Below are 72089 nucleotides of genomic sequence, written 5' to 3'. Positions count from 1 at the left end.
ATGCTGTCTTTTTATTTGTGTTTCACTACTTTTAATTTCCATTTCATAGTTCCTAGAGGGAAAAAAAAAATCTTGAAAGAACCCCTTTCATACTCTCTTTTATAGAAACTCCATGGATTGCTACTGGAAAATTGTTTCACTACTCTTATAGACTTGTAATCTCTTTCAGTAATCTTTCCCAGAGTGATAAAACATGTATTTTTCAGTAAAGTAAGCATATATAATATGGGACACACACAGGGCTCGGAGATTAGAAGCCAACTGGACTGACTTTAAGTATGATTTAAGATCCTTGAAGAAAGGTAAAGCTGAAGAGGGGGAAAACATTCAAATATAATTCAACAAGAAAGGACAGCCCAGAATAGAACATATGAAATGAAGGTACTCAGAGAGGGTAGAAGACAAAAAAATTACAAGGGGAAAAATTCAGTGCAGCATTAAAAGCTTGAGGTAACATTTGAATGAAATTGTCCTGAAATCAATGAAGACCTCTTATGACTTGTGTTCTTTGAATTTGTCTTGGCAGCAATCACAAAGAAAGAGGTGTGATTGGAATTGCTTGAATTACTTTGAGAAATATTTCACTTCAGTTTTCATAAAGAAAAAAAAGTGTGTGCTAAGCATACTGAAACTTTATGTAGATCCTGTTTTTACAGATACACTTGCATGGTCCTAATTTGATGCCAAATACAATTGATGGAATTGATTCGGGATGGGATTAGTTGAATGTAACTTTAGCCATTTGAAAATAAATATCTACCCCGAGCTACTTGTATAGTAGCTTGTATGTGCATAATGTCAGTGCATCAAACAACTCCAGATTTTGATTCATCCTGTCCTGAGCTTGATGCCTAAGATAAGTGAGATCAGTTACCATTTGAAGGTGTCACTCATTATCTCCTGAATATAAGTAGTAAAAGCATTCACTTTTAAACAGTTAAGTCAGGAGATAAATTTCACTTTCTCAGTCTACATTAACTGACATTAAAACATTTTTTCCTAAGTGAAAGACTTGTGTGGCTGTCAATACCTGTTTAAAATTTGTTATGGTCACAGAGAAAATACAATGTTTTTAAACTTTTATTTTGTGTATAGTTCATCAGCAGCAATAAAAAGGAATGTTGGGAAATTGCTCAGCTTTCTAATGAAGTCACAAACTTCATTAGAAAGAACTTCCACAGTATCTGCAGACCAGCTGAGCAAGTAGGATAAGAATTCAATTTTATAATTTTTTTATTCACATACATTCTATGCAAGAATCTTATACAAAGAAAAGCATTACCTCTTTTTTCTTGACCTCTAAAATACAGCTCCCTATTACGTGCTGCATGAGACATTACACCTGTTTTTGTGACATGCTCTGCGAGATGGAATATAAAGTTCCCTTGCTTTTTTCTCTCTGCTTTCTGTTATTTAATATTATTTTCAAATTATTATTCTTTTTCTTTCTTTTTTTCACACAGAAAATAACAGTGCCAACAAACATTGGTGATGATGTTGAATACATAACCTGTGGTAAGAGCATGGATGTGAGCTTTATTGTTCCATTTAGCATTTATAACTGCTCCATTAATTTTAATTGTTTACTCTGTGGAATTTTAATATTTTGAGCAATGAAAATGGATTAAATGGGCTCACTTTTATGCCAGAATTTCATTACCCAATATCATCCCAAGAAAAGTTAGCATGCTGTCCTTCCAGCTCCTACTGTGCCAATGCTACTGTACTGGAAGATGGTTGAGGTCTTGGGCATTTGACACATTTATAAAAACTTTGGTATTCCTTTGTCTGGAACATTCTGGTAGCTCTTACTTAAGGGGTAGATCTCTAACTAGCCTTAAAGAGGGACTCCCACCCAGAGTTTGTGACAAAATGACACACTGTTCCACAGTGTGACAGCCTCCTTTTATACCCTGACATGCTTTGTCCCGCTCTGCTGAGAGACATTTATTTGTTCATTCCATCTGAGAATTATCTTCTCAAATGCCTAATAAACAGTTACTGCAGTAAGAACCACACCACAGTCCTTTCTCACAGACCAGTTCAACACTGAGGTACAGAACTATATCACTTTTGTAAGCTTTGTTTTTTACATGAAAATGATTCAGATCCAAAATTTTGATTTTTGGGAGAACAGACTTTTGAATGAGGAGAGGAGGAAGGTTATTGGTAGGAGAGGATTCTTCTTCCCTCCACAACCAGCAAATTCCAGCTCTTGCACACGTACTGTCCTATTGCAGTTGTTAGGATCCTTGCTGTAGGATTTCCATCCTTATATATACTGCAAGAGAGTAAAACCACACCTTCTACATACTATACTTTCCCTTTTTAATTGTTTTTCATTTGTTTGCCTTTTTTTTTTATTTAATACCCATGGCATTATATAAAAGAGATTGCTTTTAAAAGAAAATAACAGCCATGGTTGTGGCTATTTCCAGTAGCTTCCAGGTGTTTGTGATGTATGCAATGGAGTTGAGTCCTTATGGTTCTTAAGGTTCTTAATATTTTTCGACGAAGAAACATCTATTACTTTAATTCAGGTCACAGTGTTTTAGGCACTGATATACCTTGACAATCTTCCACACCTCTCAGGAGAATGTGACATACTTTGGGAGTTTTAGAGAGTCAACCTTGTAGGTTGACTGCCCATAAGTTTGTGTAGCAGCAGGAGTAAAGACTTTCAGGGATACGACCTTGGTTTTATATCCCATGTTAGGCCTGCAAAGTCCTTGAACAACATTGAAACTTGTGATACTGATGGTTCTTGCAGAGACCTGGGACATGAATTATGCTAAGTCCATCTTCCGCACTGTTACAGGATTCCAAGATAGCTGACCTGAATCTGTAGCTGCCTTTATATCTAACAATAAATTATAAACACAAACATTGCCTGGAATGTTTTGAAAGAATCATGGGAGGACCACAAGTTGCTCAAAAGTCTGCAATTCACGTAATCTGCAAATGCTGAAAAAACTTTCCAGATATGTGTGGTTAATATTTATCATTATGTGCATTTTTTCCAACATGACTAAAAAGTTTTTAGGCCAGTCTTGCATTCCTGCTCACCTAACTCAAATGATGACCCAGTGCAATCGGTCACAGTGAACAAAGTGTGCTTTATAAGCAGTAAACACTCTTCATTTTCTGAGTCCAGTCAACATCCACTTGTCATTTATCTGCTGAGAAACACGGCATTCCCCTTCCTGATTCCTGCTGGCTGTCTCTGTTTCACAAATCACACCTCAAAAGTGCTCTCTGGCAGACACAGCATTATCTGTGGCACTGCCAACAGGATCTGTGATCATTTTTGGGTTTGTATATGTTTCCTTACAGATATATCTATATAAAGGTGAATACATAATGCTGCTGTTTTCTTTAGAACAATGGTAATGTACTATTTGATATTACATGGCAGAATGATAATAGTTGCCAGGGAAAAGTGGTCTGAAGTCGCCAGTAAGGGACTAGGGAAGAGCTGGAGCCAAAGAAGAAGCACGGCTGAGTTAAGAGGACAGTCGGGACCAGGGGCTTCCCGGGGAAGGTCGGCTCCCCATGGAGGACCTCTGGGGCAGGGCTTAGTAGCCAGAGCCCATCCTACCCCCCAACCAGGAGCAGGACAGCCAGGGGCATTGGTGCATCTCTGGGGATGGTGATGGGCTGAGGATGGGCCAGGACAGGGCCTGCAGGTGATGGTTGAGATTGGGTTCAGTGAAAAAAATGAGACAGACATGGATGCAGGAAAACTCAGCAGGAGGATAGGAGCCACATCTGAGGCAGCCCCAAGGAAAGGGGGGCAAGCCCTGGCTGAGTTGCTTTCCATCTCTTCCTTTGCAGCAGAACAAAGGGGTAGGAGTGTACTCAGGACAAGTCCTGAGGAGGACTCCTTGAACAGCTATCAGCAGTGTCTCTATCAACAGGAACATGTATAATAATACTGCTTCTATAATGCCTTAGATACGTGAGGCATTTTCTTGGCAAAGAGTGAGACAAATTTTGGTGCAGTGCAAGGCAGCCCACCTCTTGTAGCTGAGTGCTGTGGGCATGGTTCCTCAAGCAGTGGTCTGTGGCAAAGCTCCATCTGCACGGCCCTGCCAAATAGCCACCAACTGGGCATGGAAAGGAAAAGTTCATCAGCCACATAAGGTTCCTGTGCTCTTGGCTCATCTAAATCTGATACTGATTTGCTGACTTTGTCCTTCTACTGTTAAGACACCATCTTCAGCCAGGCTATGTGGGCATGAAGGAAAACCTGACATCTCATTCTGAAGGACAGAGGACCCTGGAGGTAACAAACCCATGCCCCTTTCAGTTTTCTTCCTAAATGCTGCCCAAAGCTTCTGGCCCTGTGCATTGCAGGGCCTGCCTCGTGCTCAACTTCCTGCTCCAGCCATTGCTAAAAACCTTGCAGAATCAGCACCCCATTGGGACAAGGTTTCTCACACTAAGGGGAAGATGAAAATGTAGATGAAGAAGCAACAAGAGGGACATATCATCAGTGAAATCGTCTGTGTAGAAAGAAAAATTCACTGCCTTTCTGCTCTGTCCAGTGTATAACATGCAAAGGGAAAGAAAGAAAGGTATGTTTCAGAGCTCCCTAGGAGCACTCAGAATTCACAGCTCCTGCTCCTATCAAATGTCTGTCAAAGTGGCACATCCTACCACATAAGAAGACAAAATCTGAACTCCTCCAAGGGCACCTACTGCTACATTACAGGAATCTATGATTTGGTCAGAAATCAGAAACAGTAATCCAGCTGCCAGGGAAAAGACATTTTCCCTGTGGGCAGCACTGTTCTTGCTACATTCATACCCAAAGGCAGCTGTCATTCAACAACTTGCCTACCAACAAAACTTACTTTGCAACAAAGACCAGCAATTGATATACTGAAAAATACTCTTCAACCAAAAATTGGAGAAGTTACTGCAATCCAGATGTCACTGTAATTTTCACATTACCCAAGTGAAAGCAAAATATCTCTTCCTTCTGCTAAGCAACAGAAACAACACAATTGAGAAAAATAACTTTAACATCCTGTATTTTTTAATTAATTACAGCTGATTGACTCAACTGTATGTTTGGAAATTTAATATTTTGGTCCACATGGAAATATTTACTGCATAAAACAAAGCAATAAATAGTTTTTGGTCATATGGAAATACTGCACATTAGTAACTACATTAACATGCATGAAGAGAAATGGCTTCTGAGCAACTATTTTGGAGCTCTGGCTTGGGACTGTGAACCTTTTCAAGAAGGAGCTGCTTATAAAGCATCCCTTCTCTTGTCCTCTCCTAGTAAGTACATATATTGAACATATTTGCTTATCACAATGTAGTTATATTGTTTTATAAATTCTGCAGAATTTAAACCAAACCACGTAAAGATCTAGAACAAATTGATTTCCCAGTGTATATATATAGATATATCTGTTAACAATGAGGTAGAAACCAGTCCTTTTAATGATATTTCACTATGATACATCCTTGATGCTCTTTGCCCAACATTATAATGTACAATTTAGAAGACAATTTAATAGGGGCACAAGGGGTAGATCAGTGTTGGAATCCTAGGTGGTAAGCAACCACTGCTCCAAAGCTCAGATGTTCCTCGTTCCTTTTAGAATTCACAAGCTTTCTGGCCAGCAATAAGCTGCCTCTGGGGTTTCTAATTGATAAGTGCTGAGACCACAGGATACAAAACAATAACTTGGTATGTGTTCATTTTTCAAATGAATCAAAAAACATTCAGTCTGTTAATTTTATCCTTCCAAGTTTAACATTGAACCAACTGTTTCCAGTCTAAATCATTCAAACTTTACAAACATCATCTGTCTCCCACAGCTGGCACACTGTTGGCTTGAAAGCATAACACTGGCATGCAATCTTAAGACTGTGTCACGAATACTTGGGCTGAAATTGTGTACCCAGAATTGATTTTTCATTGGATATATGTGTTTCATGGAAATAGCAGTACACAGATCTGATGTGAATGAGTTGAAAATCACAAATACTTCTGATCTCTGCCCAGCTTTAAGTTCTGTTACTTTAGGCTCAAAAGATAAGCTGCAATTTAGTTTATGGATTAGGGCTAACTGTGTAGGAAGTTTAATGTTGACTTCATGGGTTCACTTTCTCCTACACAAAGAAGCCCTGTGATTAGTGATAACTCTATGATTCTGCTTGAACTCCTAGAAACATCTGGCCTTTTACAGTTTCCTGACAGAAGGCAGGCATTTTTGCCTGGTGTACAGTAATAGAACATGTTATTGTAATGACTTAATTACCCACAAAGCACAGTGATGGGCAGACACATTTCAAGTCCATTTGGGAAAAAAAATATGTCTGGGGAAAAGATCAAACAGTAGCTTGTTTCTTTCTTTGAAAATGCTCCTGGTAAATAAGACTGAGAAGACCTTACAGCATGAAAAATCCTAATCTACTATTTCAGTTACTAGGTATATAAAGTGACTATGGGATGAGATTATTATGTCACAAACTGAAACAGAGGAATATATCAGAAATATTCATGCAATCTGTACATAAAACCACAAGAAAATGTGTAATAACATCATTGCTATTAGTTCTCAGAATATGAGAACTAAAATTCAGGCAGTATAAAACATAGTATAAAGCATGAAGGTCTAAATGAACACACTTGACCCTGAGGCTTGATAAAACATACACATTATAGAAATCAAATGACAAGAGTTCAGTCAGATGTCTTTAATCTTCTTTTTGGTTTTAGCCAATTTTTTTTTTTCACACTAGTGATTAAAAGCAGCAAAGAACACATGATTTGGCTTATGCCTTTTAAATGCGACATTAGAAGAGCACTATCAACTTTGGAAGTTATTTTACATTCACATTATGAACATTGCTTGCATTCCTAGCGGTACTAAAATGCATGGCAGTTTGGCAGTTCTCTTATTAACTTAAGCTGGGCCAGTTTCACCCCTTTTTTTCCTCAGGGAAACTTGAGCACCAACACACTGAATAGTGTAAGAAATAAAATGACACATAGAACAAGGGGCTTTCTTGGAACTTTGATTTCAAGTAAACAGTAGTGACCTACAGGAGTGTGTGCTCTAGTACCTGCTCAGAGATACCAGTCACATGTTCTAGGAATTTTTAATCAATATTCTTCCCTTGACCTCAGTATCACTTGGCAATGGGATGCTGTATCTGACCCAACAGATGCACATCTGATGGGACAATGTATCTTAACACTACAAAGCAGTGGACAAAAGTTGATGGTTGGATGTGCTGAGCTGTCAGAGCTTGCCTACCTTATAGCAGCAATGTGAGAGGTTGGAAGTAAGGAAAAACACACTTCACAGAATTTTCTCCAATCAAACTATGTTTTTTATTTGGTGAGCAGGCATGAAAGGTGTTTAGAAATTACACAGACATTTGTCCTTTTCCCTGTAAAATGCTAACCCCCAAGTAAAAGAATCACAGTTGAAACTACACACTTCTCTGTGAAACAGTGTTTTTGACAGTAATTTTGGTTTTGCCATTAAGATAGCTTTACCTAAGTGCTTTGGCACATGTTAAATTTCATGCACATGGGTAAACCTGTTGAAAATAATGAAGTTATTAAGTTTTTTTATTCATTGTCTTCTATGCTCTCCTGAAATGGAATATAAGCTGGGAGGAAAAAAAAAAAAGGCAAAAGATGGAGATGTAGTATAATTAAACTAGCAAGAATACATCACTCAAAGTTATTGCAGTCTACTGTGTCACTAATACTAACTTTATACCCAAGGTCATGAAATGCTGTTCATATTGGGGCATCTGCACTCCATGTCTTGCTAGTAGGCAGCTCTGGGGTGGAGCACTGCAGTCATATTGAGGAGTGGCTCAAGAAGTGGAGAGAACAAAAGAAAAATGTCAATTAGAAAACTGAAGGAGGATGGAGACAGTTGTGCTGTCTGTCTTTACTTTTAAAAATGAAATTGTGTGTACACAAGGGTACACAAATACAGCTGGTGTGTCCTTCCTTTCTGTAATTAAATACTAAAAAAATAAAAAGTAGTGGAGAAATGTATGAGCAGATTTTCATGAACAACAAGAAAAAAAAAAGAGCAAATTCTACTTCCCAAGCTCTGTGTTTGTTGCCATATCTTCCTCTCTGGAAAACATATGGACTGGAAAAGTGTGGGGTCTGAGGCTTATCTGCCGAGTATGGAAGGTGAGAACGTTTCTGCTGCTCAAGCACAACAGCTATTCTGGAAGAGTAGCACAAAACCCCCCCTTTTTACCTGCATGCAGGTAGATTTTATAGATGGCGTAGAGCTACAGGAATAACAAGATTCATCAAACTTAGGGGAAGCACAAGAATGTTATTGATGATGGTGGCATGTTCCCATTTTGCAATTTATTTAAAAGCAAACTCACAGTGGGGGGGTGAGGAGGTTCCTCAATGCAACTTAGAGCAAAAAACCCAACCAAATCAAACACAAAAACCAACTTGGATTTTAAAGCAATTCCACTTCTTAGACCTATGTGATTTAGGAAATTGGTTTGGTCTTGGAAGGTTCTCAGATATTAGATTTCTCTTGCAAACCAAGTGCTGACTGCAGGGCAGTTTGCAGAGAAGACCCATTCCTTCTCTAGTAAAACTCAGGAGATTTAATATGCAGCCAGAGCTGAACAAAGCAAAAGCAGGTGCTCTGTGCTAGAGAAACGAAGTCGGGGAAGATGATGATTTATGTTTAGAAAGGTTAAATCTTTTTTTCCAGACTTAGGAATGTTCTTTTTTTTTCATTATTATTACTTTTAGTAAAAGGTTTCTGAAAGGAAAAAAACCCTGCGGTTTCAAGAGAATTTTTTCCCCAAGACATATTAAAGTTGTGCAAGAAATCTTTATTTCTTTTCTCTCCAATTTTGAAAATTTAGTTTTCAAAATTGGAAATACTTGCTTTTTATTTCTTCACTCTACTTACCATATGACACCATTCATGTTCCTGCTATTTCTTGGAAGGCACATGAGGGAAGCCACAGGCACAGTACATCTGACATTTTAACAATGTGCAATGCCCCTGATCTAGGTGGGTATTTGATCTGTGTGGCTATTGCTGTGAAAATCTACATTAAATTATTTTTCCCCTCAAGCATTGGGAATACTTTTTTTACTATTTTTTTGGACAATAACAAATTCCACAAGTGGACCTCAACTAATTTTTATTTATTTTATTTTTCATTCTATGTACCTGCATACATGCACACATACACAAAAAAGTCTGTCCCTCATGCTCTGTCTCATTTTCAGACTGGGCTAACATTTTTAAGAAAAATATTTTATAAAAGACTAAGTACTTATGCTCAGCATAACTGCTACTCGGTTTAATCTAGAGTAGTTGTGGGGGAGAGTCCTGCATCTCTTTTAAGAATTTTGATTTATTCTATTGAGTTGCTTCATTCATTGACCATGTAAAGTATGAAAATGTTCTCAGCAAGAGCTACTACTCCCTTCTTCCCACTGATGGTGCTGTTTTCTATTCCCTCACAAACCACTGAAGAACAGAAGGAAAAGAAAAAACAAGAGTCTCTCCCCTCTTCCCCAGAACCTCAGAAACTGAATCCCTTTTGTCTGGAAAAACCAAACTAGTATGTTACTTTTATCTGTGGGGAAATTAAAATTGGTGTATAATAACTACTTAATTTGCTTAAAAAGCTTTTTTTTAGTCCTAGTCACATTTGCTGTTATGACAGTAAAGACTATGTCTGTCTGTTGTCATACCTAGAACTGGAAAACCTCTGAAAGTTCACCTTTCTAGATCTACATGGAAAGATTGATTTATGTTTTTTCTCTGTCTTTCCACTGAAATTTGTAGAAAATGCTGCTACCATGTAAGTATTAAAACACCAGCCAGGTTCTTCAACTGGTAGAATGTATCTTTTGTAGCATAATAAAATCACTAGCACTATGCTGAGAAACTATGTAATTAGGAACTCTGATAATTCTTCACTATAGAATACAGTTACTTATTTCACTTTCTTGCACTGAATCCTTTTCTCTATTTTATCACTGTTTGGTATTTGTGGCTTATTTGGATTGTATGGTCAGACAGTATGGCAAATGGCCCATGAGGAGACTGGGCTCTGTTCAGGTCATGAAATAACATGATTTCATCTGAATGTTTATCTGGCTGAGATGGTAAGATACAGGGAGCCTTATCCACTCAGCAAAAATATGAGTGGAAAGAATGGGGTTTATGATTTCCTTTCCATGTCTGCATAAATGAAGTCTTTACTTCCTGACATGGCATTTCTCAAAATATGGGGTTATGGTACATACCAGGTTCTCTCAGGTAGAACATCACTGCCATCCAAAAATGACATTCCTTTTCCAGTAGGCCAGAGAAATATTTCTTGAATAATGCATAGCAAAATAAATCTTTTTATAGCACCTATTTTATTAATGGTTTTTTTCCCCACTACTAGTGGCTTACTTTTTTTTTTTTTCCCTCCTCTATGCAATTTTCTCTCTCCAACCTCGCAACCTTTCCTTTTCTGCCTAAATTTTATTTTATTTCTTCTGTAGATCATCACTTTAAGGAAACATCACACACTCTTTTAGCTGAATTCAGTCTGAAGAGATGACCTGATGGCTTTTGTGCTGCAGATCTTACAATTATATAAAGAGAAGTTTGTGACTCACCTTTCCTTTCAGTCATCATCATTGCTTCACCTTTCCTTTCAGTCACCATCATTGCTATTGAGGAACACTAGTGTCAGCCTTTCCAACTGGCTGCAGAGGGTCACAAGCAGCTGAATCTTAGGACTGCAGTAAACGGAACAGATTCTTCAGGAAAAAAAAACCAACAAACAAACAAACAAACAAAAAAACCCCAAAAAACCACAAGGAAATTTTTGTTGCTAGTGAAGAATGACCTAAACGCTGTACCTTTCTAACATGTTTGGTCTACTCATAACTTTGATTCTTGAATGTCTCCAGCATATTCCTCCCCCTTTGCAAGCTTCTGAAAACTGATACAATTCTCAGCCTGCTTCTTTAATTCCTCCTCAAATGACAGTCCCAACCCATAACATTTTCCTTTGTTATATTTAGAAAAATTAGGATTTGGGTGTTAATCAGGTGCAGGACAAAGAGGCAACTACAGATAGAAGAACTAAGAGCAAATGAAGGATGGAAAATGGAGGAAAGTATTGCAATGGTCTTTTCATTAGTACATAGGCAGGGAAGGTACTTAAAGACTTGCTACTTTCTTAATGTACTTTCCACAGCTCCATTTAGCCTTTAAAATTATTCTGTGCACAAAACTTGGACAAACAACTGGAAATACAGAGGTAACTGTATCCAGTATCACAGAAAGCACCACAGTTACCCCAGGCCCTGTACCTACAGCATGCTGGTTCATATATCAATAACTGCTGGTTCCTGTTCATGTCCCTGAGGGGTCTCAAATTCATTATTTATTTCACTATTCACAAGTGTAGGCCAGCATCATGGTTTCGATCTCATTTCAGTGTCTGAACCAAAAAGAAAGCAAAATGAGTTTTGGACACATCGAAACCCCCAGTCCTTTCAAAAGCCAGGAAGCCTGGCTTCCTGACTAAGTGACCAAACTACTCCTGAATCTGGGCAGGAAGCAAAAAAAATCTGCCCTCTAAAGACCATGTTTGTGGGATAACTCTCAAAATCAACTCAGAGGGATGGGCTGAATAAATAGATCATTTTAAGTGGAATATGGAGATCCAATGGCATCAAATGAAAATGTGTACTGCTTTGTAAGAAAAAAATCTGTGCTTTTTCTGTAATGCACATCATGTTCATTCCTCAATTGCAGTAAACCGACCCAGCCTTGACACAGTCACTAGAGAAAAGCCAAATTAATCTGTACTGAAGATTTTAAATGGGAAAATTCTCCTTCTTCTGTTTGCAAATTCAGTGACTAGAACAAAAAATGCTGGCTTGTATTTACGACAATTTTTTTCAGCAAAATATAGCACTTCAATGTGCATTTGCCTCACTTGACATGTAGTTAGTGTAGACAGCTTTAGCTGAGCTTATCCAGAACACAAGTTGTGCTTTCTCTTTATAGCCTTGAGGTCATCTAGTAGATGGCAGTCACATATCTTTCATTGTCTGTATTAAGGATATCAAGGAACATTTGCTCATTTGATAGATTCAGAGAGCACAGGTGTTAGTTTGTTTTTTGTTTTTCTAATGAACTATTTTGTTTTCTTCTTGGAAAGGGCATCCAGGGTTTAAATATCATCAGTCCCACCTCAATTGATTTCAAATGTTGAGATTCAACATAACATAAATTGAACCACTGAACTGTACTTCACCCACCACAGATTTTCTTTGTAGTCCTATATTTTGTCATCCCTTAAGGCTATGGGATACAGAACTGATGCCGTACTGCACTCCTGGCACAGTAGTGTGCACTGAAGTGAAACATATTTTATGGGTCATGTAAACGGAAGTTCTCATTTCCCTTGGAGACAGTGACATCTGGAAACCCTGCCCCTCATGTTACTGTGAGAAGGATCTCATCTGGGGAGAACTAAGAAGCTGCAAGTGTCATTTTCCCAGCAGGGAATTTCTATGAGCATCAAACAATTCACTTCTCAGACTCTTCTCAGAGGTGTTTAATGAGACATAAATGCTATGCAGGTCCAAAAGCACTATTTATTTAATTTCAAAAAATTCATTACATCTACCACTATCACATGTAGAACTGAGAGAAGAAAAGGAATCAGGAGTAATCAAAAAAATTGGTAACAAGTAAGAGAATAAGGCAAGAAAACAACATGCAGCCTATGAGCATTGGTTTGTTCTGAAAACCACTGGGCCAACCTCAGATTATTTCGTTTGCTAGAGTGCTAAAGAGAAAATTTTCTTTTGACAAATCAGATGCAAAGCAACATGGCAACTGCAAGGATAAATTCAAGGAGGGAACTAAAGAACAGAGAGAGTCATTACAGTCATCACTTATGCAAGCAGAAGAGAAAGTGAAGGGAATTTTACTGTTGTCACGTACAGCATCAATCACTGCATGTGGGGAAAGACTTCTTTGTGCCAAATCCGAAAAGCTAGTCAATGAAAAAAAGTTGTCCTTGTACTGTTACATCAGCCAAAGAACTCCTATTTACAATGGAGAATGCTTCACACCTTTAATTCCTTGCTCAGTTGATTTTTTTCAGATATGCATCTCTATTTTTTTCTGCAGAGTTGTCAAGATTTTGTCCAAGATTTCTGACACAAGCCAATGAATATTTGACTAGATGAGTCTACTCCCTGCTCAACTTTTTCTCCATCACTTTCTTGGACTGAGGAAATAGTCCTAATGGAATATGTAAAAAAGTAGTTTAATATTTCTTGTCTAAAATATTCCAGAAGACTTTTTGCAAACCATGACAGAGAAAGGAAATAGCTGATGGAGATATTTTTCACAGTTGGCTAACCACAGTATATAAACATACAGTTATGATAAATATCTATAACATTTTTTCTCAATTAAAATATGCATTTCATAACAACTAGGGGACTGATGCAGCCGCAGTATTTGCAGACTTTTTCCTTTCCATGGTTTGTAATTTTAAAATTACATGGACTTGAAAGAGCCATGGGAGTTCCTCAGTGGCTGTCTGACTGGTTGGAACTCAGAGACAAATGATATGTTTTCTTAGAATATCAAATTTCCTTCAAGACACTTCTAAGAACACTCTTAACAGACACAGTGTCAAAATTTTATGGTATTAACTATATTTTAATAAAAATTCTCTGAACTTTGTTATTACAGAGCTCAGGACACAAAAGCTGCTACTCAATGCAATATAAACTTCAACTTCTGAAAACAAAGAAATGCAATTAATGTACCAATTCTCTTCTCTTCTGTCTCTGGAACACCCTCTTTAACTGTACAACCCAAGAAAACATCTGAGAAGCATCTGGAAGAGTTATGAAGAGCTTTTTCTACAGAATCTGTATGATGGATCCCTTGACCACACAATCTAGTGACTTGTGCCTTGTTTATATTCAGCTCTGTTTGTCAGGAAGTACGCCAGGATAATCCATGCTAGTACATCACTGTTAATTTCCTTGAAAAGCATTTTTAAAACTGGAATTTATATATACGTAGATCTTCAAACACTTTTAAACAATCTTTTGTGCCCAGAAATGAAAAACCGATTTTATATGCATTGGGTTATAGCTACATTATAACATCTTTGTATGCTCCAAGATTTCAGCTCTGCATGCACATCCCAGATGTATGCATTTTAACAGGGGAAGTGATGGATTCTGCACCTGGAATGAGGCAGTCCTGGCTGAATGTGCAGGCTGGGGAATGAGAGGTTGGAGACCAGGATTCTGCAGGGTACCTGCAGGACCCTGGGGGTCCTGGTTGATGGCAAGCTGAACATGAGTCAGCGGTGCCCTGGCAGTGAGGAGGGCCAACCCTATCCTGGGGGGCATCAGGCACAGCATTGCCAGCTGGGCAAGGGAGGGGATTGTCCTGCTCTGCTCTGAGCTGGAGTGGCTTCACCTTGAATATTTTGTGCAGTTTTGGGCATCACAATGTAAGAAAGACATAAAATTATTACAGTGTCCCAAAAAGTGCAATGAAGATCGTGAAGGGCCTTGAGGAGCTGCCATATGAGGAGCAGCTGAGGTCACTTGGTCTGTTCAGCCTGGAGAAGAGACTGAGGAAACACCGCATTGCACAACTTCCTCCTCAGCAAAAGAAGAGGGACAGACACTGATCTCTTCTCTGTGGTGACGAGTGACAGAATCCAAAGGAGTGGCCTGAAGTTGCTCAGGGAAGGTTTAGGTTGAGTATCAGGAAAAGTTTCTCCACCCAAACGGTGGTTGGGCACTGGAACAGGGTCCCCAGAGAAGTGGTCACAGCACCAGCTTGACAGAGTTCAAGAATTGTTTGGGCAGCGCTCTCAAGGACATGGAGTGATTCTTGGGCCTGTCCTGTGCAGGGCCAGGAGCTGAACTCTAATGATCTGAACTTTGATGATTTGAGTCCCTTCAAACTCAAAATGTGATGTGAGTCTATATAATACATGTTTCAAACTGCATCAGGATGAGATCCATGCAAATTCTAGACCCGTCCTTAGGACCTCATGTATTCTCATTTTTTCATTTTCTTGTAAAAGAAATTCAGCCTGCAGACCAGAAAGTAGGCATAATTTCTTTCTGTCATTGCCTAGACTGGACAACCCATGGCTCAGTACACAGATGTACACACATTCGTGCAGCTGGACATGACCATGGGAAACTTCCCAGAACACACCCATTGTCAGGTGGCGGGAATACTACAGGTTCTCCAGAGGCACCAAACATGAAGTTTATATTACCTGTCACTTTGAGCCTCACTGAATCAGTCCATGTGTAGAGCTCCTTTGCTACTCATCACACACAAAGCCTCAGCATTAATGTGTTGTTTCTTTTGGCTCATTTTCCTCGCTGGCTCTGAGCTTCCAACTTAAACCTTGGGCAAATTTTCATGTGAACCCCTTCCCACTACCTTATGGCCTAAAATGCCATGGCTATTGTGTGCCTGAGACATATCCAAAAGGTCTTGGTTCATTTTTGAGAAAGGTTGAGCCAAGGTTTGAGGCTTAGTTGTGCATAGAAAATGAAGGATCAAGTGACTTTGTGTGCTGTTCCATGGGTACGGGAGGGGGGCACTTTGGAATCAATTGCTTAAATAACCTTGGACCCAGGACACAAACCCTACTTTCAGCCTCAGGAGTACAACAACTTTCCAAACAGCCAGGGTTATATGCAGATTTTGGAGTACTTAGAATGGCCATCTTTGAAACAGTAAACCACTGTCAATCCCAACTATAACTCAATCTTTATTCTGGCACTCTTCCTGTTTCGTTCTGTGACATTTTTGATTAAAGAATAATTAAAACTGAGTAGGGACATCAGAATTTGTCCCATACACCATAATGGTGGGACACTGCACACTGCTGTGTCAACTACAGAAATGCATGTTTTCCTGGCATGACTTCCCAGTTTGATGTATAGTTTAGTCAACTTTTCCCACTCCCTGCCAAATGCAGCTGTAATGAGGAGATACTTATGGCTGTCCATTTCAGTTGAGAAGTTTTCTTCATGTCTGTCTCTAGGATACAATTTAGTAGTAACTACTTGAGACTTCCCAAGTCTCATGGGTGAAAGAACCAACAAAACAAAATCTTCTATGTTTGTGCTGCAAGAAATATCAGACATTTCACCTGTAGATTTAACTTTTAGCCAAGCATTTTTATGTAAACTGAATGCATAGCACTGACAAGAAAAAATGTCAGGCATGCAAAATTTTCCTGAAAATATAAAGGATCAGCTTCACTTTCTCAGCAGATTTTTATGACTTTGTGTCATGTGCATGCCACTTTTCTGGGATATCTAAGTTTTCCTGCAAAACTCCTATTTCTGGAGATTTATACAATGAGGATCATTTTTCTCTTCATGCTGCCTGCTTGAAATTTGAAATGTGTATTAACTGTGGATTTTCTTTCATGCTTTAAGATTGGTACTGATGCGAATTCAGTGTCTGTCCATAAAATAAGTCCAAATTAATTTTTTCATCAGTACAGGATTCAAGGACATTTTTGTCAGTTTTTGGGTTGGTTTTGTCAGTGTATTTTCCCCCCAGCCATTCTTAACTTCAACTTTGGACTAGGCTAAGATTTAGAGATAAATTTCTTATTAGAATAATCACTCAACAGGTCATGGTCTGACTAGGAAAAAATTCCTTGATCCTCCCCTCCTAGGAACATTCCTACACAGTGAGGGTCAACTTCTATTTCCTACTGACATAAATCTCTTCTGTTTGCTTAATATTTGGTAGTGTAGATAATCTGATACTTATGGATTATCCCAAAGGATTCAGTAACAACTGCTATATATGTGATAGAAATGTTACAGGCAGTGTAGATATCAACATTTCAGCATTAAGGCTATTTGATTCGCTTTTTGTTAGCTTTTAAGTTTTTCTTATTCTAATACTCTCAATTAAAATTTTCTGGTTTTGAGCCATCCCAGAGATACTTTTTTAGAAATGTTCAAGAAAAAAATACTTGGGAAGGTTGTTTATAAAGTTGGAATGAGCACATCTTACATCCGATATCCTCAACTCATATGAAATCCATCATTTAGAAGCAGCTTTGCATCCCCATTTTTGCAATAAAATATCAAAATTCAATTAAAAGAGCAAGTTATGCTTGGAAATGCTGAGAAAGAGGTTTGGGAGTTACTTTGAAGATCAGGGGAATCAGGAGTTGGGCAAAGTAGCGCTGGTCAGGAGACAGAAGGGCATTTGGGGACTACACAAGAGAGATGAAGGCAGGAAGGATATCATATGATTGGTGTCACACATGGGGGACAGATAATGGCACTTCTTTAAGAGAAAGACATTGCAGTATAGTAGCAAGAGAATAAGAAATTACATCCAAGAGAGACACTGACTTGATAGAGAATTTTTATACATGGTTTTAGCACCCTCACTGCAGAATTGAACTTTCAGGAATTTGAGTTCATGGCTCTCGACAGATATTACCCTGCAGGAAAGGGTAAGACCACCCTTATTCAAAGCCTGTATCATTACTCAGCCACTTCTTTTCCCACTCTTTAGTATATGCAATTTTTGTCAGAAGTTTGCACTGATGATACAACCTGTGGGCAAATGTTTCACATGAAGGAATTCCTGGGTGTTTTCACTGGGTCTTGTATCACTTTCAGAAGCTCTAAATAATGAGGTGTGGTACAAGATCTGGAATAATTTGCATTTTTTACCCTTCTAGCCTGACTGCCTTAGTTTTTCTTGCTCTTACAGAGCTTATAAGGTCAATGGGAAATTAACTCCCCTTCAGAATCTGAGTCCAGCATTGACTTAAACATCCAAATCTATACTGGAATTTAGCACATTCTCTGCTTCTTTGTTATGAACTTAGTGTCCTCATTTTTTCACTCGGGGATTTTAGACATCCCTTCTTTGTTATTCACTATTAGTTTTCATTATCTCAATTTTTCACATTTGTTCTTTTGGCCTTATGTTGAATTGAGAGAGGAGGTAACAACTTGGTAGTCAAAGAACAAATTATTAACTCAGAGATTAAGCAGGAAAGACCCAAAGGGCCTTCAAAATGTTGAATACACAGCAACCCTAAGAAAAAGAATTGTGTACAGGCTTATCAGAACAATGTGTGAACTCTGACAACTCAGTCATTTACTGTCACTGAAATTTTAAAGTCATGTTTTGTTAATTTTGATCTTTGGTAAGCATTTTGAATCTTGTTCATTTCAGACTAGCTTTTAAGAGAGGGAGAGTCATCCTCTGGAAATGCCTGTGTCTCTCTGTTGACCACAGAAAGACTAGAAGTTGAATAGCTAAGAGTTGTATAATGAGCTGAGTTAACTGAGGGAAAAAAGAATGGATTTTTACAGTTAGGGCAGCACTCAGTACATCACAATTGGAATTTTCCAAACTCTCAGTTTCCCATTTGACATTTTTTCTTTCTCAACAAGCATAGTCCCATTAGTTTTAAAATTCTCCTTCCATGGTCCTGTGCCATGACCTGCTTACCACTTTTACAATGCACAGACGTACACCAAATGTGCTTTTTATCATGAAGACAGATGACTAAATGCTGTTTTGAAATAGGTTGCCTATAAAGCAATCCAGTAAAGATCAAAGAACATCTTGGGCTGGCCTTATGTTATGAAAGTTCTAAAACACATTTTCTTTTGGCTGTGTGTTCAACCTAACACAGACCTCAGTGATGCAGAAGTCTGATGACGTTTTAATTATATCTGGGACTGCATTTCTATGAAAATCAGCCTTCTAATCAGCCAAGCCTCAGAAAACATCTTTCATTGTCTTTTTTCCAACAATAAATTGAGATAATTTTCTTTTGCATTTTCCATAGATTTGACTTTTGGAGACCATATATATGAGGCAGCTGGAAGCTACTGATTTTGCTGTTAAAGCTTATCATTGTAGATTTATAAGACAAAGTCAGACTGTGTCCTACCAGGAGCAGAAATAACTATTGTACGCTTAAAAGATAATAGACAACCTCTTAATTGAGATAGTCGGGCATCATGATCAATGAGCAACTTATACACCTATGGCTTCACTACTCACATAATTTGCCAAATGTCTTTCAAACTTGTTTGAACTAAAAACCTCTAAGTTTAACTGTTACTGTCTCTCTGTGATGTATTGAAACTGTCAGTGTACTGATCGTATCCCAGCAGTCTTTTCAGCAGCATGTAACAATAGAGACATAACTCAAATTTACATCCTATTTACGCTGGAGTGCTGCACACCTCTGAGGAGAAAGGAAAGGCAAGTTTACACTTCAGCACTAAAAAGCAAGCCTGTGAAAGCCACTTAGGACACGTGGTGCAAATAACCTCATCCTCTGGTTATGTGTTATCCATCAGCTCCTTTCAGAAAGTGGTTTAAGAGACTGGAAGCAGTATTTGGCTGAATATATCCTATACATATAAGGAACTCCAGGCTGGATAAAGAGATTGCACCACTTCCATTTCCAGAGTGAAATGCATTCTTTTAGAGGTGGTGTCTAGTTTAAATTTTCAACCCAAGCAGCTAAATTAGTAATTCTAAACAAAGGTGATGCAGCTAGATCTTTTATTAATTACTAACAACTTGATTTCTAACAAACAAAGAACCTTAATCAAATTTTGGATCAAAAAGTGTAGACACAACTAGTATTCCACTAACTTACTTATACTGGAAAGGAATCTGAAAAAATCACAAAAAGAAGTACTGAGAAATTAAGAAAGATCACAAAATAGGAGTTAGTTAACTATCTCTGATGGTGTAAAAAATAACCAACTTTTAAATATCTAATAAAATTCCATTGAATTTGAAATCATAAACTTTATTTTATTGAAAATGGCTCCTCTTTACACATAAGAATAACTTATACCTCACACAGGTATAAGTTCTCAGTGAAAGGTTGATGCAGGGAATATGCTTTAGTGCATACTTTATGTCTGAAGAGAAATGCATAACAGTAGTTCAGGAATATTTCTTAAAGATCAAACCTGAACAGGACTATAGACTATCTAGTAACATCTTAACACAAGTAATAGATAAAATGTTAAGCAAAGTCTAAAAGTCCTTTAGAGAAGCTACTCCAAACAACCATGTTGTTTTATATTTAGTCTCCGAAATTCAGTGGCAAGAATATCACTTTCTCTGCAAAGTTCTATTAAAAAAAATTGAAAAACAACCCCTCATAAAAGCCTGTTTCTAATGAATTATAGAATCTAATTTCCATAGATTTACACTATAGGAACTAGTCACTCTGTAGGTGTGTTGAGTTGCTTAAAAAACAGAGGCCTAGTTATTTATTTATTTGAATGTTGGAGCCAAAAGCATTTCAGTGTGTTTTTGAGCGTCTGAAACATTAAATAAAGATATATAACCAGCTTCCTGTAAAAAGCACTTCAATACTTCTGGGATGCAAAGGGTGATAGTTGGGTACTTCCCCCTGCCACCCTCGAGTACATTAAAGTACCACAGAAATTCTGGGGCCCAAAGGAAGGTGAGAGCATTTACATAATTTAATAAAATAATTGATCAAAAATAGATTATTTACTTTGAAAGAAAAATATGGTTGACCTTTTCTATTTCAGTTCTTTGGGAGCACTTATAAAGAAATGTAGTAGGAAAGTTAGTACAAAAATATGTTCTCGAAGACAGAAATTTAGTTTTCCTTGAGAGCAGGATCAAGGAAATAATTAAAGGCTTTTCTGAGCAAAACTTAATTTTTCTGCTGGCATTTATATTAAGACTTTGTCAGTTATTGTCGCAAGAATCTTTTCACCATAGATCCATCATAGATTAAAAGCAGTAGTAAACAGAGCATAGTAACTCTTCTGATTGCAGTAATAGTTATAAGTGAAAGATCTTCACCGTGGGTGGCTGAAGAGCGTATTGCCAAGGTCCTACAAGGGGCCCTTCTCATTGCATCCACATCCAGTAGTTGCATGTACCTGAAACAAAATACCAAAACTGCTGAGGTCTTCAGATTACATAAATATTTGAGGTGGTGTCCCTTAAGAACACACAATTTAATTCAATAAAATATGAGAACATAGGAAGCAGTGACTTTAATCTATGTAAAAGGTCATAATGCAATAATTAATTGAACAATTCACCAAGAACTACAACAGGATTATGAAAAACCGCATCTTGGATACACATACATAGGCAAACACCAAGTAGAATAGGGAAAATATTTTTTATCACATATTTGACTGGAAAGCTATATCTGCTTCTGGAGTTTGTATTTCAAAAATATACAAGGATTTTGAATACAAGGAGGGAAAATAAAAGGGAAAAAAAAGGGGGGGAAGGAAATGAAATTATTTTACAAGGGGTATTGAAAAAGAGTATAACATCTGAGGTGGAAGAAAAACCCAAACTCCCAGGAGACAGACATTCCCAAAATTTGCATCACCAAATCATTTCTGCACCAGGATTTTGAAGGAAGTGGCACCAGAGGTTCCAAACCCAGAAGTAAATAATTTGAATCTGTTTTATCTGGGACAGTCTCACAGGAAATGGGTAAAATTAATATATATTTCATAAAGGAGAAGAGAGAGCAAATAAGGATGCAGTAAAGCACAATGAATTTTAAAATACTGAAACTAAGAATAAATGAAGATAGGGAGAAAAACTGGATAAAAGCAAGATCTATTTACCAAAGGAACCTCATGGTGGTTTTTATGCTAAGATAGACCTTGTAGAGAGGGAAAATGCAAAAGATCTAATTCTGCAGTTGTCAGCAAAACATTAAGGCCCAGTGGCAAATGGAGAATTATCAGTTAAATTGCAGGAAATTAAGACTGCTACAAGAGCTGGAATTTTGAATGAAGAGTCATCCAGGCTGGCAGATAAGTAGCTAGGAAACTGCCTCAAGCAAAATTTTTTCTGAAGGCTGTTATTGAGCTGGTTTCTAGAAGACTTTGGGTAGAGTTTTATAAAAATGCAAAGAATTAGACCTTTAAGTGGGCACAGATAAATGAGGAATAATTGTAAAAACAATTAAAATTAAGTGAATAATTGCTTGTTTGCTATTTTTTTGAGAAAAAAAATGTAGGAAATTCAAATTGAAAGCAAATGAAAGGCATTCTGCTGTATTTGAACAAGGGGTGTCTGATGACAGAATTAACATGCAGTATATATTTAAACAAAACAAAAAGAAGTAAAGCTACATATTTGCACTAGGTTGAGTCTGAACTTCAGCATCTTTAACATAGCATAATACAGGGAGCTTACCAGGTTAATGCAATGAAGGATACACCTTTGAACAGTCACACAGTTGTACTCACACAAATGCATTAACAGAACCCCACACGAAACCTCACCAACACGCAGGATTCCACCAACAGCAACATGCACACAGGATCACCCCAACATTTGCAAATCATTCATCCAATTGCAAAAGTGCCACAATCATCAATCATACCTCCCCTCCCCTCCCCTCCCCTCCCCTCCCCTCCCCTCCCCTCCCCTCCCCTTATTGCTGGGCATCATGCAAATTGCCATGCAAATCTAAGATGCATTATTTGGTTAGCTGAGAGAAAAATTAGAGGATTTATGCTCAGCAGAGCTGTTCTTGAAGTAGAGCCAGCTTTTTTCCTTGGGACTTCATAAAAGGAACATAAAAAAACCTAACTAAATAAATGCAAGACAATAATAAATACAAATGTGCCTCTTCATCTGAACAAGCATCATTCCGTTGCTGTGTCCCCACTTCCAACACCTCATTGTAAGCATTCATGGAAAGGAAAGTGAAGCAATGTCAAGAAAGCAGTATCACTTGGGAAAAATACAGTTAATTGCTGTGAGGTAAGTAAACAAGTAAAATATTAATACCAGTAAACCATGTATAGGTTGAGTTACATCACTGTTGTTTAGCTTGTCATTTTCTTATTGTCAGAGGACAAGCACAGAAATAGTGAGAGAGTGTTTCATAGCAAGGGGAACAAATTGCAGTTTCCTTGTAATATATCACTGATGTGAAGGCATTTAGTTCTTGAATAGAGTAACCCACAAAATTAATTACAGTAAATAAATAAATTAAAGGCTAGTAACTTGCAAGAAATAGCAAGTCTGCAAAAAATGTGTATGAAGATACATGGCTCTGTTCCTGGTGTATGTTGTAAGGAAGATTTTTTCAGCATTCCATTATATGACTAAACCAAACTGAGTAGTCTATGGTTATCATCAGAGCAAATTTCTCCCTGCTCGCTTTTCAAGAGTACCAGACATAATCGCAGTGGAACACAGAACACAATGGCAAAACTGACTTTCTTCACCTTCGAACTCTTTCAGAGGGGGGCTGAAATTATTTAATTCTATGTGGATGATGTCTTTCAGAGATATTTCATAGCAAAATGGATGTTTGTAAGCATGAGTAACATAAAAGGTCCCATTTTAACAAGTATAGTCAAGTATATGTTTGGGAAGGGATGGTGTGCTAACTGGGGAGCATGAATGCTGCCATCTGACTCCTCTAACCATTTACAGCTAAGCAAGATGATTTGGATTTTAAGTATTTATCAACAACACAAGTAATGCCTATATGAGCACACCCAGATAATTAATTTGCTAGGGGAAAATGTGGTCTGAGTGTGGATGTTCTTACAAGGGGAAAAAGAGGCAAAACACATATTAGAGTAAAAAAAAAATAATATGGGAATTATTTGTTCAGCTTTAATCTTCATAATCATTATCAGGCCAGAGTTAATGATGCTCTTTCTTTCAGCTGGAGACACAGCCAGCAGTAGTAGTTTCATGAATTGCCTTCTTTCATCTCTTCACTTCATCCTGTGGGACTCATGACTCCATCTGTGGGAGTTTTGAACATACGGAGAGATATCAAACCCCACAGCTGGTCTCTGTGGCCTTTCAAATTTTTGCAATCAATTTCAATTCTTTTCAGTATTTTTTTTTTCTTGGCCTGTTGGAGCTTTCTTCCGTTCAGCTTCTCTACCCAGTGTTTCCTCCCAATTTCTCCAGACTCTGTGAATCCATGTTTCAGGGACACACTGTACCTGGTGAGGCCATACTTTGCTGTCAGCCAGCCAGCCTGCTGTACCTATAGAAAAAATGGAGGCCAAGGAGAAGAGCTCAGATGTCCAGGCCCTTGCTGGAAGGAGAGAGAAAGCATAGTAGAGGCAGAACCCTTGGTCATGGGACTGCATGTCTGCCAAGAAAAGAGGTCCTCTCCTGTGTCTGCACCTAAAGTCCCCTCAGGATGGGCCCCCTCAACACATGCAGCAGTGGGAATAATCCACATTTCATAAGGTAGTCATGCAGGCAAGGCAAGGACCCATCATAATTCTGGTGAAACAAAAGTCTCATTAAAAAAAAAAAATCTTTTTAGACTAAGATCATTCAAACATTTGTTATAGCTTATTGAGTTCTCAGTAAGTATTTGGCATTTTGTTTCACCTAACTAAATGAAAAGAAACTAGGCCCAAACATTCAAAGGTAGTTTGGCGCTACACTCTCTTGAAATGAACAGCATTTATTCCCTCAAACAACTTTTAAAATCCAGCTGGACCACTGAAGTTATAATTTTAGTTGTATTCACTTACGTCTCAGCTAAAGCCACAGTCAACTTCAGTACATTTTACTTCTAAATATGGATTTAATCCAAATCATCTAAAAGCTTTGAGACTGGGTTGGTTTTGAACATAGGTAGATACAACAGGCCAAATCCCATTTGACATACAGAAAGCACAGTATTGGAAATATAATACAAATTATAATATTACAGCCTGGATAATAAGGATAGCTTTAGTTGTTTAAAAGTCAGTGCTTTAGTGACAGTATCCTGTTATAAGTGAAAACATGAATACTTCTGTGATAGAATGTGAAACTATGTAACAAATTTGAATAAAAGCAGATCTTTGGGTAATACATCTATTCTGAATCTGGTAAAAGGTTTGGGGTTTTTTTAACCCAGAGCAGTAACATGGGATTTACCGAGCATTTCCAGTGCTCATTTGCATTGCACTTGGTCGGGGAATGTTCCTTTTTGGAGGCTGAAAATACTTGGCAGTCTTAATATGTTCAGCAGCTCACATGGGGAGAGAATTTAAAAATTCTGTAAAATGGTTAAAGACACAGTTAACTGTTTGTAGATGGATATTTGTTTTGTCATACATACTGCAAGAACAGGGAATAAAAAGGGTTTCCAGATCCAAGTTTCCAACCATGAGTTAAAAGTCTTGGGTTCCACTTATGTATAGTTCTTTCCATAACTTACTCTGTGACACCAGTTAAATCATGTAGGAACCAATGTAACAAAATGCTTAGACATGGACTTAGCTTCAAACTCAAAGTCTTCCTGCTGAAACCACTGCATAAGTTTTTGTGTTCAGCCCTTCTATGAGTAAAGATGAAGTTTGCAAGTGGGTGGTAGCACTATTTCCTTCTTTGACATGTTTATTGTAAAAGCATACCAATTGGCGCTTGTGCAGTCTATGGCCATTTGTTCTGACAGAATGCATTAATATCTGTACCTGGATATATTTTATACCAGGAAATTACTTAATGAAGGTTTAAAACAAGCCCAAACCACTTCTTCCTCTGAAACAAACAGCAGAAGACTAAGTATCTGATTATGATACCCATTTTTATCTCGCACCAGAACTTAAACTAAAGCATACATAAAGCTTTGTCAAAAGTACCTCTCTCCCTCATCACAGATAAATTCACTCTCCCTCGTGTATCTCTCCCTCAAAATCTGCATTTAGCTGGAGCACTTGCAACGTCAGAAGAAGTACTCAGGTCTCTCTCCCTTATCCCTACAAGCTCATTCAAAAAACTCAGTCACTGAATGACATGCTAATCTGAAGTGACCTGTTTCAGTTTTGAAATCTCAATATAATGAATTATGAAAATCAAATTCCACCACAGGAAGAAAAAAAAGAAAAATTCTTCATGGATTTTTGACAGCTTTTCTGTAAGAATGTTTGCCAGCATCAGATGAAATCGAGGACTGCAGGATAAAACCTGAAGGATGCTATCATGCTTATGCAACTAGATATATTTCAGCTAGTGGGGATGCTTTTGTCAGAAAAGGAAAAAAAAAAAGATCAGAATTTCACCCAGAATAAGTCACAGAATTTGTCTTTTGGATCATGCCAAAAGCATAAAGTTTCAATTTTATCAGAAAAGCAGTAAAAGAAAGGAAAAAAAAAAAAAAGCATGTATAGCATATTCCACTTTATTGGGATTTCTTCTAATGTAGGAGAGTTCAAGTCTTCCCCAAAGTCAAGCTAAGACAGAATTTCAGTGATAAAGTCCTAGGAATAACTATAGAATATTTGGTGGAGATCCATCAAATCACAGATTTTTTCTGAGATAGCGCCATACCAGAATCCTGACATTCTCCAGGGATTTTCAGTCATGTATGTTACTACCTTGTACGATATTTACATGGTCCAAAATGGAAGATCCCTAGGGCTGGTACAGAAGGAAAACAGTAGACTGAAAAAGGAAAAGGGAGGAGCATAAACAGATGAGAAGTTAAGGACCTGTGCTCCTGTCTGATGTGCTGTTCTGAAGCAAAATGCAGTGAAAGGTAAAACAGAGAACCATCAGTATGAGATCTACTGTTACCTCAGTTGCGTTCCTGTATGTTAGCAAATCTGACTTTACAACCTCTCTAACTACCATTGTTTACTTTCCCTTTGCACTGAAAAATCAGGTAAATTGAGACATGTAAATGTTATTCCAATGTTTGCATGTGTACATTGGCTCACTGCAAAAAGCAGAGCGTGTATTTGCTTCTTTGAGACTTTCCATCAGGAATCTTGGAAAGAAGATGCTTACCTCTTCCAAGGTGGCCAGGGGAAAGTGAGCAAGTAAACATTTTCATGGTTGTGGAAAGACTACAATCAAAACTGTCTTCTCAAAGATCATCATCCTATATATAAACCACTCAGCTCAAAACAATATGCTATGGATCCTTCACTCCTGTAACACTCACAGAGATGGAAAGATTTGCTGTGATGGAAAGATTTGCTGTGAGGCAGCTGGTTAAAAGCTGTCACAATAAAATTTGTCTCTTGTTATTTTATTGACTTAAAAATTTGTATTGTATAAAAGGCTTTCCATATAAATGTAAAAATAGTTCATGAAACTATCTCAAAGATACCTTCTTGGTCTCTTAAACACTTTGCAACATTCTCTTCTCCAGCTCTAATCCCAGAGCAGCTTCCTGATGAGAGTTATCCCACCACAGTTCAGTCTAGTGGAAAACAAACCATACAGCTACATATATAGATATAAAGACTAAGTCTTAATATAGCAGGGGGAATGAGCAAACCCACTAGAATTTGAGGTTTTGTGAACATCATTAGCTGTTTTTTAAATTCTTGAGGTTTTGCAAAGCTGAAAACCAAATGTCTTAGGAAGAGAAAAAAGCCCTCTCCCTCCTATCTTGGCTCAGTCCCCTGGACCCTGTGAGAAAGGGGAAGGCTCCTTGGCTCCTGCTACCCAGCAAGGCCAAGGCCAGCCAAGTTGGAAGGAGCTTCCATGGCAAAAGGAAAGGGAGCAGTGCTTGCATTGGCACTTTATGCTGTAGTGACAGATTGAGCCTTTTGAAGTCTTCTGAGCTCTGAAATATCAACACCTTTTTCTATTGGAATTTCAAATTGTGATGGGCAAAATTAATGACTTCCTGTCCTGGTTTTGTTTTGGGGTTTTTTGATGTATTTCTTTTTTTCTTTTGTGTGTGTGCTTTTTTTTTTTGTTTGGGTTTTTGTTTGTTTGTTTGTTTGTTTTTAGGTGTGGGGTTTTTTGTTTTTTTGAGGGAGGGATTTGGTTTATTTTTGTATTTGTTCAGTTTTTTTATGGTTTTTGTTTTGTTTTGGGTTTTTTTTGTGTTAAGATTTATGAAGCTTGTCCACCTATGCATTTGACAGGGCTACATTTCTTGGAATCTGTGGGCACCTGAACCAAATCCATGCCTCTTCACACCAGCTGCAGGATTCTTTCACAGATATATTTCACAGATAACTGCAACCCCAGTTCAGGACTCAGCAGCTGGGATCATGGTCCTCTCCTTTGACTTCAGAAATGTATCCGCAAGTCACAGCAGGTTCTGTGTATAGACTTACTACAGGGATCCATTCCCCTGCTCCCTGTGGAGCGTGATGCTGGAAGCTGTGCTGGCTGCTCCTCAGCATGCTCACCTTTGAAATTCAGTGGTTGTGACTGGAGTCCTTGCTTGTGGAGATAGTTCCCAGGTCTTCTAATGTGACTAGGATCAGCCTAAGAGGGAGGTTTCTTGTGTGCCACTTTCACTAGCCCCGAGCCAAGGCTCCCTCCACAAGGAGCACGCCTCAGTAAGCCCTCAACGCCTTCCATGGAAAGGGGACGGTGCTTCTTGTGCAGAAGAGCGGGACCGAGGCGCTGGGCTCACTCGAAGAGTTGCTGGCTGACATCCACAGAGCACTTTGCCAAGAGACCGGGGGACGGCGCAAGTCTCGGCTTTGGGCTGTCGTACAGTTTAAAAATAAAAAGGGTAAAAATGAGAGAACTGAGCCCTCGAGAAGGCCAGGTTTTTGCCGCGGTGGCGGCAGGAGCACCGCGCTCTCAAGCGACAAGTGTCCCCGGGAGAGCCGGGCCGGCCGGAGGGGCCGAGGACGCGCTTCTTGCCCGCGGGAACCGGGCTCAGCTCGCCCCACCGGCGGGTCCCGGCCCCTGGCGCCGCCTCCCGGGCCCCTGCGGCGCCGGCCTCCGCCACACCGACAGCCGACTACCCTCGGCTCCCCGGGGGAGGCCGCAGCCGCTCTGCCCGCCCCCCGCACCGCCCCTGCACCGCCCGCCGGGGGCGGGCCCGGGCCGGCGATGGCTCCGCAGGTAGGGGAGGTGGGGAGGGGGCGGCGGGGGTTATGTCACCGCCGCGGAGGGGCGAGCCGGGGGCGCGCCCCCGCGCCGCTGATTGACAGCGGGGCCCGGCCCGCAGCCCATAAAGGCGTCGGCGCGGGGCGCGGGGCCGTGCAGGGACTTGTGCAGGCGTCGGCAGGATCGCATCGGAACATCGCATCGCGCTCCACTCCCGACCGGCCCCGCCGCACAGAGCCCCAGCGCACCGCCGGCTTCCCGATGCCAGGTGAGGCGCAAAGCGGGGAGGTGCCGTGCTCGCCGCGAAGCCCCGTCGGGCGGCGGAGGAGGCTGTCAGCCCTCTGTCCCGCCGGCCGCTCGGAGCTCGCCGTGGGCAGTCGCCCCGCTGCCCACCCCGCGGGGACTCGGGTGCGAGGTGAGGGGAGCACCCGCGGGGCAGGCGGTGTGCGGCACCTGCCCTAGCAGCCCTGCCTCCGCCGCCCGAGCAGGGTCTGTCCCGTCGGGAACCGCAGGGTTCGAGAGGTGAGAGAGGCATCCTGGAGGCTGCTCTAGTTGGCTCTGGCGGTGGTACCCTGGGGATGCTAGGTAATAAGAGTTCCGTGAAGAACAAAGAAAATGTAGACAGGAAGCGCTGGCGGCATCCCTGAGTCCTTGCAATAATGTGTGGAGTTGGCAGTGCTGAAGTTACTTGGCTGTACCCAGAGAACTGGATTTCTACACATGCCGGGGAATGCTTCTGCTCCATTCATTGTGAGCTGAGACACATACGGAGATGCAATCATGTGGTCTGTAACTGCACGGTGCTGCAGGGCAAACCCCGCACCACGTTAAGTGTCCGCTTAACCACTTTATCAGAAGAGAGAGGAGTTTGTATCATGGCACTGAAAAAGGTACTGAAAAGTGCTCCTATTACTCAGAACCAACATCTAGTTTAGATCCCATCATCCCAAAGATTTTTTGGCTGAATGTTGTGCCGCAAAGTAAAGATGTGCTAGCAATAAGCTGTATCTCCTGCAGTGTCAAATGGTCTCTAGGCCAGCTGCTGGAATTTTATTAAGAAAATAATAATGTATATTTTCTGTATGTCTTTCCTTTTCATTAAGGACATTTCCATAAAAAGGATCTTTACCTTTTTTAATTCCTCTTCACCTGATGTCACATTTTACTTATGCCATCAAGAATAAGTGTTGCAAGAATCATTCAAAATAAAAATTCTGATTTTGTATGTATAGTTGCTGGTTTTGGCACTTCATGAGGAATATTGCACTATTTGTAGTTGATAAATTACCCTTTCCCTGATACTTACTACGTTTTGGTTTATTCATAGGAGTTATGCTGAAGAGGAGGGAGTTTTTGTGGCTTGCTGTCTTGATAACCCTGTGGCTTTCCTCAAATGCTCAGGGTAAGTTCAGACACTTCTTAACTGGATACAGACTAACTCCCAAAGGTAAAGTTGTAACGTGTTGGGTTACCTGAACTACAATGGGCAAAGTAATCATAAAGGATTTTTTAGAGGTGTCTGGAGTATTTTTGGTAGATATACCTTGCCAGTGCTAAATGAAGATTTCACAATACATCTCAAAAGTGCTTGCTTTAGAAATTTTTGATTAAAATGTATATAATGCTAGAAATAATTGATATTATACTTTTCCGTGTGGTGGAAATGTATGGTGAAAGTAACAAACAGAATCATTGAGTGGGATGAACGTTTTAAAAAGACAGAGGTAGAGAAAGAGACATCTACAGACCAAATATAAGTAGAATACAAATTGGCACAGTGCCAGACCCTCATTTACATCTGATTTCTTGGTTGCCGTCTTTAAAAAGCACATCTCTCTTTTTTTTGGTCGTTGTGTAGGCACATGGATTCTCTAAATTTGATTTTCCATTATCTGGTAATGACACTATGGAAATTGTCTCAAATTCCTTATCCATTCATATATATAAAAATATTTAATGAATAAATTGCTGCATGCATCCATGTGTAGGCATGTACATGGCCTACAGCATATATGTACAAGTATGTATTATATAGTGCTATAAAATATGAAGCCATATGTATAAACGTATAATAAATAGTATTTGTATGCACAGAAGGAGAGAATTGTCATGTAAATGAAAATGTCAGGTGGAAAATACGATTCACTTTTAGGAACAGTTCCATTTGTGGAAGCAGGAAAGTGCTGGGTTTACTCTGTCCTTTATGTATGTCATGTAATTGCAGTTACTAAGTATACTGTACAGAGCTATTTCTGGTAAGACTTTTTGTAGACACATTGTCACACACTGTTAACTTTTTCAGATGGTGACAAGGAGGAGGAGACTACCTTTGATTTACTTCAAGTCAGTAACATAAACCGAAAGACAATTGGAGCAAAGGTGTTCCGGGGCCCAGACCCAACTGTGCCAGCATATCGTTTCATTCGGTTTGACCACATACCTCCATGTAGACCGGAGAAACTCAAAAAGATCGTAAAACTAATACGGCAGAATGAGGGCTTTATCCTTTCAGCCACCCTGAGGCAGGACAGGCAATCTAGAGGCACTCTCCTTACTTTAGAGGGTCCCGGCATCAGTGAGAGGCAGTTTGAGATCATTTCCAATGGCCGGGCCAACACCCTGGACCTTATCTATTGGGTGGATGGCTTCCAGAACGTGATTTCCCTGGAGGATGTGGACCTTGCTGACTCACAGTGGAAGAACCTCACCGTGCAGATAACGGGAGAGAACTACAACCTTTATGTTGGCTGTGACCTTATTGACAGCTTCATCCTGGAGGAGCCTTTCTATGAGCAGCTGAAAGCAGAGAGCAGCAGGCTGTACGTGGTGAAAGGGTCCACTCGGGAGAATCATTTCAGGGTAGGTGACCTGCAAAAGCTTGGGTCTCTGGTGTGGTAAGAAGGTGCTGCAAGTAGTTTGGGAAGATGCAGTAGGTGCAGTTTTGCTGTTCCAATGCCTCCTGGATTTGATGAGGTCACATGTGTTCCCAAGCAGAGTGTGCTTTTATTAATTGCTGGATCTGTGTTGTCTGATTTTGGGGTTCCTGAAAGCAAAGGCTTTTCAAGTAAACTCAGAAAAAGTGTGCAAAACCAATTTTTTGCTTTCCTATGCAACCATCCTTTTTCTCTTCCAGATGAAAGACTTCTAGAGATGTTGGGGTTTTGTGGTGACTTGTAGAATTTTTTGCAAATTTCTTGAAGAACTGTTTTTACCTTGAAATATATCTATTCAAATTATGAGAACATGTCAGTATTTTTATTTTTAATTTGAAAGAAGAAGAAAAAAAATGAATTTTTAATGGAGCTGAAGCATCTGGTGTTGGTCCATCCTGTAACAGAATATCCTGGTTTACTGTTTTGAATATTTCTTTTCAATTTAAATTTAAAAAATGAAAATTACTTTCTGCCTCATATAATCTAGTGATGTGATCTGGCCCAACTGCTTTAAGGATGGTTCCTTTTCAGTCACAGCTGAAGTCAGACTTGAACTCATCGGTCCAAAAATTTTAAAAAGCCCTTTCTTTCTCATCCTGTTGTGCCATCTAGTTTTCAGCCAGAACCTGACATACTGGAGTTTGGCTCCATGGGATGACCAGTTTTGGCAGGGATTTCAGAAGCTCTTGCCTACAGCCTTTCCATTGCTGCCTCCATGACTGAGTTACTCCATCAGTAGTGCTCTTACAACTGGTTCTGAAGCTGTATCGTTAAGTGGCTCACTGAAACAATTTGGTTTTTAATTAAGTTTTTTTTTCCTCTTTGAGGTTTTTTTTTTTCTTTCCCAAGTGAAATAGATACCAGTCTGGTTTTAGAGTGTTGTCTCAGAGTAGTGTCAGCACAATTGAGGAGACAGTGAACTATGGTGCATGGGAATGACTGGCTAAGGGTGGAAGTGGGATGGTGCAGGAAAGTTGGCTTTTGCCCTATGACAAATCTAAAATTGACTATCAAAAATGGATATTTGAGCTTGTAGCAGATTAATATCTTTTATTATGACATGTTTCAGAACATATCTAGCTTTGCGGCTTATAATACTGAAATTGTATATAACAAAGCTATAACCACTTTTTTTTTTTTTTCCCTGTGTGTCAGGTTTAATGCCTTGTAGATTTTTTTATGTACTTGCTTATGTCTGAATCCAGTGAGTAGCGTGGAATTGAGACAGGTCAGTTATTAGCTACTCAAAAAATTGATCTTACTGCTTTTAATTTCTTTTTAAAATTATTATTACAGGGTCTTTTGCAAAATATTCAGTTAATCTTTGATTCTTCAATAGAGGATGTTCTGCGTAAGAAAGGATGCCAGAGAAGCCAGTCAAGTAAGGCTTTTTTTATCTTGTTAATACTGTTCAGCTGAGTCTGAAAATTAGAAATGTCAGTCATGAAATATTATCCTGAAACCGGGCAACAGATCCTTTTGAAATGAGAAAGAGAATGAGTTGCTTTTTGGTGGTAATGATAACTTCCATGTTTTTATGATGTCACTTCTACTCTCTAGCCTATTATTTTAGTTCAGTTACTTAGGTTTATAACTCTGAGCCTCTGTTTTTAAGTTGGAAAAAAAGTGTTGAGCAAGAAATTAGTAGAAATGGAAGGAAAGAAAGCACAAGTAGGAAAATACATATTTTCATACATGAGTTTTCTGCAGTCCTTTGCAAATGAGACAGGTAGTGTTGGTTCTGACTTCTGCTGCCAACTGTCAATGGGCCTACGAACCAGTCTGCCATTCTTAAAGACACTGAATTCCTTGGCAATACCTTTGACTGAAAGAGGCTTTGGGTTAAAGTATTGTTAATCAAAACAACCTCAGGAAAATAAGAAATCAAAGGAAGAGATATGGAAGGCATGTATGTTGTGGGCTGGCTTGCATTCTTGTTAGTCCAGTTTCATGCTTACCACGCCAGGAGGGGAGCACTGTACTCTCTGTGTAGGAGTGTAGTGGATTCCCCATAAAAGAATTAGGATTATTTGTCAAATAGGTGCTAAGGTTTTGTACTCAAGCTCATAGAAGGTGCTGACTGTTTTACTTCCTAGTACTTGTAGCAACAGGAGCTTGGTCAAGAATCAGAGCCAGCTCAGTCTGTCAGAGGAATGTTGTGGGTGTACAAGGCAAGACTTGAGGGTTTTGTTTGAAACTCCTGCCACCTGAAATGCCATTATTTCTGTTATTTTGCTAAAATATATGACATATAGAAAATCAGTTAAGCACACTGAACTCAATTTTTTTCCTTGCTTATTCAAAACCCAGAAATTAAACCATAGCAGATCTTGACTTCTTCAAAGGAGTACTAAATGTTTTGAAATATCACCAAGTAGAAATGGGATGTTACTGTGCCCTTACGATGAAGAGGAAACCAATGGGAGCCTAAAGGAATAACTGAATTCTTCATGCTAATACATACCCTAAGAGGAATTCTTGTATAGCTAACCAACAGATAATATTTTCTTAAGGTATTTTTATCACATCTGTTAATTGCCAGATTTTCAGTTCTATAAAATATGCAGATTTGGATTTTTTTTTGTTTTATCCTTCCTGGGAATTATTTAGTAAATAATTCAGTTCGCAGTATTTTTGCTTTTACTTTGCAACACCAAGAGAACACTACAAGATGGAAATTTCTTGTACAGTAACAGAAAGGAACTAATGGCACAGTGGGGCCACCAGAATTACTTGACAGATTTTTCATGTGCATGTCAGGTTCTGATATTGCCTATCCAGCTTAATTACTCACAGAATGGGTCAGGTTGAAAAGGACCACAGGGTGTCATCACTGTAATCTCCCTGCTCAAGGAGGGTCATCCAAGACCACATGGCACAGGATCGTGTCCAGATGATTCTTGAATATCTCCAGTGAGGAAGACTGCGCAATCTTTCTGGGCAGGTGTTCCAGTGCTTGGTCACCCACACAGTGAAGAAGTTCCTCCTATTCAGATGAAACTTCCTGTGCATCAGTTTCTGCTCATTGCCTCTTGTGAACAGAGCCTGGCTCCATCCTCTTTAGATATTTATAGACCTTGATGAAGTCCCCTCTCAGCTGTGTCTCCTTGAGGCTACACAGGCCCAGCTCCCTCAGCCTTTCCTCATAAGAGGTAGGCTCCAATCCCTTAATTAACTTTTTAGTCCATGGCTGGACTCCAGTCCAGGAGCTCCATATCTTTCTTGCACTGAGGAGCCTAGAATTGTATACAGCACTCCAGATGTGGCTGAGGATGAGGAGAGGGGCAGATGGGTTCTTCTCTGTCCATCTCTCCAGTCTGTTGAGGTCCTTCTGAAGGTCTGCACAGCCTTTTGGGGTTTTGGTCACTCCTCCCAGCTGTGTGTCATCAGTGAACTTGCTAAGGAGGTGTCTATCCCTTCATCCAAGTCATTGATGGATGGTTTAAACAATACTGGGCCTGGTATTGTAACCTGGGAGATGCTTCTAATGACAATTACCACATTTGAAAAGCCATGAATGATGTTACTGAGCACAAGATATTTTCCCATTTTGATGGCTCACTCATTTAACTGAAGTACAGGCATTAAGATGACATTTTTGTGTGTTAATGTCCCATGACAGCAAGGCTGATGTTACCAATGAAGTTCCCTCAGCCCTAAGGACGCAAAAGGAGATAGGACTGTGTCTTCCCGATGTGTCTTTAAGCCTAGTATGGGAATGTGATATATGGTGAAATGGTGGCTTGGGAATGCTGTTTGGTTGAGGGTAGAAAAGTATATCTGTAGTGAGGTGGCTGCAAATCCTTTGGGCAGGATTTATACACTGCACTGGATAGGAAAGATGACAAAAACATACCTAATAGGCACATCAATAAAATCCCTTCTTGAGGTTTATCAACAGAATGATATTTGCATATGTGAGGGGATGCACATTTTGCTCTTCTGGTTTCTCATTTTAATCATCTGGTCCTTAGGAAATTAGCAGGAAGCCAGCAGCAGAGAACTGATTTCCCAGTGATCCCCAGGCATCTTCTTTCAGTCACTGCCAAGTACCAGTAGGAAGTGAGGATTTAGTTCTTCTAACATAGTTTTGGTTTATGTTTCCTGCTGAGATTGCAACTTTATTAATGTCCTCAGAATGTTCCGGTCAAGGCACACTCCATGTTGGCTTGAAAAATATGAAATTAATGATCTGAGAAGTGCTGTGGGGGGATCTGAAAAATCTAGTGTTTCAATGTGGTAGGAAAATTGCATTCCTTCCAGGGAATCAAAAAGTGGCTGAAATAAACTGTTATGACACAGAGAGGTCTGATCTGCTATGTGGTTTTCTCCCATCCTGTAAATGAAGCTGGACAATTGCTTCAGCTTTGGAAAGCTGCGAACAATTTTTTGTAGACCTTGGCTAGTGGCAGATGTTTCATAGCTAATTTAAGAGCACATCAAGCCAATAATTTTAGTTTGGTTGAGAAGTAATCGCTTAATGTCATATTGTGGGTTGGTTCTTTTTATTCTTAGCCTTCCAAATGAATGAAGAATGCTACGCTCCTGTTTTCATTTCCTTTTATATTTATATAAAACACTATACATTGCTTGGTAAAGCATCAAATCAAGCCCTTAACATTTCTGAAGCTTTGCCACCTTAGGTGATTTGTCAACACTGAATGGTATTGGGGTTTTGACGCTTATGTTTTATGGCACATGTTCCTGTGCTGGCTTCTTCTTTTTATATTGCTATATCATTTGCTTGTCCTTTCTCTTTGGTAACCTTGAGCTATTCCAAAGTCAGTAAATCTGGCAAATAAGTCTTTATTAAGAGATAGGGAAATACGGGTTGCTGTATAGCTGATACCAGCTTTATCATGGAGTCCTTAGAGAAAGCATCCATGGAATCCATAAGAAAGATAGTTACCTGATGGAGGTTTAAATGCTTAACTTCTGTTAAGCATTTAAATAGACTAGGCAGAATAGACTACTATATTTAGTTATCTATGTCCTTTTTTATTAATCAAAATCATGCTTTCTGTTATGCTATTTTTCAGGAATTTACTGTAGACAGGAATATCTTTTAAAATTATATTAGAATGTGTCCAGTTCTCCCTGCATGCAACGTTCTGTTTTAATTACCATCTGCCTTTTGGAGGATTGTTTGGAGTGACAAATCAAATAATCTGCCTGATCTTAGCTTGACCTCCATTTCACTTCAGAATGAAACTATTGTTATAAAAGCTCCTCTGAGCCTAGCACTGGGTAGTGCAATATAGAGCAGCCCGAAGTCTGGTATACATTGCATAATGGTCCAAATTTGATCCAACCATGGAATTTATGGACAGAATAAGGACAATGACTTTCTGCAAGGAAACTCTTTCTCCTGCCTTTTTCTCTGTCTTGAGGAAATGTGATAGGTCATGAAAAAATCTGAAACCCTTTTATGTCCGGGTGGATAAAATAGGTTTGCTTTTTTGATGCTGTGTCCTTTGTTAGCCTTCTTCATAAATGATTGTTTTGCAGTGCCAACAATTTTGAAGTGAGGGCCATGTTGAGACATAGCTTGGCTCTTAATTTTGAAAAGGGAAAGCCTATAATTGGAACCAGCTGACATCTAACCCCTCTTTTATTCTTGGGTATAATAAGCATGAAGCTGTGCCAAAATAGATGTATTTAAACTCTACCCATGGGTACCAATCTGTGATTTCAGCAGGAATCTGTAATCTGTGGGAGAGCTTTGTATATGCTGCTCTTCTCTTTCCTTCTCTTGCTACCAGCTGAAGTGAACACCATCAATGAGAGCACTGAAATCCTTCACTTGAGCCCTGCAGTCACAACCGAGTACGTGGGTGAGAAGCCGGAGAAGGCCGAGTTCTGCGACCGCTCCTGCGAGGAGCTGGGATCCATGTTCACAGAGCTCACCGGCCTGCGCATTGTGGTCAACAACCTGGCTGATAACCTCCAAAAAGTGGTAGGTACTGCAAGTCTGGAGGACTGACAGAGGTCTCCTGTGCAGTGCTCTTTCCTTCCTTATTTTATGCTGGGGCATTTAATAGAGATTTCTGTATTACCTGTGAACACCTGTTAGTATATCTACATAATGTAAAGATGTCCTCTTTTCATTGAGACTAGTTTGATGGTTCTTGAGTATAGCACTTTAATCAAGGCTTGGCTTTCACAGACTGGGTTTAAAAGAGCACACACACACCTGCACTCATACACGGGGGAAATCCTTCAAAATATTTGGAAATTGAAAGCTAGCAATCCCAACCTTGCTTGCATGCTAGTAAAGCCTTATTACCATGTTTACACCGTTTATGAATACATCAGTAAGTGGCTACATGGGGTACCTAAACTGCAAATAAATGTATGGGATTTTCATAGTTGAAGTATAATGGCAATGTTTTCCTGAAGTGTGCCCTTCTTACTCTGAATCTCCTAATTATTTCTGAAGGAATTTTATTAGTAATGCCATATGTATCAGGGCCAAAATCTTCTCACCTAAAGATGAGCTGTACTAGAGGAAAGCAAAATGGCTAAGAACAGATTTCGTCTAGTATTGTGTGACTGTATTTATATCATTGCTAGAAGAATAGCTATGCAGGACTGCTATACTTAAGATCATCTTCCTTGTGTACATAAATATGTAAAAATACATTTTTTGATGGAAGAATTAAGTCCAGTCATGTCTCAGTTTTGTGTATTTAAAACAATTTGCTTATGAAATACACAATTTGTTTTCATTAACTTCATCTTCTAGTCTGAAGAGAACCAAATTATGTGGGAACTGATTGGACCTAACAAAACACTGAAGAACCAACCAGTTTGCTGGCAGGATGGCCGTGTCTTTGCAGATAATGAAAGCTGGATTGTGGATAGCTGCACCAAGTGCATTTGCCAGGTAAGGTTTTGGAAATATTTTTCTTTGCAGAAATGGAATTCCAGCTCAACTGTCCATGTCAAGTCATATTTACTTAGAACTTGGCTGGACTTAATGGCGTTTATTAAAAGTAGTCGCTATGTCCATGATAGAACAAATCAAAACATTTCTACACATGAAACTTCCCCAGATGCCCACCTTCATTTACCTCTCTGTGAGATAAATCAGGAAATTGGTTTCTTTGCTTTTAGGATTCCAAAATTGTGTGCAATCAAATCACCTGCCCAGCAGTCTCTTGTGCTGATCCAGCTTTTGTTGAAGGTGAATGCTGTCCAGTCTGCTCTCACGGTGAGTATTTAGCTGAGGAGAAAGGTGGATAGTCTTTGGCATTGTTTAAAATCACCACTAGTTTTTTTGAAAGCTCAAAACAATTAAGATGTCAAGGCAGGTAAGATCAAATATAGAACTTGTATGTATTCAAAGATCATACAAACTAACTTGGGCGCTTGAAGTTACCCTCTGAAGGACTTGGTCTGTCTTCATTGATTATATTGGTTGCTTAGAATTAAGATTACCTGCTTAGCTACCTTAGGCATAAAATGTGAAAAGCATGCTTCTCCTCAGTCATGTTTTGCATTTTTTTTGCCCATTCAGAGCATGGGCATATTCTTACAATGTACTCTTGATCATGTTCACCATTATGTAGCTTTCAAAGGTGGGGCCACATCCCATCATACTGACCTATTTCTGAAGCCAAAGGAAGTTTGAACTCGGGTTTTGGCTCAATCCATTCTAGTGATAAGATGTTCTTCCTTCAAAGATCACTGCTTCCTGCAAACATACTGCACACAAGTTCATGAAGATACAGGACTCTTACCAGAACTAATTATATTACTCATAATATTACTCCATAATTCCATAATGTCAGTGGCAGCTTGGGAAAGCAAAATTAGAATAGGAGAGATCTAAATGTTAAAGTACATACTCTGCAGAAAAAGAGATGAGAATATCTTCTAAATAGGATAATGGAGCAACGCTCAAAGCTAAGCACTTTTTCTTACCTTTTGCTCTGCAGCTGATGACAGTGAAGAGGGCTGGTCACCGTGGTCAGACTGGACAAAATGCTCAGTTACCTGTGGCTCGGGGACACAGATGCGAGGAAGGTCTTGTGATGTCACCAGGAGTGCTTGTACAGGCCCACACATCCAAACAAGGATGTGCAGCTTTAAGAAATGTGACCATCGCAGTAAGTAATAAATTTCTTCCTTTTTAAAAGCTTCTTTGGATATCTCAAAGCAAAACCAAGTTTAGTCAGGATAGTATGTACTTAAGAAATCCTACATGCACAGTTAAAGTAGCTGTCATTAGATTCTTTGGCAATTTCCCCCTTTCAAATATTCTTCCCTTTCCTGTCAATTTAATAGGTATGTACATTCTGGGTTCAGCTATATTAAAAAAAAAAAGATGATGAGTGATTCTTTCTTTAACATTATGAACTGCAGTCTTTTGTTTGAACTCTGTTTGGAGACAACACTTTGTTTGCAAACATGATATGCAAGGCTGTGTTTACATCTACCATTCATTGACAGCTGGGCCATTCCATTAACTTAGCTGTGTTTAGGAATACAGTAATCATGGAAGATGTCTGCAAAATATCAAACTGCTTTTATATTTAAGGCACTTACAAGGATGATATTCCTGAAGTGTAGTTAACACTATTGCAAGTACCTGTGATATCCAGTCTGGTATAGTACCTAAGGCAATATCTAGCAGCTGAGACTGCTAGATATCCAAATGTGCATTTTGAATGAGTGTTTATTTCACTGGAAAAGTTTATTTTGAAGTAAGATGTCTGACATAATTGTTAGTCATACATTAGTCACTGAAATTCCTGAGAAAGCTGTTCTTGAGAACCTGAGTTGTTATACTGGACTCCATAAGTGAAATGGTGGGAAAGGGATGGGACATTCATGAGATGTGGTGAGAGGCTCATTAGAAGGCTAACTTCACAAGTGAGTTTGTGTTACTGCTGCAGGTATTTTGCTTGAGTTTGCTTGAGTCTTGCTCTTTTCTCTGGCAGTACGTCAGGATGGTGGCTGGAGTCACTGGTCTCCCTGGTCTTCCTGTTCAGTTACCTGTGGAGTGGGAAATATCACCCGCATCCGCCTCTGCAACTCTCCTATTCCCCAGATGGGTGGGAAAAACTGTGTGGGGAATGGGCGTGAAACAGAGAAGTGTGAGAAGGTTCCATGTCCAGGTATATCTGTGGTCTTGAATCAAAAGCAACACAATAATATTCCAGTTGAATTCCTTCTCTTTTTTCAGGTCTTAATGGCAGTGAATTTCTGTGATGGAAATTTTATGATTTGATTTTATCTTATGAGTGAAATAACACACAAGGGTGTTTTGAAAATGAAGACAACAATGCAGTCAGAGATTTTGTAAACCTTCCAAGTTATAATTTGGCTTCAATATTAAGAGTTTGAGAAATTTCCATTTTAGTGTTGTATCTCTGCATATCAAAAACAAGCTCTTCCTTTCTAAAGGGAAGCTGTCTCTGTACTTGTTAGGAATAGACATAGAACCCTCCAATAGTCAGTTTTGTTTGATATTTGTGCATGCATTTTTTATACATTTGACACAATTAATTGCTATTATAATTCTTTCTTATTTGTCTATACTTCTAAATCTTTTTTTAGAGACCTTTCATTCCATACACTCACTTTCTTTTCATATAATTATTCCTCCTTTTCTTTCTCTTTGCATATCCAGTGGGCATGGCATGCTGTTTTGAATTATTGGCCAAAAAGTGCCTATGAAGCAGTTGGTTATTTTTCCTTTGTTTGTTTCTGAAATATTTCTATCTCAGTGCAAACATCTGCCATCATCTTTCTGTGTACACAGTGAGAAACTGCCTCTAGTTAGGGATCTGATGAGGGGTTGTTGTCATTGGTACCAGATGTCCCCACTTTATTACCTGTGATTCTCTGCTCTTTTGCATATCTTAGTGAATGGCCAGTGGGGTCCTTGGTCTCCATGGTCTGCCTGCACTGTTACCTGTGGAGGAGGAATTCGTGAGAGGTCTCGCCTCTGTAACAGTCCAGAGCCACAGTACGGGGGAAAGCCATGTGTGGGAGATACCAAGCAACATGATATGTGCAATAAGAAGGATTGCCCAATTGGTTGGTATTCATTCTTTATTCAGTCTGAGTAATTATTATTGCTGTTATCTCACTAAAGGGTAAATATGAAGTGACACTACAGGAATCTGCTTATTATACCTTTGTTTCAGTAGAGGACATTGAACTGTTTTGAGTGCTTTTTAATGAAATTTTATATATATTCATGATACCAACTTTCTTGGACAAATACGCTTTTCTTAAATAAGGATTGAATATGCTGTAGTGTATTCAACTGGATGTAGCAATCTGTAATTATTTATATATTAAATCAATAGTAATTAGTTTTAAGTGCACTTATAAAACCCTTAAAGTTAGGGTTATTAAGAGTCTGTTGCATCAATTGTGATTTAAGCTAATGATCAGACAATACTTGCTTCTTAAATGAAGTTTTACATGCCTTTTGTGCTCCTTAAGTTTCAGTTTTGTGTGTCTTTGCCAGATGGGTGTTTGTCAAACCCTTGCTTTCCTGGAGCAGAATGCAACAGTTACCCAGATGGGTCTTGGTCATGTGGGGCATGCCCGGCAGGATACCTTGGCAATGGAACCTTCTGTGAGGATCTTGATGAGGTATTGGCTTTGTTTCCATTTACATCAGAAAATCACGATGAAAAATTCATTATTTGGGAATTACACAACCATCTAATTGGTTTCTCCCTTCTTTCTTTCTTTACCTACAGTGTATAGCTGTGTCAGATGTTTGCTTTAAAGTGAATCAGGTCCATCGCTGTGTGAACACAAATCCAGGTTTCCACTGCTTGCCGTGTCCTCCACGCTATAAAGGAAGTCAGCCCTATGGAGTAGGGCTTGAAGTTGCCAAGGCAGAGAAGCAAGTAAGTGGTATTGAAGGCAATTTGATGGCTTTGTGTAATTCTCATCTGAAATATCTTTGAATGGTGGCATAAGATAAACTTGGGTACCAAAGAAAAATAGCCTGAAATAAGTAACTGTTGTTTTGCAGTATTTTTGTTATGAGTAACAGAACACTGAATTTGGGATTGGCTTTTTTAAGGGTTTGATTTTTTTTAGACATCTGCACATTTGTACCAAATGAGCCTAAAATTCCAGGAGACATTTCTCTGCTTTGCACTCCTTTCTCTGAGGTTAACATTGCTATTCTGGAAAGTGGAAACTGAAGAATTAGGGTTGTTTTTTCATAAATACGATGCTATTAATGTCAGCATTATCAGAGAAATGTTTGAAGTTCTCACTCCCTGAATTCCATGGGGCCAAAGTTTATCAGTGGTGAAGGACAGCAGGAAGTAGAAATGAGGTTGAAGACTGCAGTTTCCTAGAAAAGACAAAACTGTTAAAGTGGAAGTCATGGTTTGTCTTCTTTGTTGCGGTTGAATCAATCTGTGGTTAGCTCAGCTTGTGAATTCTACGTGTGAACCATCTGTGTAAGATTCTCAAATACTGTCAATGAAAAATATAGAGAGAAGGGAGAGGTAACAAAAACCTACATGAGGTGAACACAGGAATTCTTTAGGGTCTCTGATTTAAGAAAGCAAGATAGTCCTTTTGTACTGTCTGGCAGAACACTAAAGAAAAGAGGTGAGTACAATCTCCTTTCTGTTGCAGGTAATTTCTGGGGTTTAATGACATCTTGAAGGAGGCAGATACAGTACTGAAATTGTTAACCGCTTTAACTGCTTTTTAAATAATGTTCAATTTTTCCTGTGGTCTGTTTTAATAATTTTCATTGCACATATTTGTTGGAGTTGTGAACTGACAGAGCAGTATGACTTACTAACCACAGTCAAAACAAAGTTCCTTTCTTCAGACCTCTAAACAACCGATCTGATTTTGACAAAGTTGAGGCACACACAGCTGGCTGTCATCACATTTCAGTGAATATGCTCCATCCTTTGTAGGTCTGTGAACCCGAGAATCCGTGCAAGGACAAGACACACAGCTGCCATAAGTCTGCAGAGTGCATCTATCTGGGTCATTTCAGTGATCCAATGTACAAATGTGAATGTAGGACAGGTTATGCTGGTGATGGACGCATCTGTGGTGAAGATTCAGATTTGGATGGCTGGCCTAATAAAAATTTGGTCTGTGCTGCTAATGCAACATACCACTGTGTGAAGGTAGGTGAAAAAGGTTGATAAAAATGCCATGTGTTAGCAAAATGTTCACTTTTTCCTAAATGGTTGTGAGTAACCCTTTTAATTCATGAAATGGTGGTTGCTTTCAGTAAGCTTTGACTGTTAGAGCATGCTGGTTTTCTAGAAGATGCTGTGAAATCTGTATTCACTTAATCTGGTAAGATACAGTAAGGGATTCTCAAAATTAAATCCAGAGTCTTCTGCTTTGGATTTCTTCCTGCTCTGAATACATGGACAATTGGGATGCTTGTGAATGGAGTTAGCACAGTGAGCAGGAGTTGCCTAAAGCATGGGTGTGAAACACACAGCTAGTGAGAACTAAGCAGGAGTCTCAGGGGAGTGTGAAATCCTACCTTCAGGATTTCACATATGACAGCCATGTAAGGGCTAGAGTTCAAAATGCTGTCTTGAGCTACCCTTCCTTTTAAAGAGTTAAGCAGACCACACACTGTGAAAACTGTATTCAGAGCCTGAGATAATTCTTAACAATGGGAACCTAAGAGAGGAAGAATGCGACTAATTAGAGGAGTTCTCCTTATTGCAAAGGTTCACGGGGACAGGATGAGAGATTCAGCCTCTTTCACCCTTCAGAGGTGTGAAATCCCAGCTCTCACCCTCCCAAGGGGAATGACCTGACCATTGGCTCTATACCTGGCAAATGGGATCTGTCCAATCTTGCTGTATAGCTGCGCTGTTGTAGTGAGCAATGAAACATTACTACAGCAATGAGGAAAAAAAAGCATCAGGGGGCCTAAAAATGCTAGCATGTAGGTTTAATAGGCTGTGTCCACATGGTATGTTCCTTGGGACCTGGTTCTGTGCTCGTCTGACACACACACTGTATCCTTCTTGGTCTCATGGCCTGAGGTTCTTTCCAGTGGGAATTGCTCAAAAATGGTGAGCCTCCTTTTAGGTCTTACCCTGATGCTGTATGAAACCAGGCTGAAAGCTGTTCCACTGGTTTAACAATGACCCAAATAGCTGAAGGGGGAAGGCACCCCCTGACAGGCAGTTCCCTGGATCCTAGTTCTGAGTGGTGGCCTTGCTGATGGTTGAATGACAGGCACAATACAGAGGGACATATATATATATATATATGTGTTGGCAGCAGCAAATTAAGCAACTGGGATGGAGGAGTTTTGTCAGAGTAGAAGGCATATGCAGGTGTTCAGTTTTAAACACCTACCTTTGGGACTTCTGACAACACTGGATTACCTGTATATGTTCACTAGGCAGATGCTCAAGTACTTTGCTGATCAGTTACGGCTGTAAGGGCAAGCTTTCTCTTCCGTGGTTTTTGAGGGTTTCTTTTCCCAGACCTGAAATATTTTTGCTACTCCTTCTTTCTCCGTGTTAAAATGATCTGCCTATCTTCTTGAAGTTCCAGCACAAAAACTCATTAAAAAATATGAGGAAACATATGCAAAAATGGCTGAGCTCTTGACTACTATAGTAGTTAAAACAAATAATGACCAAGAGACTAGGAAAGTTTGAAATCAGGCTGTTTGAGAGAATAAGTCACTCAAGGGAATCTGGGCTCTATCAGCCAAAGAGTTTCAGATATGGATGGAAATTTGGGCCTCAAATGTTGATTTTCTTCTCTGTAATTGATCTCTGTTCATTGTGGATTCAGCCAATTTAGCTGTTGCAGTTAATATATACTTCTTTCAGTTCCTGTCATTAGAATTTGCACATGTTCACTCATGATGTAACACGAAGCATTAGTTTTGGTTAAACACAACATGCTGAACCCATTCAGAAAAGAATGTGTTTCCAAAGATTGTTTCATGTTTTGTGGAATATGTGTTGATCTAATAGACACAAGTACTTCATTTAAGGGGACCTCTCCACCCACCGAAAAAACCAAATCACCTTAAAAATGCCTCAAATTTTCAGGCCCTTATATTCTTTACGAAATATCCTAGTTGAGTAATTTGATTTTAAAAAGCCTCTCTCCTTGAGCTGATAATGATTGAAAATTAACTTACTCCTGTGACTAATTTCTTTCATTGTTTCAAAATTTGTTTTGTATCAATGGTAACTAGTGTTGAGGTGGACAGTCAAGACTCTACACAGCTACTTGGTAAATTTTTTGGGGATTTGATATTTATCACAATATTTCCAGTTCTCTTTTTTTTTAAATTGTCTGTACTATTAGAACCACTGAGATTGAAAACATCCTACTATAATATTAATTTTTTAGAGTATGTGTTACAGAAGAGATATTTCTGCACTCTTTTGAGTTTTGGGTGAGGTAGATCTGGAATGTGAGTAAAAATGAGAATGACAAAGTGTGTTTTCATAGATGTATTTATGCGTAGCAAGTGGTAGAATTGCAATCCATTTTAGGTGATTTTAGTATTTTTAAAAAAATGCATGTTAAAAGTTTGGCAAGCTATTTTACTCTTATTTGTCAGTGTAAGTTAAGAATTGTTTATTTGAAATAATCATTCTGTACAAAGCTGTGATACAAAATAAAGAGATGTTTGTCTATTATTTTTACAGCCAAGGTAATGCAAAGGTACTGTTTTGCTGTACAGTATAAAGACATGTTTTTCAAAATCCTTTCTAAGAGTGTTCCCCTTCATTGTTGTGTAGTCCTTTCCATTGCTGTGTAGTAACTTTCCATATGAACAGCTGTTTCTGAAGACCTTCTCTTGGCTTGTTTTTTTTATTTTTCTGGCAACAAAACCTGGCCATTTTTTATGTAATCTTCAAACATATCTCATGAATTTTCTATAAAAAGTTGTAAGAGTGCATGTCTGTGCATGTGGTGTGTTTGTTCTCTGCTAGTTCCCTCACAAATTTACTAGAAACGTCACTTTAATAGCAGCTGGGAAACAGAATAATTTGAGGCTGCATTTCACTTACTTTACAGTATGAAAGGAGCAAATGAACACGACCTTTGGCAACAAAAAACCAGGCACTTTAAAAAGTACTTTGCTGATTGTTCTTGTCTTATAGTCTCTGGTGTACCATTATCTACTCTTCTGCCCAGGCAAGTTATTCTGACATAATGTAAACATTGGTTATTTCTTTTGACCAGGATAACTGCCCCCTTCTGCCTAACTCTGGCCAAGAAGACTTTGATAAAGATGGCAAAGGAGATGCCTGTGATGAGGATGATGACAATGACGGTGTCGAAGATGATAAAGTAAGACATGTGTCTGTCTGCAGTACATTTGACCGAAACATCTGTTTTTAAGGAAAACCATTACAATAGATGTGAACTTTATTGCTCAGAGCTACAGCTGAGTTATTCTGCATGCGCTTCCTTTCCTGAATGGTGTGTAGTGCAGAGTTAAGCTGTGTTCAGTCAAAGGAGAGTAGTATTGTTCAGAGCAAAGCAATCAGGGGAACCCCAGGAACTATGTTCTCTGTATCAGTTTAGAGTTCAGTTATGTACATGAAAACAGTTTAATGAAAAGTGGTATTGGATTTTTTTAATATTGTAATGGGAGAATGACAAGTCTACTGCATTTGAAAAGCTAGTAAATATTATATATATATGATGTTATTTTTTATTCATTGTAACTTGCTTTTAAAACAACTGTAAACACAGCCCGTATCAAAGGAAAATGATGCGAGGAAAATAGTCTGGTTCATACTTTCCCTCAGATCTGCCCAGAAGACAAATTCATTTACCTGCAGAGCCTAAAAGATAGCTACTTATTCTAAAACCGGTGCCTTGTACATTCAACAAAAAGATAGAAGCACTTTGAGAGTTTGCTTCACCCTGGCTTTTCAGAACATGTTTAGGATGAGTGAATTGGTATTAGAATTTTACTGTTCCTCTTTGTTCCCTTCAGAAGGAACCTAAATGCTCTAGAGCTTCAGATGGTTAAAGCTGGGTAAGAACTGTGTTCATTTGGTCTCTATTTGGAAAACTTTAAAAAAAACCCCAAAGAAGCATTTGATAAAGTAATATGATTTACTGTGTGTATTTTTTAAAAATTGTAGATAGAAATGGGTTTATGAACAACAAAAGATTTTGACTTGCCTCTATATGTTGCCCTTGAATATATGAAATGTATTTCTGGGGAATTTAAAATACTTTGCTAAAAATTATTTTTTATTAAATGTGGATTTTTTTCTATTTAGCAGAGGAAAAAAGTAGTTTAAAAATTTTTTTCCTTATGACCTCCCTTCGGATTCCATGCATTTTATTATTTTATTATTACATTTTATTATCTTGTTCAATAGAACACAACCAACAAAAAGTCAATACTTGTTTAAATTGAAAAATCAAAATATGTGATATAAACTTGAAAATACTAACACTAGTTTGTTCCAAAAGAGTCAGAGTAACAATTCTAGTTGTTTCTTTTTTGTTTTTCAAAAGTTATAAAATGCAGCTCAAGCTGACCTGACTTCGTGGCATGTTCTGATTTTTTTTAAGTACATGTACCAGTGATACACCTTTTATTTAAATGTCTGAGTACAGGTTCAGTTTAAAATGCCTGTTGCTTTCCCTGTGAGATATGGAACACAATTCACATGTTTTGTACAAAACAGACAGTGAGCCAGGTTGTCCAGATGCCATCCTGTTACCGCCAAGACCTTCAGTATGAGTACAGCCTGTCCGGTGAAAAAATAATGGATTAATATTTGATTTTTGCATTCTGTCCAAGATGAACAGGAGTTAGCACTTCATAGTATGCTCTCATGAGTTGTGATTTATATTGTAAAATCTATTTTTTTCTTACTAGGACAATTGCCCTCTTCTGTTCAACCCTCGCCAGTTTGATTATGACAAGGATGAAGTTGGTGACCGCTGTGACAATTGCCCCTATGTGCACAACCCTGCTCAGATTGACACAGACAACAATGGGGAGGGTGACTCATGTGCTGTGGACATTGATGGAGATGGTATGATTTAACTCCTGAGAATTAGGTGCTGTTCCACAAGTGCACTTTGCTTTATGTACAGTAAGATGGGCTACTTACTTTTATACATGGAATAAAATTTGATCTGGGAGCTCAAAAATGTAGGAGAAGGCAGAGAAGGCTGAGGTTCATCTGCCCTGTGTAGTATAGTTGCCCATACAGTCCCTAATTACAATTAATATTACTAAAGAATAAATGACAGCAAGCCTTTATCAACATAATAATTTAAAAAAAAAATCTTTCCTTCATCTGTGTCTGTGACACTTCTTTTAACTTTTCCTTTTAGGGAGGGAAAAGAACATCAGAACATTCACACAGATAAGACAATATCCATAGTAAAGTAATCTGCTTTTCTGTAATTGTGCAAAACTCACAGTAATCCAAATACACATTTTTGGATGTCTTAAAATATTGCTAAAAGTGCTTATTTCCTCAACCAGTACATTCTGTATAACCCCAATTTGATCAGAATTAAGATGGGGGAAAAACACACATATTCAAAAATCATATCCCTGTGGCATTTCAAATGTGTGAGGGTACGGAAATACTAAAAGCTGAAGAAATCTAGCTTTGGGTTTTCCTCAGTAATGTTTTAAACATTTGGATGCTTATCTGACTTTAGCTTCTGAACATTTTGAAGTTCTCTCATCCTCCTTCTGATCATCAGGTTCATACTAGTACTCATAGTAGTTCTGCATTTGAAGAAAAATCCAATCATATGTTATTAGCTGAAAGATTATGCAAGTATACAGGGACCATGTAATACAGTGAAGTGTCCATGTATCTTTCCTAGACAGATATGTGAACATGTTTGTTTCTTTTCATCTTATAATTTTGAATCAGATTGTTGGTTTTATAACGAAGTTTCCTGAGGAGGAACTGTTTCTTTTGAAAATTTGGCACACTATAAAATTAATGATGCACATGTTCTGGTAAAATTAAGTTATTTAATGCTGAGGCAGCTGAACATTAATACAGTTGTTTCTATACAAAAGTTCAGAAGTTTGAACCTGATACAGCTGTGCGTTCTATGCCGTTTTGTAAAGTGGGGGAATAAAATCCAAACTAAATTATTTAAAAGAAAAATACCCCACCTGTTATTCAATGAAAAGGACTAAATTCTTGAGACATAATCAGCCCTTATTCTTCCATAGGAAAGTACATACAGAAAACTTTGTCATAACAAGAAAGATGGAAGTGATACCATAATTTTTTTCTAATATTAGTCCTAAGTATTTGTAACAATGAAGTTGTAGCAATCAGCTTATGAACCCCTTAAGAGCCTTGCTTCTGTACTGGTGACTCCTACAGTCTATGGCTGGCTGTGTTGGATGTTGTATCATTTTGATTTTTTTAATATTTTGTTGTTTTTTTTTCCCTAGACATTTTTAATGAACGAGATAATTGCCCTTATGTCTACAACACAGACCAGAGTGATACAGATGGTGATGGAGTTGGTGATCAGTGTGATAATTGTCCATTGATGCATAATCCAGACCAGGTAAATGATGAAAACAGTTTCCTTAATGGTGCCATCAGAACAAGGGCAGAGAAAAGAACACAGGAATTGCTATCCGTCCCTGTACTGGACAGCTGAAGAGGTGGATCTGTATTGCTCACTTTTACATCTCATGTTGTGAGATCTCTTTGTATCAGATGAAAGGAAAGTACAATGATGATTGCTTTAATCCATCTGCAAATAAAGCCCTGCCCTGCAAATACCCTGGAGATCTTATGCACTGAGAGAAGAACAAGTAGCCATACTAGCTTGAAGATATGCTCATGCTTTCAGCATGGTTGTCATTGTGGTATTTGTCACTACAGAAGTCCTTGAAGAGAAGTGTTGAACAGGTTGTACTTTTGTATCGAGTAAAAATAATAAAATTACTCTGTACGATTCTTTTTTGGGATAGACTGATGCAGATAATGACCTTGTTGGTGACCAGTGTGACAATAATGAGGACATAGACGAAGATGGCCACCAGAACAACCAGGATAACTGCCCTTACATCCCCAACGCTAACCAGGCCGACCACGATCAGGATGGTAAAGGAGATGCCTGTGATCCTGATGATGACAATGATGGTGTCCCAGATGACAGGGACAACTGCCGCCTCAGATACAACCCTGAGCAGGAGGACTCAGATGGTAAGAACAAGGTCATATGAATTTCATCTAGTTCTTAGTATCTAGTTATGATCTTGGAGTATTAACATCTGGTGAAGAGAGACTTCACATCAAACTGAGCTGCTTTTGACATTTGAGACACCATGGAATTTCATGGAACTGAACTGGTCAATTTGGTCAAGGGTTAAAGCATTAGGGCATCTTAGACAGGAGCTCAAACATGCACATATATAATTATAGAAGATAACCTTTGACAAAATTTTAAAACCAAAAGAATCCGTGTTTTTGTTAATATTCTTATTTTCACATTTAATTGAAATATTATAAGTGTCAGAAAATATTTCAAATAGCTTGAATTGCAAATGTCTTAAAAAATGAAAAGTGAGCTGTTTCACTTTCAAAACAAGTTGCCATCTGAGACTAAAAATGGAAAAAAAATGGTTTACTGCTCTGTTTTATTTTGAAAAACAGACTATTTCTTCAGGATTTTTTAAGTCTAAAAGTATTGTTAATTTTTAATTTTTTTAATTGACTCATGAGCAGCTGTTCTTAATTTCTTTACAGACTGCTCTAAATATGTCTTGATACACATCACAGTTTAAAAAATGGATATGTAATTGCTTTTTTTTCCCTTTTTTTTTTGGTAAAATATTGTTGGTCACCTCAAACAGTCCTTCTCTGTGCTTGGCATTATTTAAATAATGAAATAGATAGTTTCACAACTGTAATTTTAATTTTGAAAGTGTTTATGATCCTTTGAAAACCACCAAATATATTTACAATAATGACCCTTGCAATAAATGCAGGTAAGCAATTTCTCTCCATGTTATGCAGTTTGCTAGAGCCATTCCATGGCTGTGCTGTAGAAATTGAAAGCAGAATTTATTACCTACACAACATGTTTTTAGGTAGATTTAGAAAGACAGAATGCTGAGCCTTGTCTGATTTTCTGATAAGACAACTGCTGTCACTAGGAAGTTTCTGGTTGGTAATCAATAGTAGCTCTTAATTTATATAACCTTTCAGTCCTATAATACATGTCCAGAATATCTTTGTACTTGCCAGTCCCTGGAATAGCCCCTTAATTTCAAAAATCCAGAATAAGGATGATCCCAAGCTGAGGTAGTTTAGGTCATGCATTACCTGGTTTTTGTAGAGGAAGCTACATTGATGTATGGATTAACGATTGAGAAAAAACACACATTTAATCAGTTTAGCCAGCTGATCACTTTCATTGGCAGCAGGTCCAACAGAAATCTTGGAAAAGGGGTAAATAAAGCCAAAACTTGCTCCCATGCTCTTGAAGATGTGAGTTTTTGCATATCAGGATGAGGCCCTGGAGAGAGCTATTGGATGTGACTGGATAAACAAACACTTTCTAACTTTCCTTGACAGGGAATGAATGTTGTCAGCAGCAGCTCACTACCAAATGAACATCAGCTGGACTTTTAGTGAATAATTAGATTCTTCTGCAAATTATCTCTTTGATTTGGCAAAGAAAACAAAATAGGAAATTTCTCCAATTTCCCTTTTCTCCAATGAGTGTGAAGACAAACAGGTGGAAGAACACACAGCTGGTCAGGATTTGGAGTTGTCTATGGCAGATATCAGGGTGGAAAATGGGGCCATTTTACCACGTATCTGATCTGCAGAGAGCCCTGAGATATGAGATGTTTCAATTTTCTCTAATTAGTCTTTTCTTTTTTGGCTGTTGCCTAAAACTCATTCTGCTTTCTGTCTGAAAGCTCCATACTTGGGTAATGCTGTGTTGGTTAGTCCTGGTCACTTGGCTTTCCATTTTTCTTTGAAACACCTAGTAGTAGGTCAGTATTGAATGAGCTGGGTCATTGCTACTTCTCACTGTGTTAATTCCCATGTTCTTAGGGCAGTCATAAAAAACACTGGGACAAAGAAAGCAAGCAGATGCTCTGCTATGTGAGGATAGAAACAACTTAGTTGGCAGCACTGGTTTTGCATTAGTATGCAGTGTAATATCTACTGTCATAGAAGTTGGAGCCTTTTGGGAATTTGTTTCTATACTTGTCTAGCCAAGATTTTCTACATTATTTTCAGGTCTTTGTGCTATTGTATGCCATGGAATAATAGAGTTATTGGCAATGAGCTTTTTTATAGATGCCTCCTTTCACTTCTTGCTATTTGAGGCAAATCTCCTGGTTTCCATTAATGTTATAGGTAAACTAAGAAAGCAAATAATTTTTCGTTTTTCTAAAACTAAAGTAGTTAAAAGTAGTAGAAGTGTTGAGCAGAAGCACAGCTATAGATGAGCTGTACTTTCTTTGTTCTCTAAGAAACTTCCTGTAATTCATATAAGAAAATTTAATTTTTTTCATTCCTTTGAGGTTAGTCCTGTTGAATGTAGTGCTGCCTTCTTTTCTTATGCATTTTTTCGAAGCACTATGTTTTTTATAAGTCAAATTGTTCTGCCTACAAGTGGAAGAGTGTCTAAGCATGGATACATATTTTACTGCAGCACTCTTCCCTCCTTTCTTTTGTTGTAGAGGTGACACATTTGCAATCTGAAGCATCTTAGATGGATTGTTGTAGGAAGAATCTTAAGACAGTGATAAGAGTCTTAAAAAAGTGTAATATTATCAACAATATATAAAGATAGTAATGCGTGGAAGATTAGGATTTCAATGGTATTCTTTGAATTGATTTGCCTAGCACATATTAAAACGTGGTGTTGTGTCCACATCTGGAACAAATCAAACTGAAAATGTAGTGCAAGCATTAGTGAATTACATCGATGTAGCAAACTTCCAACTTTTCCCACCCTCATTCCAAAGTGGTGTATAGACTGGGGCTGGATAAATTGCTAACAATTGCGTCTGCTTATTTACATTGCTTACAGGTGATGGCAGAGGTGATATTTGCAAAGATGACTTTGACAATGACAATGTTCCAGATATTTATGATGTGTGCCCTGAAAACAATGCTATCAGTGAAACTGATTTCAGAAAGTTCCAGATGGTCCCTCTGGACCCCAAGGGTACAGCTCAGATTGATCCCAACTGGGTTATTCGCCACCAAGGCAAGGAACTGGTGCAGACTGCTAACTCTGATCCTGGAATAGCTGTAGGTGAGTATCATATGTCAGTCATCATCTTTGGAAAAGTAACCAGTGATTCTGTGATAAGGAAAGGGAAAAAAAGGTAGACAAATGCACATTTTTGGTGCTGCAAACTTTGGACTAACCACGGAGCCAGTGTGTATGCCCAAAGTATAAACAGCTCAATGCTGCCTGCATTTGTTGTTCATTCATCTCATCACTGACTGTAACATACATAAAATACACAATTGAAAAAAAAATTATATAAGTATAGTACCTGCTGTCTTAAATGCTCCTCGTAAGCAACTTATTTCTCTCCAGAAGTCTCCATGCAGGCAAGTGTAATTACCTCCTCCTCTACAGGTGAGGAAACTGAGAAATACCGCTTATGTATCCTGTCAAAATTCAGGATGTAGCTGTACAATGTACAAGAGCTGTAGCACTGGGGTGTGTGTAACTGGACCCAGCATTGTAACTCAGTCGTTTGTCTCTGTTGTCCTCTCCCAGGCTATGATGAGTTCAGCTCTGTTGACTTCAGCGGGACGTTCTACGTTAACACAGACCGTGACGATGACTATGCTGGCTTTGTGTTTGGCTACCAGTCCAGCAGTCGATTCTACGTCCTGATGTGGAAGCAGGTCACTCAGACCTATTGGGAGGACAAACCCACCAGGGCTTATGGCTATTCTGGTGTATCACTCAAAGTAGTGAATTCAACAACTGGTACTGGTGAACACTTACGAAATGCTCTCTGGCACACAGGAAACACCCCTGGACAGGTGAGGGATTAAAAACTTCAGGCCAACAGTGCATGACTAATGTTTTAAAAATAAGGGACATGTTTCAAAAAGAATTTCCTTTCACACCTCAATTTTTGTGGATGTTTATCAGTTTTTCTTCAATTCCCTTATTAGTAGTGTCAATGGTAGCACATGCATTGTATTTCAAAGAAAATCACATGTATAAAAGATGAGGTGTGATCAAAAGGAAAATGAGACAGATGTCTTAATTATGCACAAATCCTTTGTTTACTTCTGTGTTGGCACTTGCTTCTTTGGTGTTCCAGCTTTTTTGAATTATTCATGGTTTAGAGTACAGTAAGTAGAGACAGAAAAAGAGAAAAGACATTTAAAAAAAGAGAGAAAAACTGCAGGTGTTCCAAATGGAAGAAATGTTCCAGTGGAAGAAAGTTGTGCATTTTGGAAATTAGGTTAGTAGGGCTTCACATATGGATAGGAACTGACAGGACTGATACTGTGTGGAAATTTTCAAGGAGTAGTCACGTACAGTAATGTCTGTGTGGGCTGCAGTTCCTCTCCATCACTGGAGGCACTCATGCAGCCATCAACCCTGTCAGCCTGGTTGTGTGGATGTGCAAACCCGAAGAGTTCCAGAAGCATTTGGACAACACTCTTGGACACATGATGTGACTCTTGGGGATGGTCCTTTGCATGGCCACGAGTTGGATTTGATGATCCTTGTGGGTCTCTTCCAATTTGGCTGATTCTGTGGCATCATAAGGGAAGTCAAGGTTTGATGCTGTAATGGTCTTCAGTGACTGTAGCTATGAAACTGCAGATGAGTAACTGATCAACAGTTTAAAAGAGAAATTTCCATTACTCTCACCCCATAAAAGTCTTTTGATGATACAGTCAAATGTTAAACTACTTTCAGTTTCATACTCTGCAGAAAAGAAGCTTTGGCAGTTACTATGGTGGATGTAGAGTTACTGGGGCACAGTGTGTTTCTAATAAGGCATTTGTGTTCCTGCTGTAGGTGCGTACTTTGTGGCACGATCCCAAGAACATTGGCTGGAAAGATTATACTGCTTACAGGTGGCATTTGATTCATAGGCCTAAAACAGGATTAATAAAGTAAGAAATATTTCCTCTACATTTTCTAGTAGCAGTACTTTTGTCTCTGTTGATTTAAAAGCTGTGTTACCAGTTTCATTGTTGTTTCTGACAATTTTGTTATTTGTGTGACAGTTTGTACAACATTTTGGGAACATTTTGTTATCTTCAGAATAAGTTATTTTCCTTTTCAGATGTATTTAATTTAATCTGAATGGTTCAATATTTACATCAGCTAAATACCCTTAAACTAAAGAAAAAAAAATAGGCCTTTTTCTCAATTGCTTTTCTGTAAAGAGACCAAAAATTTCTGAGCAAAACTCAAAGCAAGATTAGAACATGAGATTGCTCCCCAGCCTGTGGAATTTCAGTGAATGAAAATAATTATAAACATGAACATTGCCTCAGGGAAGTAGGCCAAGGGCCTGTCTACTTCAGCATCCTGTCTCCCATAGCGGCTTAAACAAGACACTGCAGAAGTGGCCATGAGCACATCTGTAATGCACACAAGGAGCTGTGGCAGATGACTTTCTGTAGAGCCCAGCTGTTTAGCTGATGTTCCAAAGACTGAGCATTAACTGCCCGTGTCAGTTTTATCTTCTACTAACTACTGGAGCTGTAAAGGATATTTTTCATAGGGTAGAGTCAGACCTTACCTCCAAAGGTCTTGCTTCTGCTTATGTGGAGGGGGTTTTCATTTTTCTGTGAAAGACAAAGTGTAGACAAATTAGGATAGACTAAGTTACTCCTCTCTTTCCAAGAAACAGGTTTCTTTATGCTTCAGTGTATTGCAGTGCAGAGAATTGACTGATATAGGTCAGAAGGAAACTTGATTTTTTTTCATTCATGTTGCTGTTGCCTATAACTTCCTTTACAGAATCTACATAATGTCAGACAAAAGATGTTACCGCTGGTATCACATTGGATCAATCTAGCATGGCAAATTCAGTGGTTTGGGACATTAAATTCCTTCATACTTTAGGGTGTTCTGATAGAAAATGAATTAATTTTTTTACTAATGTAGTCATGAAACAATTTTATTTGTACAGAAATATCAATTTCATATGAATGTGATCAGAGCTAGGTAATTTTTTCATGGGTTGAAAATGTTTTGAAATATGTTTTGGTTCTTGATATTTTGAGAATTATATTAAATAGGATTGTGTGAACATGAAAAATCTGTCATTTTTTTACTGTTCTTTTCACCATCCATTAAGTACTGATCCCATGGAGCAGTTTCATACTTGTCTTTGTGCACTTTTCAGGAAACAGAACACTTTATTACAAGTGCTGGACATGCATTTCTGTCTAAACAGAAATCTGCCCCTACCTAACCCCTGAGTTCTAGGAAGCTGCTAAGTGTTTTCATCCTCATGTGAAGCTATCTTGCTGTGTATAACTAATGTAGTGTCAGTTGAAGCAGGACAATAATCTCTGCCTCCAAAGACTAGTCTAATTAACTAACTATAGAGTAATTTCTCATTTGGCCCAGGAGACTGAGAACCTAAAAATCTAGACTATCTCAAGGCCTCCCAGGAGAAGTAGAGGATGCAAGGTTGCAGAAATGCAGTCTCTCTGATAAAGAAGGAAAATGAAGTGCTGCTTTTCGAGGTCTTTTGTCTCCAGGGCGGATGCCTGAAATACTAAAAACCCCTCCAAAAACCGAAAAAAAAAATCCAAAAAAACAAAACCAAAAAAAACCCCCACAAAACAACCCAAAAAACCCCTCCTTTTCCAATTTAATGTTAGTCTAGCTGTTTGTGTCCAAATCCTTCCAGCTTTCATTAAGTTCCTAAAATGTCTTCAAATTGAGATTCAGCATGTCTCCAATTAATGTTTTGTTTGACTCTAAAGGGATGGTTCTTCTAAATTCTGATGTTGGCCCTTGCACCTAAAGATAAATAAATCAGCTGTTCACACAGCTGCAAAGACAGTTTTGCTCAGTGATGTGACGAGGTTGTGTGCTAACCCCTGAGTTCATTGGGACAGGGGCTTATCAGTGAATGCTAGTACATGACATAGTTCATTCCAGGAGACATGACTGTTCTAAATAAAGAACTGGGAAATCTTTTGCAGATGGTGTGCATAAAATCACTTAAGGAGCAGCCTCAATTGCTTCTGATTATTATGGCTGCCAGCCAGGTGGGTGTGAGATAGAGATGAGAAGTGATCCGTGCAATGAGGTTGGGTTTTCTGGTGCCTTGTCAAAATTAATTCTGTTCCTGTTTTTAGGGACTGTCACCAGCTCTTACACTGGACACTGTTTTAGCCTCCTTGTTTAATTTATGTTATTCTTTACAGAGTTTTGGTTTATGAAGGGAAACAAGTCATGGTGGATTCTGGACCAATCTATGATACAACTTTTGCTGGTGGACGATTAGGTCTTTTTGTCTTCTCTCAAGAGATGGTCTATTTCTCTGACCTCAAATATGAATGCAGAGGTTAGTTACAAAAAATGTCTGGAAGATTCTTAAGCCTTTCATAACTTGTGGAACAAGCACAAAGTGTCTAAATGAAAAGTATCCTCTAAATGAAAAGCAATCTGTAATATCGTAGTATGGTGTAAACCTTTGGTGAAATGCCATGAATGCCCCTTGTCCCTAGAGTAATCTCAATTTGAATAATAAACCCCAGATGTTTAATACTATCCACCTGGAAAAAATGAGGTAGAAATTTCTGAGAAAGACTTGCTTAGAATTCTGTCTGTATATCCACTATCCTCTGTAGGCTATTTCAATATGTCCCGCAGGCAGAGATATACCTCTGGGTCACCCCTCTTTCAACAGGCATGGAAAAGAGAGCAGGTATCTTTAATGAGCATATCTGTCTGTAATGAATGCCTTGTTGGAAATGTTTTGAAATACATAAAAGGCTTTTCCAGGTTTTCTGGTATATGATTTTGTATGTACATTTAGATACATAGCTGCACATACACATGCTTGTCTCTCTCTATATGTAGGCACATGTGTTTTTGTATAAATGTCCTCCCTTTTCTAAGAAAATGAAGAACAGAAAGCATCATAATGCGTCTCTTTAGTGTATCATGGTGGAGTTCTTGTGTGAATGACTTCCTAAACAAAAAAACCCCAACCACAATTAATATACTTTTTCTCATTTCTTTCAGATGCTTGAGCAGTGGTTGCTGCATTACCAGCAAAGTACTGTAGATGCTATGCAACCCAGACACCTCAGTACACCCTGGTACTCCCAGTTTCTATTTTTGTGTACCTCTTGCCTTCTCTCCTCATGCTCCACTCTCCAGGATCCTCCCAGCTGCCAGGAGTGCTTCAGCCACGCTTCCACCCAAGTGCCTTCTCACAGCCAGGACTAATCAAACCTTAACGTGAACGTCGGACCCACCACTGAAGCAAAAGCAGATTGATACATTAGAACACTTTTGTAGAGTGAAAACTTAGCAAAACTTATTTGTTTGCTTGTCTTTTTTAAAGAATGACGTTTACATATAAAAATGTAATTTCTTAATGTATTTATATATATGGAGTAAAAGAAGGAGGGTGACGATTATCAATCATTATGTTTAAGTGAGGAAAAATGTGTCTCAAATTTTGGGGTGTATGATTGACACTTCCTTGCTCTGATCAAGACTGGGCTTTGGTAACACAGAGATTCTGGGTCTAATTTTAGCAAAGTAATGGAGGGCCACACCAACAGTGAAAATTACTTTGGATATTAAAGATCAATTATAAACATTTCTTCATTCAAAAAGGTGCTTAGTTGATAAGGATGCTCTTAGTAACACTCTTTAAAGTTATTATTGGTAGAACTGTCAAAATTGCAACCTAAAGCATTATTTAGTAGGGGTTTTATTTATGCCAAACAGAATTGAACTAGAAACTTTTATGTGAAAGAGTGATTCTTTTAAACACTGAAGCTATCACTGTTGTGTGACTTAAAAAAAACATTTCCAGTTGCCCTGTTTTCATCATATTCTGCATTGCCTTGTAATAAAGAATATACCGTGACCATGTGGAGTAAACTGAACCTGAACCACTCTTCCACCTCTGCTGCAAAAAGCACTTTGACATCCTGAATCCTGATGTGGGTTTCTAAAAAGGTGGCAATGCCACCATTACTTAATTTGGTAACATGAATTTAAGGTTCCATTTATAAATATTTTGTTAGTATTTATTGTGATTATCACACCAAGCTGCCTTCTCTGGTAATTGATTTTAAAGCGTATAATCCATCAATAATACATTCACAAATAATGATATTTTAAATCTATTTTTGAAAGTATATCACAGTATGTAGATATTGTCTAAGCATGGCCTACACTTAAGTATAGTTCCATGGGTTATAGTCATATATACTTTAAAGTTAAATGAATAATAATAAGGAATTTACAAATGGAACCTTAATATATATCCAGTTACCCTAATTTTAATGTTTTTGTATTGTTACCTATGTCTACTGTATATAGAACTTCTTAAATGATGCTGAAGGGGTACCAGTGTTTATTCTAAACAGATACTACAGTTACTCAGATAAACAATAGTATAGACATGTTTAACATTTTTGTTTTGTTTAAGATGTATGAGCTTTGTTCAGAAAAAGAACACAGGCTGGTGTAATTTTATTCATAGATGGGATACCTGATAAAAGAATACAGTACCTCTGCCTTCCTCTGGGGCACAGTGAGCTAAATGTCAAATTAACTTTTTCTCCCTTGAAATAGATTTTGTGGCTTTATTCATTAGAAAGGAATCAACAGTTGCTGGCTTTATTGCACATTTTATAGTTTTCATATTATCAAATTTTTTTTTCAGTTTGTTTTGTTGCTTTTTTTTTTGTTGTTGTTGTTGTTCTCACAAATTCTCTTCATGAGGTTTTTAAATATTTCAGTTTCTTTTGGTGTTTCAAATGGCATCCCCAAGTTCCAAGCAGAAGGGAGGATGACTTAATTAAATGAAACGAGTAGTGGCTGTGTAGGGTTTTTTGTTTTGTCAGAGAGAGACATCAGTTTAGGGATGAAGATGTTAATATTTGGACTGTAACATAGTTTTCCTATTCTATGTAAATTATTTATGATGGGGTTTTTTATTTCTTTCTTTTTTTTTCCTTGCAAGTGTGTGTGAGAGAGTGAGACTGATGAAATTTCATTTTGTTTTGCCAAAGATTGTAAATAATTATTTATTTGTTTACAAGGACAGACATTTATCAATTGATGTCCTGATTCATTTAGTCAGATCCTCATTTTTATATATATATTTTAAGAAATTAATAATAGGAAATAAACTGTAAAAAGGTTTTATAATCAAAAATCTCTTTACCTTTTTTATAGTTACAGTTTTTCTTTAAAGAAAATATTTCATTCCGCTAAGCCCTTAGTTAAGCCTCTTGCCTTGCTGTAAATCAGTTCATTTCAAGCAAACCAGGAAATCTGTTGCTTTGCCAAAAAATCACTGGCTGTCTTCTAAGATTGTAAACAGCAGGTTTCCTAGTATCTCTGATAAGACATCATTTCCCATGAAGTCTTTATCTAGCAAACAATCAAAAATTTTATTTATAGCATTGTGAATGAGAAATTTTGGTCCTGCTTCTCTGTATTGTGTCTTGGCCCATGTGTTTGAACAAATATATCTTATTTTGCAACTGCTGCTTCTGAGTCCCATCTGAGTCATTAGGATTCATTGGTGTGAGTGGGGAGTGCCTTCCTGCTGGAGAATTTGAGGAACCAGTGAATCTTCACAAACAGAAGAGAATAAAATACGAGAAAATAATTCTTAGGAAGAGACATCTTTCCTATGAGTATAAACTACTCAACAGGGAGGGGAATTTGTATTGGATTAGGAAAAATAAGAATGCCCAGCATGTCAAAATGTTTTGAGATGTGAACACAAGTTCTAGCTCTTCTTGGCCTTAAAACTCTCCCAGCTATTTGGTTCCCTTGGCTTTTGATTCTCATGAGAGTACTTGAAACGTTACACAAGAAAGCCATGTACTCTTCAGTACATTTTTTGATGACTCCTTTAAAACAGTACAAACCTTCAGTCTTGTAGACAGCTTCAAGGACATCAATGATTGACATTATTCAGCTAATAGAGTGATCAAGAATTTGTTATCCACTTCCTCAAGAGTTATGTAAAACTCTGGTATGGATCTTCATGAGAGTTTTGAACATGAGCAGTTATTTATGAATCTATAGGAAAAAAAATCTCTTCCTGGCACCAAACAACCCCCCACAAAACTAAAGAAAGGGAAATAAAATGACTGGAAATGTGTGAAAACATAACAGCAGCACTTTAGCACTAGTAGAGGGTGTCTCAAAAAAATAGGAGGGAAGGACCAAAAAGGAAAATTGCTGTGAATGAGCAGGTTCACCTAAAGCAGTGGCATCATCTGACCTGTGTCCATTGTTCTAACTATCTTTTTTATCTTTTGAAGATACTCAGAATTATTTGCATAGTCTGGTAAAAAACCATATTTTAAAATTTCACAGAGTCTGCACATTTGGTTCCCAGAAGGAGATGAGTATGGAAGTAGAAGGTCTGAAATTCCTGTGGAGAGGCTGTTTTTTCTTAAAAGGGGAAGCTGAGTAAAGCAGGTGAGGATTCTGCCACTACCACATTAGTAATAGTAGGCAGATTTTTTTTTTCCACTTCCCTGGGCATCAGATTCCCACCTACTAAAATTCAGTGATGAATTTCCTCACTTTTAAAATACCTGTTATATCTTGCATGTATGTGACTGGTTTTGGGCCAGCCAGAAAACCAGGAACTCCTGAACTCCTGAACCTTCCTAAAATTAAGCTCTGATGAGACTTCTTGACCACTTCTAAAACGTGGGAGTTTTGGTTAAACTTCGGATAAGCACCGAATTCTGAAAAGTTAAGCTGTACTCGAAGTATTTAAGGATTTGTCCACTATAAGAGAAGCAGGTTTGCCATGGTTTCTTCCAGAAAGAAAGGAAATAATTCCACCCAAGGGTTATACCTGTGATTTTGCATATCAGACAGCCCAAATAATAGCATCATGAATGTTAACATATGTGTGAACTCCTCACTAGCTACATGATGGGGCAGGAGCTGAACAGGTCAGACTATCACCCTCATCTTGGTCAGCTCAGTGGGAGTTTTGATATGGGCTTGAGTGACAGCTGGATGAGATTCAGTGTTCGGTTTGTGCTGCAGACATAAACAGAGCAAGACCTTTAATGCTTGTATGGGAACATCTGTTCTCTAAAGCCATTTGAACAAAAATAAAAATATAACTATGTAATAACTTGGCACGGCATTGTTTCCATTGTGGAGAAGACCACCCTTGTAGACCAGGAAGGAGGACTTTGAAGGAAAAGAAACCTGGTGCTGATTAAACCAAAGGTTCTTCTAGTCTATTATCCTGCTTCTTGAAAGCTGCCAGTATCAGATTCACTAGAGGAAGGTGTCAAATATTTATCATTAAAAACCATACATTAGCACTCCTAGAGGGGAAACAACATTCTTAGCCCCAGGCAGTTAATGGGTGGGTCTGCCTTTGTGTCTGCGGGGTTTTTGCACTAACATAACTTCAAATATTATTGTTATTCATATCAATATCCCAGATTTTTAATCCCAATTCTCCTCCTATTGAGAGCTCTGGAGGTGGATTATACACTCTATGCAGTATAAATTTCCTTTTACCAATTTCAGGTCTGTTGCTGTTTAATTTCATTGACAGGCTTGATTTCTCCCAGACTTTGGAAAGGAATGAATAGTATATATTTCATCATAAAACTGTGTATTAGAGAAACAATATCCGACTTTGCTTTTAGTGCTTGTGTGCATGTGTCTGTAATGAGTTCATGTGGTACATCAAAGGTATAGGAATTTCCTCTGCTTGCTGAAAAGATCAGCTGTTGTGTTGTTGATATATTCTTGTAGGTACAGGACTCTCCCCATGTTTATGGCCTTCTCCAAATCTATCATTTTAGGTCTTTTGCAGATATGTCATATATGCACATGCACACACAGAAAGAAAAATCTACATATTTTGCAAAAGTTAAGTATCATTCTACACCTGGCTTGTTCTTAATGCCTTACCTTAGCTGCTACTGGCCACAGTTGGAATCAGGCAAATGAGTCGGGCAGATATTTTACAACTTTTTCTCTTGTCAGTTATCACTGATCATTACCTATTCTTGATATATTTAGAGCTAGAAGTGTTTCGTGTTTCTCCTTTAGAAGCAAGCTAATTTCTTTTCAGATATCTGCTGTCATTTTTGAACCATTTTCAGCACTGCTAAATGCTCCAGTCTCTGGAAGCTGGAGGATTGCATGGCAAATCACACTTCAAATCTTAGCAACAGCTGTAATAAGGTAGCTTTTAATTATACAATTATTTTAGTCATTGAGATTACATAGTCATTCAGTAACTTCTGGAAGATAGTCTTGACACCCCCTTTATGAGCTGATTTTTTTTCTTTAAATATTGAAGGAAAAGAAAACAAAGGAGAAGATAGCAAGCTGCAGGCACTGTTAGCAGCTGAAAGGGATAATTTTTGATCATTTTTTTTTCATATATGTGAAGAAAAAGAATCCTAATGGTTTCAGTTTAATGCAAGGCAGTCTTTGACTGATCATTCAATCCAGTTTACTTTCTGGAGCTGCTGCTTCTGCCTTCTTGCAAGTAGCAACAACCTCCAATAGAAAGGCATTTTTAAGGCACTCCTTGCTGGTGAGACTGGAGAACTTTTGGGTTTGCAGTATTTTAGAGCTGGAGCCCAAGCAAATTAATCTGTCCTGGTTTTTAAAGATTCAGCTCAGTGTCTAGGTTTTTGCAGCCAGAAGCAAAGGACCACCCATCTGGCTGTGGATAGAATCCAGTGGGTTTAATTATATGCAGTAGCTCACCCTGGATGCTGAAGAAATATGGACATTGTTTTGAGCTGAAACTAGTGACAACTGGAAGATCAATTGCTTTCTCAAGTGAGATTAAGTTCCAAAGATATTGTCAATTACTGTTCTAGAAAACAACAATTCTCCATTTATTAAGTTCCAATGCTCATAAAAGAGAGGGAAGAAAACTAGAACATTTTTAAATACTCAGGTTAAAATTTGCACGATTTTCAGAGAAATGGAGCAAACACAGGCAGTAAAATGGCAAAAGACCACAATATTTGTTTGTTTGTTTTTTTCTTGGAAATTCTTCCTTTTAAGCAATTGGTTTTTTAAAGACAGAAATAAAGAATCACTTTGCTTTCAGAACTGTTATTAAGATATCAAGGTAAAGCTCCCATTTATTTGAGAAGGAAGCAAACTCAATTTTACACAGAGGGTACTATTACTTTTTTACACAGAGGGTATGCTTATTTTTTTCTACAGTTCCAAATCCCTCCATAGGAATTAATTAATTGCTTTTTGTTGAAGACTTAATAGTTTTCTTTCGTTTTTTAACAATATTAAAAGGGTCAACAATGATTTTTTTTTTTTTTTGGGGGGGGGTTGTCAGCTTACTTGATGTCTCCAACAAAGACTGGTGTCCAAACCTTAAATCAGTATTATTCATTAAATGGAAAGAAATGAAGCCATTCATGCTAATAGATAGGAAGATTACCCAACCCTGCATAGAAGCTGTATTGTCCATCACTGGACAATCAAGAAAGGTATTGTTCTTTATGCCTGGCATCAGCCATCCTCGTGGTGTGAGAAGATAATATCCTCACACTCCTAAACATAAGGGAAATGGAAGCTGTAGATGAACAGAAATGAAGCAGAGAGATTATGAACACTAGGACAATGATTTGATCACAAGACCATCCATTTTAAAACAAGAAGACACAAGTCATTATGACAACAATATGAAAAATCAGCTCCTGCTATTTCCTGTTAAGAATTTCCTCTAAACGTGAATTAACCACCCTTTAAGAGAAATTAAGGTAGGTAATCTTAACTGAATGCTTCCATATTCCCTTGTTTACCTTCTAGTTATTCATTCAACCATGGGGCACTATGCTGGAGACATAGATCAAAAGAAGTCTTTCCTACTATCTTGTTAGATTTGGCAGGTAGAGACCAAAACACTGTAATGTCCAGACTTTCAAACATATCTACAGTTTTGAGTGCAGAAAGATGTTTTGGGGCTAATGCCTAATTTAACAGATGACCCTGGTATTTAATTTGTTATCTGAGTTTATTTTTCAGACAAATAATATTTATGGAATATTTTCAAAGTGTGGGTGAAGTATTTACTGTGTTATATTTCAAGATGTCTGGATAATATCCAGTTTGTGCAGTGATTGAAGGGTGTTTCATGTAATCTTTTCAGTCCTTAGTGTCGTTTTTCTCTGTTTCCATCTACAGTGGAAACAGAAAGTTTCAGTAACATAAAAATGAGATGATTTTTGCTACTAGCAACCATTCTTAAGAAGATCTGCAGTCTGTTTTTTACTGAAATCACATGCCCTGGGCAGAAATGTTCTATCCAGAACCATTTGACTCTTTTGTGGAGGGGAAGAACTGTTCTCTTCCAGAAGGCATTAACAGCCTTCTGATGAGAGAGACAGTACAACTGAGTTACTGAAATCAGAACTTGGCATTTGCGCCATGAATCCACCTGACCTGTCATTACAGTCAAAGAAATAGCCAAGGTAAGGAGTCCTGCTAACAGCTATCCTGGGTGCAGTCTTCTACAGAAAAGGGGGGGAATACGTGCCAAGGCAATGGATAGTTATTCAGGCACAGCTTTGCAGATCAGCTCCACGGCTTCTGTGTTGCCTGTACTAAAAATACTTTCCCCTATCCTTGTGCCAATGCATCTGTGTACAATCTAGTTCCAGATTTAACACCTGAATACTGCACTTAAGATTTATTTCTTTTCTTAATGATGCATACAGACCAAAATTAAACAGTCTTACTTGCTTATTTCTGGAACATTTGGGCCAGACCTGCTTTTTTTTTCCTTCAGCAAACTGGGGTTTCACAGTGCTCCTGTATATCCCAGAGCATGGAATGATTTGAAGGAGTTCTTAGAGAAATTCCAGTGCAAACCACGGTAGTGTTATAATACTGGAAGGATCATTGCTTGCGCATTTTCATTCCTGTCCAGGACAAGTTCATAATGTGGTGAGTCCTATTTCTCAAAAAGTGTGAATTGTTTAACTCCATGATTATATACATACTTTCTTTGCTCTGTTGTTTATCCTGACAGACCATTAAATATTGTAATCTAACAATGCAGTTGGTAAATCACAACCTATTTCATATCAGCTATTACTTCGTATCAACTTCTTAAGTCATGCACAATTCCCAAAACAGAGTGGAGACACTGTAGATTTTTGTAGTACTTTCAAAAATAAAAGATTATCTGTAAAACCGTTGCATTAATTTCCATAGTTCCAAAAGAAATTAAGGTGTGTGTTTGCACATATGGCCATCTTATCAAGAGGAAGTTTGCTTTTCTGTCCAATTTTGATGCTGCATTTCCATATGGACATGGAAAAGACATTATCAATGTACATTTTTGTGCCCCTTCCTGCAATATTCTCGTAAAGTTTTAACACTGAGGAATGGCTTGGAAAATCTTTGGGCTGTGACATCTAAACAATTCAAGAAACAGAACTGGTATTTCTCAATAAGAAAGATTAATTTTTGCAAGAAACTGTAAACATTTCACTGTGATTTATACATAAGGTAATAAATGAAAGTATCTTTACGTCTTCTACTGTTCATTCAATAGTCTGCTCAGATGTGTCCTTGTGGGATAAGCCAATGTTGGCAATCTGCCTTATGACTGCCAGTTTTCCATTGACGTGTACAAAATCTTGAGATACAAACATCACTTTTTAGTAAAAAACTTGACACTTATGTTGCAAATGTTTTGCATTTGAAATGTAAAATAAAACTGAAACTGTGAAAAAGTTATTAATTCAAAAGTAAACAATCTCAGAGTATTTTAATTTCCTGCCAAAACCCTAATTTTCTATCTCATCATCTGGGGCTGTGACACATATTTATGTCTGCGATGTCCCTATTGCATGAGAAGCTGTTCCTTTTCTCCTAGGGGTAACCTATACCCCTAGGAGAGGGGAAGATAGAAAATCCTCCCCTTTTTACATGCCACAAATCTCAGAAGTGCATAGCAATGCCAAGGTGGTGGGAGTCAATCAGCATTACATTACAGGTTCTGAGAAGGAAACAAGAGAAAAATTAAGACAAAAAGGCCAAACGTAGGAATTGGTTCTGCTATTTGCCAGGTCCAACAGCATCAAATAGCAGTTCCTGATGGAGGCTTTTAGGGATTTCTAAATTTTCTTCAGTTTAATTTCCTGAAGTATATTTAGCCAAGGGGATTTTTAAAAAAACCTGTGCAATACAGAACTGTGAATGCCAAAATAAAATATCCGTTACCTTATCTATCTAAAGTTCATTTTCGTTCCCTTCTATTCATGATACTTCACTTCAGGGAGTAAATTGCAAAAAACCTAATCCTCCTTATTTTCATCCTAAATGAAACACATTTTGTATACTATAAAGAGAATTGTTTAACTGTCAGAGAGACCTTTTTTGCTTATTTAGAAAGTGTTACGGAGCTTCATGAGTGCCAGAGATGCTGCCATGGAGGAAAGGAAAAGTCTGACCCTTGTAATGAGACTGACATAATGCATGGTGAGGAGCAGGGAGAGTGCACCTGAATTTGTGTGGTTCAGCTCTGAAGCACAAAACCTTGGGAAACTCAATTATAAAGCCAATTAATATAGATTTTCTGCTGATTACTGAGTCAAGGATATTAACTTTACTGCTTTACTCACCCTGTGAGTCAGTCACAAAGCACTTGTGACTATGTCTGTACAAACAGACAAACCTGTATTTAGACATGTTCAAAGTAAATGCTCACGTGCACAGGGCTTTGCATGCAATTCACAGTAAAAATGCATTTATGGCACAATTCCTGTTAAAAACAGCATAGCTGCCGACTCAAAATAGTCATAGACAAAAAATATCAGTACTAAACTTTCAGGCTCAGTGGCAGATGGAGACATATCGTGATGATTTGTTCTGCGAAGGGGCCTCCACTTTTTTACAGTATTTACGCCAATATCACTTTACTATTGAAAAGCCAGCAAAAATCTGTCAGATGGAGACATGTAACATTCCAGATGTGGCTTAGAGGAATGAGTACAGGAAAAGCAGCAGCAATAAAATTGCATGAAATTTTCTAGTGACAGACAAACCACACAAAAGAGGTGGGCAGAGGGAGAAAAATACTCTGCTCAGGTCATACTCAATACTTGCAGAAATGTATGGTCTAGTCTGCAGAGACTATCAGCCAGTATCTGAACCACCTAAGATGCCTGGCAGGATACCCGAGGGAACTGCTGTGCTGTGTGCATCAGAAGCCAACTGCTAGGCTTTCTTTGTTGCTGTGCATTTTTTATTAACCATCTATAAAATCAGAAAGTCAAATTCTTGCTTCACTTGTGCAAAGACAAGATGAAGAGTTTGATGTATGCACAACATACATATGTTATCTTCCTCAGAGTGAGTTTACAGAGATGTCCATCTTCACTTTTATTCATTTTCCTTGGGAGATTTTTCTCTTTTTGTTTTTTTAATACTTTCAGAAAAGTATGAAGGCCACTGATCCATGTTCATAGCTAAGAAATACTGAGGGTTCATAAAGATGAAAACAGAAATGATTTGAGATTGTTGATGTTGAGCTGAAGGCAACTGTTAAATCATGTTTCCCAATGGAATGCTGGTCATAAAGGATTGGCTATTCCATTTGGTCTGTGTACCACAATGCCCCATTTGCTGATGTAGAAGTAAAGATTTATTTTCAGATGTGTGAGACAGAAGATGTTGTGCTAAATAAATGGGGGCAGAGGAGGAAGGGGAAAAGGCAAGAAAACCAACCAACAAACCCAACCAGAAATGGCATTTAAACATCTTAGTAGATATCAACACCTGGCTTAACTTTTTATACATTCTTTTCAGTTAGTGTAGGAAAACAGTTTTTTCTTGGAGCAAATTTTCGTTTTTTTAATTTAGATGTATAAGATAGGACAAGTAAAGCTGGAAAGCTCAAGCCCAAGCCTAAAGAAGTATGCACTCAAAAAGCAGTTCTTTTGGATTCAGAGGGAAAACACCATTCCTGTTGTGATCTACTGCCTCGGGTTGCAGTGCAAGATGTAGCCAAAAGTATGTATTCTATTGCCATCTATTGAAGTCGGTTGGGGAGGTGTTTTCTTTATCTCTTCTATGACCCATCCTCCCTCCAGGGGGACATGTGCCGTTAATGGGCCATTAAGGCTCACTGCATGACTGATAAAATTACATCATGCCATTGGGAGGTGCTCCACCCAGTGGGAGGAGCCAAGCCTTCCTCCCTGGATAAAAGCTGACACTCAGAACACCAGGACAGCCTGTTTTCCACTGGATTCCCAGAGGAAGACTGGACCCATCTCGCCACCAGTGGACCTTTCTACAGGATCATCTCTACTCCAACAAAACCACATCTGTCACTCCAGGAAGAGTTAATTGGACTGCTACCAACACGCTGACCAACAGAGTGTCAGGTTGTATTCTGGCTCTGTCAGTGTTTTCTTTTTTCATTTATTTTCTTTTCTGTATTGCTACCTTTTTATTTTTGATGTTCCTAGTAAAGAACTGTTATTCCTATTCCCATATCTTTGCCTGAAAACCCCTTAATTTCAAAATTATAATAAATCGGAGAGAGGGGGTTTACAATCTCCAATCCAAGGGAAGCTCCGGCTTTCTCTGGCAGACACCTGTCTTTCCAAACCAAGACATCTACTCAAGAATGAATAAAAAATCATAATTATTCCATATTTTTCTGGTACAGCCTTTAAGTGAGAAAATTTCTCTTTTGAACTCCGAGTGGGATATAAAAAAAAATTTTTTTTCAAGGTGCACTTAATTTTATCCAGCCAGATGAGAGCAAGTGTTTGTTTGACTGTAGATTCAGGAGAACTCACTGCCTGTGTTCACTGGATGACTTCATCCAAGTTGACCTTGTATTTGACTCACCTCTCTGCACTAAGGCATTTGAATAGAACGACTCATTAATGACTTATTTCTGAGTTTAAGCAAAAGAACTCTGACTAGACAGAAGGACCCAGATGCTTGTGATTCTGGATCCTAGCAGCTGCATTCACCTGACATTGCTAATTTTAGAGTTATTAGCAATATTTGAATAGATATAAGTCATCTCCTAAAAATTTAGTAATGCTGCTGTGATATATAGGCCATTGCTTGGCTACAAGAAAACTCATTACTTAGCCAAAAATCACTTTTGAGTAATTGTTCCAGCTGGGTCTGCTTGGAGCGGGGGGGTTGGGCTAGCTAGACATTTTCCAGCAGTCCTTTCCCCCTTCAGCCACTCTGTGACTCTATAGAAAATGATGGAAAAGGAGCTCTTACACAGACTGCTAGAAGCGCTGGATTCTGGTTCTTCATTGTTAATGGCAAAGCTTCAACAGCATATTAGACTGAGCAAGACAATCTATAATCAGTGGTGAACTTCAATTTATTTTAAGGTATGTGATATGTGTGAGGCTGTACAGTTATCTAATATTTAACCTGTATTTACTACAACATGCAGAATATCAAATTACGCAGATCTTGAAGGAAGACAGGGTCCTGACTACTCTATTAGACAGATGCAGAAAGTGAGTTAGTCCTACCTAGACCAGTAGATGTCTAGATCTGGAACTGTCTTTAACCACTAACAGAACTACCTGAGTGGTCCCAAGATACCTGCTTTCCATCAGAAAGTTAGACACCTGGAGAGAATTGTGATGATGCATCTTCACAAGGACTTCCACGTCTTTATTCCTCTGACAGAAAATCATTTGCTTTGACAGTAGTCAAAATAAGAAAAGTCTAAAACAGAAAAAAAAAATGCAGTCAAAAAAAGTAAACCATTAAGGATACAGAGCATGCGTTGTATCAATTTTACTGTGAAAAATTAAGTAGCAACTTAAGTAAGGTTCAAATAAATCCTAGTTTCTCAAAGAATTGGAGCTGGCACCACCATGCTCTCCGTCTGTCTGTCATCTGGTAGTAAATGACTTACAGAAGTTTGAAGCTCATTGGACAGCTTTTAAATTGACTTGACAGCTGAATTTGACAGACATTTTGAAGATTATGAAGTAAATACAATTTTTGTGCCAATAGGATTGATTAAGTTTTCTCTTCCATGTGGATTCTC

At 38.4% G+C, this 72089-nt stretch overlaps 1 protein-coding gene across 1 annotated transcript; it reads left to right on the top strand.

Moving 5' to 3' along the window:
* The first annotated feature begins 30230 nt into the window (after positions 1 to 30230).
* THBS2 (thrombospondin 2) lies at positions 30231 to 61540 on the top strand. The gene is made up of 21 exons (XM_066178716.1): positions 30231 to 30300; positions 31201 to 31757; positions 33128 to 33212; positions 37594 to 37787; positions 38577 to 38717; positions 38948 to 39044; positions 39772 to 39942; positions 40777 to 40953; positions 41705 to 41878; positions 42318 to 42445; positions 42556 to 42708; positions 43750 to 43968; positions 47033 to 47140; positions 48696 to 48855; positions 50256 to 50374; positions 50787 to 51021; positions 53873 to 54100; positions 54578 to 54849; positions 55847 to 55944; positions 58225 to 58364; positions 59048 to 61540. The coding sequence occupies exons 1-21, from the start codon at positions 30231 to 30233 to the stop codon at positions 59053 to 59055; spliced, it is 3534 nt and encodes a 1177-aa protein (XP_066034813.1). The 3' UTR covers positions 59056 to 61540.
* Positions 61541 to 72089: the final 10549 nt, after the last annotated feature.

This window comes from Chamaea fasciata, unplaced genomic scaffold, assembly GCF_029207755.1.
Source record: "Chamaea fasciata isolate MVZ Bird 193981 ecotype frontalis unplaced genomic scaffold, bChaFas1.0.hap1 SCAF_3, whole genome shotgun sequence".
Taxonomy (NCBI): Eukaryota; Metazoa; Chordata; class Aves; order Passeriformes; family Sylviidae; genus Chamaea; species Chamaea fasciata.
Note: the sequence above shows the minus strand (reverse complement) of the source record. Positions and strands in the feature narration are given on the sequence as shown.

Bases quoted from the DNA above. Each gene is read 5' to 3' on its own strand.
- THBS2 (XM_066178716.1), top strand. From the start codon at position 30,231: ATGCTGAAGAGGAGGGAGTTTTTGTGGCTTGCTGTCTTGATAACCCTG. The intron at 41,879-42,317 runs GTTGGTATTCAT...TGTCTTTGCCAG, and splicing joins TAAGAAGGATTGCCCAATTG to ATGGGTGTTTGTCAAACCCT. The intron at 54,101-54,577 runs GTGAGTATCATA...GTCCTCTCCCAG, and splicing joins TGATCCTGGAATAGCTGTAG to GCTATGATGAGTTCAGCTCT.